We start from the raw sequence: 72,089 nt of genomic DNA, 5'->3' as shown, positions 1-72,089 counted from the left end.
GCCGCCGGAGCCCGGGAGGGGAAGTTCCCGGCCGGCGGCTGGGGTCCGGAGGCAAGGGGGCTGCCTGAAGCCCATAGCGCTCGGGCAGCTCGGCTCTTAAACAGAGCCGAAGAGTCAGGGGAGGAGTAGAGCAGCCATTTTCCCAGACATGTTCGGCTTTTTGGCAATTCCCCCCGGACGGGAGTTTGAGTGCCGAAAAGCCGGACATGTCTGGGAAAAAGAGGACGTATGGTAACCCTATGCTATGTTCTAACTGCCCATTTAGACCCTGCTGGCACACTCTTCTAAAAGGTAGCTAACTTCATGTTAACGTAGACCAGACAGGACTATGTTAACTCAGACTGGGTATCTTTTAGAGTGTTCCAGAAGGGTATATACGGAGCAGTTACAGCAGGGGTCGGCAACGTTTGGCACACGGCTCACCAGGGTAAGCACCCTGGCGGGCCGGGCCAGTTTATTTACCTGCTGACACAGCAGGTTCGGCCAATCGCGGCCCCCACTGGCCCCGGTTCGCCGTCCCGGGCCAATGGGGGCGGCGGGAAGTGGTGCGGGCCGAGGGATGTGCTGGCCGCGGCTTCCCGCCACCTCCATTGGTCCGGGACGGCGAACCGCGGCCAGTGGGGGCCGTGATCGGCCGAACCTGCCGCGTCAGCAGGTAAATAAACTGGCCCAGCCCGCCAGGGTGCTTACCCTGGCAAGCCGCGTGCCGAACATTGCCGACCCCAGAGTTACAGCACAGCACATTAGTGTGCTTTACAAATCACATCCATCTGGCACACTTTGCCACACTGTGTAGCGAAGCCCTCAGACTAATTTTTTACCCAGAAAGTTATGAATGATTGAAAACAAGAAGTGAGACCAGAAACCATTATGCAGCTTTAACTGCTGCTCCCTCTATAAAAATACAGGGTCCAAACATGTTAGAAATAGAACTAAAGCTCCAATCCTGCAAAAAACATATGTGCCAGCTTAACTAAGTCAGTGGGTCTCCTCACAGTACAGTTAACTACAAAGTTAAGCAGGTGCATAAGTCTTTTCAGGCTTGGGGCCTGAGTTTTTTTAACAGTAAGAGATAAATTAAACTGAGATTGAGGGGTAATTCTAAGTCTGTCTGGTTCCAGAGACACTTCGTCCAACAGAATATGAAGTGAAAAGAAGAACAGGAGGACTTGTGGCACCTTAGAGACTAACAAATTTATTAGAGCATAAGCTTTCGTGGACTACAGCCCACTTCTTCATATGCATCCGAAGAAGTGGGCTGTAGTCCACGAAAGCTTATGCTCTAATAAATTTGTTAGTCTCTAAGGTGCCACAAGTCCTCCTGTTCTTCTTTTTGCGGATACAGACTAACATGGCTGCTACTCTGAAACCTTAGAATATGAAGTAACAAACATACAAAAACCAACTCTCATTGCTGCACCCTGAAGGAATGACAGTTTCTAGCTGCTTCTGAGGGCTTGTACACACTACTGCTTTTCTCTGTATAACTTACTTGCTCAGGGGTGTCAATAAGCCACCCCCTGAGTGACATGAGTTACACCAACCTAAGTGCTGGTGTGGACAGCGCTATGTTGTGGGGAGAGCTTCTCTTGCAGAGGTGGTTTCATTATGCTGGGAGAGCTCTCTCCTGTCGGCATAGAGTGTCTTCACCAGACACACTACAGTGGCGCAGCTGCATTGTTGCAGCTGCACCGCTGTAGTACTTCTAGTGTAGACGAGCCCTGAGACAGTTTCACATTAATCCTTTATTTATCTTACACCAGAGAATTATTGAATAAACACTCTTCTTTTTTTAAGTTGCAAACAGTTCAACCTACATGTTAAATCTGGAGAGGTGCCCAATTGCAGATCGTGTATCTGGCTGTGAGAGCTACAGTGTCCTCAATTCTGTTTAGCTATTGAAAATCATACCTTAGTGCACTGATTTATTTTTATTCATGTATCCAATATTTTTCCTTGCTTTCAGAATAAATGATGCCACGTGCAGGAACGGTTAGGATAAAGTTACACATAGTATTCATCTCATAGGAGCTTGCTTCTGAGCTGTGTACATGAAAACTTACTAGGAAAAACTGATGTATTTCTTCTGTACCTTGTATAAGGACAGATCAATTTAAATCATATACTGCTGTTAAACAGATCTGCATGTGCTGGTCTGTATGGCCTCAATCCTACAAATATACAAGTGTTTAACTTTACTATTGTGCGTAATCCTATTGAAATCAATGGAACTATTCACAGTAGTAAAGTTAAGTAAATGTTGTGTTTGCAGAATCAGAGCCTAAATCTATACAATGTCTAGCAGTGTGGCCCAATCTGGCTGAGGCCTCATAATACAAATAATAGGTCTGCTTTCATAAACATGATTTGGCTAAATATGCTAATTGTTCAACTCATACCTTTGACCATGTTTTGATCTCTATCTATAGGTGTTGTCTATGGTATTTCGTTCCTCCTGTCCAATTCAGAACAAGTTTCCTGAGCATTTTACTATATATATATATATATATATATATATATATATATATATATATATATAACATAGACTTTCATAGTAACTAAAATGCACATTTTTGAGAAATAATCAATATTTAGATGGGACTGCAATTCACACAGTTTATTAAACATATGTAGTGAGGAAATTAAATATATATGAAATGTAAAAGTTATTAATGCAACATTAAGGTTGCACTGTTAACATTTAAAAAAAAAATCAAGAAAAGCAAAATTTAGGTTCTTATGGCAGTGTTAACTTGACCGTACTGCACACTGTGGTATTTTCTATTCCCATTCTTATCAAACGTGTAGTTGAATAAATTTGTTTATGTTGCTAAATGTATATCTTAAAACTGCAGTTCTCAACTGTGGTATGTGTACCACTGGTGTAAAACTTAGTCTTTGGGGAAAGTTAAAGCTTAAAGGGAAGCTCAAGGGTATCAATTAAAAAAAAAATCTATGGTCCGTGGGGTTAAGGACAATAAGAAGGAATTCTCTAAATATATCAGGAGCAAACAAAATTCTAAAAATGGTAAATGTCTGATACTAGATAAGGATGGAAATTTTTTCAATTGTGATGCACAAAAGACAGAAGTAGTCAAATATATTTCTTTTCTGTATCTGGAAAGAAGCAGGATGATATATTTATATGTCACAGTGATAAGGAGATACCGTCTATTATATTAGTAACTACAGAAGTTGTTAAACAACAACTGTTAAAGTTATACATTTTATATCAGCAAAGCTGGATAATTTGAACCCAAGAGTATTAAAAGAATTGGCCAATGATCTCTTTGAACTTTTAATGTTGATTTTTAACAAATCTTGCTACATTAGGGAAGTTCCAGAGAACTGGAGAAATGCTAATGTTGTGCCAATATTTAAAAATGGTTAATGGGATGACCTGGGTAACCATAGGCTGTTAAGCCTGATGTGGATTCCACACAAAGCATGGAAATGCTGAGATAGGACACAAACAGTGAAGAATAAAGCATGGTGGCATAATTAATGCCAAGCAACACGATTTTTTTGGTAAATAGATTTTTGTCATACAAATGTGATATAATTTTTTGATGAGATTACAAGTTTGGTTGATAAAAGTAACTGTTGATATAATATACGGTACTTAGACTTAGGTAAGATATTTGAATTAGTCCCACATGACACTCTGATAAAAAAGAAAAATAGAACTGTGCAGAAAAAAAATCAATTTGGAGGGTTTTTTTTTTAAATCAACAAACTGTCGGATGCACAAATTCCTCATATACAATGAAAATCAGATAAGTTAGATGGAAAAAGCCTACAGTATTAGGTCATTCAGTCCATCGTATTGCTAAAGCAGGATTAAATTAGTATATAATGACATTTTCACTGCAGAGGACAAAAAAGTCCAAACAGCTTAGCCAACCACATGACAGACTGTGAGGCAAAGCCAGAAAAATAACCATGTCTGCAAGGATGCAGATTAAATGCCTATCATACACAAGTTAATATCTGGACTGTCCAGTGGTTTACCATGGTCCCTTTTATGTAGCTATGCCTGCTTACACTCATTTCGAAAGACAACCACACAGAAGGGAAAATGGTTTTCATAATATCACACAGAATATATTTCCTTACCTGAATAACAATTCTTTTTTATAAATTAATAAACATTTTCAATGGTGAGATAAAATGGCATTAGAAATATTATCAAAGGAGTTATGTAGTAGACATCGGTCTTTAACAGCTAACCTGATTACATCTGCAACACAGCTATAATAAATTAGCTTAAGAAAGAAATGTGATGCCTTTGTTAACCATGGGCCTGATTCTCCTCACACTTCAGCTAATATAAATCAGGAAAAATTCTATTGAAATCATTGGTGTTACATAGATGTAAAACTGGCATCAATGAGAGGTGAATCAGGCTCTCTGTTTTATTTTAATGCAATGGATTTATTCAGTCAGAATATGGGCAATAAATTCCTTTGTGGCTGTAAACAGGGAGACATATGTCTCCCGAGTCATTGCTGACGCAGATGTTGTCACTGAGGTGGAAGAAATGCTTAACTACCTGTCTTAGTAAATCTGTGGGAATGGAACCACGTAGGTGTTAACACTATTTTTATATATCTACCAGAATTTTCAGCTATTATGAACTTTACATAAAATCCATAGTACTTTGATTAAGCAGGAGAATAGAGATTCTTATATTATGTGACAAAAGGTTACTATGTAAAGGCAGTCAGAGGAGATAAATGGAATTTTTTAGAGACAGTAAACTTTATGAAGAATGTGGTTCAGCCTTTTTTATTATATTAGTTCAGGGGTAGTCTATTTTTTGTCAAGATCCACATTTCTTGGTCAAGGTATAGAACATAATTAAAAAAAAAACACCCAATAATAATGATAAAGTAAGTAAAAAGATTTCAGGGTCTGTTCAAAAGTGTCTGGCGGTCTGGGTCCTGATCCAAAGCCCACTTAAGTCAATGGGAGTCTTTCCATTGCCATAACTGGGCCTTGGTTCAGATCCTGGACCTGAACCATTTATTTAATTGATTCTAAAGAGTGGGAGCAGCATCAACAATACAGACCCAAACAATGCATAGTAAGAGTTGAAAAGGATAGGTAGAAAAACACACATTGTGAATCCCTTTTAAATAAATCTTTGGAATAAAATTCATTGGACAAAGAAAAAAAATGTTGATCTCATTTTTCCCTTTAATTTCTGCTGCACCCATTCTATAGAATCAACAAAATCAACTCTGACTGCCATATTTCTACACTGACCCAAATCCAGCTTTTGTTTATACTTTTATACATCATTAATCAGCTAAATTTAGGGTAAGTCTCCAGTTTGAGCTGGAGGTGTAATTTCCCGCTCAAGGACATATACCTGAACTAGTTCTGATTGAGCTCCTGTGTGCTAAAAACAGAAGTGTAGCCACGGCAGCGTGAAGTGCTAGCCACCCCAAGTAGAGTCCCATCTGAGACACTAGGTACAGGGCCAGTGGAAGGATGTTTCGCATCCTAGGCGAAACTTCCACCTTGCGCCCCCCCCGTCCCCGAGCCCCCACACTGAGGCGCCCCCCCCGTGGCAGCTCCCCCCCTCTGCCCTAAGGTGCCCCCCCTGCGGTAGCTCCCCACCCCCCACCCTGAGGGCACCCCCCGTGCCCCACCTCACCCCTGCCCCGCCTCCTCCCCCAGCACGCGTCGCTGCTGATTGGCACTGCAAGCCTGGGAGGCGGGAGAAGTGAAGCAGCCACGGCGTGCTTGGGGAGGAGGCAGGGCAGAGGTGAGCTGGGGTGGGGAGTTCTTCTGCGTGCCGCCCCCCCCCCCCCCGCTGCAGGCGGCCCTCCCCATGTTCCACTGCCTCAGCTCCCTCCGCCTAAATGCCGGCGGTGACTGGGGCAGCCGAAGATCCGGCCGCCGCAGTCGCTGCTGAAGAAAATGGCGCCCCCCAAATCCTAGTGCCCTAGGCGACCGCCTAGGTCGCCTAAATGATTGCACCGGCCCTGACTAGGTACATACTTGGACAGCTACCCCATCCTGTGGCTTGTACCTTTGCAACTACACTTCTACTTTTAGAATGCCAGTTTGATTAGAGCTAGCACGGGCATGTCTCCTTGAGCTTGACATTACACTTCCAGCTAACAGTGTAGACGTACCTTTACAGTCATACACTCACTCTCTCTCTCTCTCGTCAAGTATCTTTTTTTCTTTCCAACACTTGCAAACTGTTGTACAAAAAGAAGACAAAAAACAAGTTGAGGCATTTGAAACAAATGACTCTTCACTTGGTGCCTTTTCATCTCAGGGGCCAGTTCAAAATCAATAAAGTCAACAGAACTACTCACATGCTTAAAGTAAATCACGTTTGGGTCTAGCCCTCTCAGCGCCTTGCAGGAATGAGCCCTTTTTTCAAGGGGACTACTCACATGTATGTTTCTAGGATTGGACTTAACATTACATTACATAATGCCTCAAAGGGGCCAGTTTTGCAGTTTCTGTTCAGGTGACTCCCCCTTTGACTCCAATTAATTTCCTTTGGAATTTGCCTGAGTATAAGGACTGAAGAATCAGGACCAAAGACTGCAAGCTATTGTTTGCCATGCTTATTCAACAATGAGACTAATGTAGAAGCCACATAACTGAAATGTGGGAAAGGAATAACTTTTTCAATAGAAGGAACCAAGGGAGAAGCTAAAATTGACACTTCTGGGACATGATCACTCCACCATCACAAATGTAATTTTATTTTGTAGGGAATAGGGGTAAACTTGATGTACTGGGTGCTGTAACACAAGAAAGGAGGAAGAAGGGTATGGAGAGAGCACTAAAACAGTACTTTAGTGGTTTTTAAAAAGAATTTTAAAATACACCTACAATAGGAGAAAAGGCTGATTTGTAGCAGCACGCTGAATAATTTATTTTCAAAATGCCTGGGGCCTTATTTACACAAGGAACAGAGCCATTTTGAAAGCCATACTAGAATGCAGTTCAGTCACAGCTTCCACTGTGTTGTCTTCTATTGCATCTTGGCTGGTGGTGTGCACAGGACCAAGCCATGCTAGAAATGTGTTATGAATCTACGTTAGCTGAACACAGCTACATTCTGAATGTAGACAGGACATTAGAGACTATGGACTGGCTTCTGTGGCTTGGCACTGAGTGGGTAAACACATTAGGTCATATGAGCAAAAAGCAGAATGGAAAGCCCTGAAAACTATATTTATATATGCTTTTAAAAAAAACAAACACAAATACTTGATGAGTTTTAAAATATAAATGAAAACAGACAGAGAAGACAATGAAGATGGCTTTTTGAGTTTGAATCTAGACCAGGGGTCGGCAACGTTTGACACGTGGCTCGCCAGGGTAAGCACCCTAGCGGGCCGGGCCAGTTTATTTACCTGCTGACGCAGCAGGATTGGCCGATCGCGGCCCCCACTGGCCGCGGTTTGCTCTCCTGGGCCAATGGGGGTGGCAGGAAGCCGTGGCCAGCACATCCCTTGGCCCGCGCTGCTTCCCGCTGCCCCCATTGGCCCGGGATGGCGAACCGCGGTGAGTGGGGGCCGCGATCAGCCGAACCTGCCTCGTCAGCAGGTAAATAAACTGGCCCGACCCGCTAGGGTGCTTACCCTGGCGAGCCGCGTGCCGAATGTTGCCGACCCCTGATCTAGACCAAACTTTACTGACTTCAGACTCAAGTAATGTTTTTCCATACAAATCTGCAGGATAAACTGGATGAAGATTACAATAATTCACAAGACATTACATTTATCTGCCTGTAATGAGTTTTATTTTTCATTTCTGTTAATTTTGATCTCTTCTTTCCACTCTCATTTCATTAAGTACACTCTTTTTAAGGTCTGTAATTTAAATGACACTGTGGAAGGGTCTAATGTCTCCACAAGCAGTTGAGGTTAATCTGTGGGGTATTGCTGTAAAAGGTCACGACACAACATGACACAGAATTACTTACAGACTAAGAAATTTCATCCCATTTGTAAAAAGAGAGAGAGAGAGAGAGAGAGAGAGAGAGAGAGAAAAGAACGTGCAGTTCCCACTTTCAAGGTAAGTGAAACAATAGTACTGTTCACTTTGCACCTACTTCAGGGGGACATAATTTTCAAAGTGCAGCACAAAATTAATTTAAAAAAGCTATAAATTAGGACTGTCGATTAATCACAGTTAACTCACATGATTAACTAAAAAATCATGATTAAAAATTAATTGTGATTAATCACAGTTTTAATTACACTGTTAAACAATAGAATACCAATTGAAATGTGTTAAATATTTTTGGATGTTATCCTACATTTTCAAATATATTGATTTCAATTACAACACAGAATACAACATGTACACTACTCACTCTATATTACAAATATTTGCACTGTAAAAATGATAAACAAAAGAAATAGTATTTTTCAATTCACCTCATACAAGTACCATAATGCAATCTCTTTATCATGAAAGTACAACTTACAAATGTAGATTTTTTGTTACATAACTGCACTGCACTCAAAACCAAAACAATTTAAAATTTTAGCACCTACAAGTCCACTCAGTCCTAATTCTTATTCAGCCAATCACTAAGACAAACAAGTTTATTTACATTTACAGGAGATAATGCTGCTGGCTTCTTATTTACAATGTCATCTGAAATTGAGAACAGGTGTTCGCATGGCACTTTTGTAGCTGGCAGTAGAAGGTATTTATGTACCAGATATGCTAAACATTCCAGAGGACATACTTCTATGCTGATGATGCTCGTTAAAAAAATAATGCGTTAATTAAAATTTTGACTGAACTCTTTGGGGGAGAATAGTAGGTCTCCAGCTCTGTTTTACCTGCATTCTGCCATGTATTTCATATTACAGCAGTCTCCGATGATGACCCAGTACATATTGTTCATTTTAAGAACACTTTCACTGTAGATCTGACAAAACGCAAAGAAGGTACCAATGTGAGATTTCTAAAGATAGCTACAGCACTCATCCCAAGGTTTAAGAATCTGAAGTGCCTTCCAAATTGTGATTGGTATGGGGTGTGAAGCATGCTTTCAGAAGTCTTAAAAGAGCAACACTCTGATGTGGAAACTACAGAACCCGAACCACCATAAAAGAAAATTGACCTTCTGCTGGTGGCATCTGACTCAGATGATGAAAGTGAACACACATTGGTCTGCACTGCTTTGGATAGTTATTGAGCTGACCCTGTCATCAGCATGGGTTCATGTCCTCTGGAATGGTGGTTGAAGCATAAAGGGACATATGAATCTTTAGTGTATCTGGCACATAAATATCTTGCAACACTGGTTACAACAGTGCATGCGAATGCCTGTTCTCACTTTCAGGTGATATTGTAAACAAGAAGCCAGCAGCATTATCTCCTGCAAATGTAAACAAACTTGTTTGTCTGAGTGACTGGCTGAACAAGAAGTAGGACTGAATGGATTTGTAGGCGCTAAAATTTTACATTGTTTTGTTTTTGAATGCACATATTTTTTGTACATAATTCTACATTTGTAAGTTCAACTTTAATGATAAAGAGATTGCATTACAATACTTGTATGAGGTGAATTGAAAAATACTATTTATTTTGTTTTTTTACAGCACAAATATTTGTAATAAAATGAAGTGAGCACTGCACACTTTGTATTCTGTGTTGTAATTGAAATCAATATATTTGAAAATGTAGAAAACATCCAAAAATATTTAAATAAATAGTATTCTATTATTGCTTAAAAGCGGGATTACTTTTTTAAATCGCTTGACAGCCCTACTATAAGTGTTATTATCTTCAATGAAGAAGTGTTACCTGCACCTAAAACAATTCTTGTTTTCCTTTAATATCTTCTAAATATTAGCTTGTAATAGTCTCTTATTTGTTTGTTATCCCAACTTTCTTTTTCTTTTCTTTTGGTGTTTCAGTCAGTCTGTTGCTAAAATGGTAAACATGTTTTGAGTGCTAACTTTTATAAAATGAATTAACCAGAGCCGTAAGTAAGCATTTTAGCACCCGGGGTGAGCAAGCATATTTGTGCCCCTTAGAGGCAACGTGTGGGAGGGGCATGTGGGGTCATGTTGTTACCCTAAAATTTAGATGCTAATTGAATTACCTACAAATTTGTCTAATTTTAACAGAAGGGTAAATAAGGTTGTGGCCTGCTCTAAAGGAATTACCAGGATGTTACCAGGGGGGCTTGTCTCTGACCTGCAGAGGGCTCTCCAGAGCACCTGAAAGGACACGGATACAGCCTTCCGAACAAGAATGAACAAACAAGCAGTAATTCTTCGAAAACAAAAGAATGGTTTATTTAAAGAAATAAATTATTACAATGTATTTAGGAAAGCAAGAAAGAAGGTATGAAGAACAGAGTAAAATGCAATAGAATTACAATTGAAATAATTAAAGTGAGGCAGCAAAATCCAAGACACAGACTACATAGGATATCTAACACATGCAGGAAATACAAAGCTTTCAATGTAACAAGCCTATAGCGGTCCCATACACCCAGAGGCCTTTAGTCTTAATGTTACAATTTAACCCCATATTCAATACAATGTGATATATGCCAGGCTCTTATAGGCGCAAATGAGAAAACTAACACTATATTCACAGATTAAAACACTTGCTTAGCATTGAACATCCTGTAAGCGCTGGCCAGGCGGTTACAAGATGGGTAGGGGAGATCTCATTCAAGACGCAGGCATCAAGTTTTATTTACAGGCAAAACCTATACACTCTTAAATAATAGATAAAAAGGAAATCAGACTTACACTCTTCCTTCAAGTTTCCCTCTGATTCGTCAAGGGGTCCTTCTGCTCTGTCTGAAATATTTAGGCAGCATGGTTGTGCTGCTGCCCCATGGTGGTGGCAGTGGTGATTGCTGTTGGTGGGGCTGTTGCTGGCAGCCAGTTCTCCGTTGCCAAGGCAACCTCAGGATTCTTTTGCCGCTGCTGCTGTTCTCCTTCTTGCAGGTGGCTAATTTTCAGGTAGCTTCTTCTTTGCAGATGTCTCGCAGCTTCTGTTCTCCTCCAGATCCCAAAGCCACTACAAATTCAGCCTGCTAGCTGTCAGCCTTATATATTGGTTGCACTCTCAAGGTCATCTCATAAACATAATTTATTAGCCTAACTCAGCCAATCAGTTTTTAGATATTAGCATATTTCCTCTTCCTGTCTAGATCCTCCACTTTTATTAGCATGCTGTCATATGTAATTAGCATGCTGTCAATCTAGGAGTGCTCCTCCCCTGATGCCATCTTGGAATCTAGGATTTTGCTGAATCATTCCCCATTACTACATCATCTGCCATCTTGGTTACCAACCACTATTGGATTTTCTAAATTTAAACTATCATTAATTTCTATTTATTTAAAGCCTTAATCTTACAACTAATTACTGTTTTATGCAAACCAAAGTGTCCTGATACTGTCACCACTCTTTTTATGTCCAATTGAGAGAAATATAATTTTATGAAATTTTAAACTCCTTCCGAGGTTTTTCTGCAAACCTCCATTCAAAACATTCAAGGCAAAAATCTCTCACTACAACGTGTCCCTCCAGATTTCTGCCTTCCAGTTAACACAAAACTGGCAAATTGGAAGCTGGTGGGAGCCGCCCAGCCTGCTCGGGCCCCTGGCTCTCTGCACTATGGAAGCCTGGGCGTGGGCTGGCTGCCCAGCAGTTCTCCTTGCCCTGCTCCCCAAGCACTCCTCAACTCACTTGGTGTCTTGGTTACCCTACCCCAGATGTGCTTTTGCCTCTCCCCGAAAGGAGCCCAGCACTGGCTGGTGCCACCACCTGGAGCCAGCCTCTGCCCATAGAGTCTGGCTGTCTACAGGGTGCAATGCCGGCAGGTACGCTCTAGGTGGTGGCCTGGCTTGGGGAGCAGGGTAGGGAGGGCTGCCAGGCAGCCTGCTCACGTCCATGCTCCCACAGCACAGAGAGCCAGGGGCCTGAGTGGCCCCACCCACTTCCAATCCACTGGCTCCTGGTAGAAGATGACAGCATTCGAACTGGTGGGGGGACATCCCCCTGCCCCGTTTTAAAAATCTCTGTGCTAAATGGAATCCAGAAATCTGGGGGGACATGTGACCCCATGGGCTCCCTCTACGCCACCCCATTTCTTCTGCTCCCAAGGCTTCACGCCCTGGATGACTGCCCTGCATGCCCCGTCCTGGTTATGGCCCCGGAATTACCATCTTGAAGAAGTCATTACATCACTATTTTCAATGGTGCAGATCCACAAATGTATTTAGGCTCCTAATTTCCATCTGCTTTTCTATTACAACCACAAGGAAACACTTATCTGTGGTTTCTAAAGTTGAAAACTGCCATCTGACAGACATCTGGTGCCAAGCATAGCAGCTCCTATACAACCTCAAGACTGTTGAAAATGGTGTGGACAGGGTGAACCAGCTGCAGCACAGATTGTCTTGTAGCACCCTTTACTCCAATGTTGAACCCAACTGACACTGTCCAGTAGGACAGCAGTTTCCAGCACTGGCTGTGGGGATGGAGGGAGAAGGAGACAACCCTCATTGAACACATGTTTTTCAAGTGTAGGCACAATTAGGGGGCTCTAATTATTAGAATCACGGGGTTCTAAAATTAAAGAGCTAAGGAGAGTTATCCTTTTCTTTAGCATGGACCTGACACACATACACAGACCGTGCAGAGCTTACCCCATAGCGTAAATGGTAGAGATTAAAATGCTTCATGGTCACTGGCCTACCCTGTGCTAAAAATGTTTTAACTCTGCCCTTCTGTCGGGAAATGTTTGAACTAATTTTTTTTTCTGTGTTCTGAACTCCATCTGTGCTGCCTGCTCTTTTATTTCAGAGAAGGCAGAAAGGAAAAGTTCGCCCTCCTGCTGTCCTCTTCCCTTGCTCATTGGTCCAATTAACCACAATGTAGAACATGGCAGAAGCAGGGGATCTGACTTTGCCGCCAAGCTGGATTTGGCAACTTTCCAAGGGCTGCACTTTTTCTTTTTCCATACAAAAGGAGTATGTCACCGCTGTCTTCACTTTTCATATGAGAATAAGACTCTAAAGTATTAAAGGTCTCAGTATGCCATGTTCCATTTTGTTTGGAGTATCCAGGCTGCCACATTGCTCTTTTGGACATATAGTTCCTCTTTGTTAAGGCAGATATGGGTCTCACTTTGGCTGCACAATGCAGGCAGTCACAACAATGATTCTTCCCACAGATGCCTGAAAGGCCAGTCGGAAGGAGCTAGCTAGAAGTCATAGGCCTGCAGCCCAGTGGCACCCAAAGACTCTGTGGCACTCCATTTCGAGAAAAGCAACACAGAGTCCTGTGGCTCCTTTAAGACTAACAGATGTATTGGAGCATAAGCTTTCGTGGGTGAATGCCCACTTCGTGGGATGCACAGGACTCTCTGTTGCTTTTTACAGATCCTGACTAACAGGGCTACCCCTCTGATACTTGACTCCATTTCGAGAGTGGCACCAGCTGGGACAGGTGATAACAATGAGAGTCAGGACTCTATGCTGTTTTGAAAAGAGGGAGGTTTTATGAAAATAATAAGGGAGACTTTTAATGAGCAAAATTCCGGACAGATTAATAGAACAGAACTTCTTTGCACACTGGCCTGAGGCATGCACACCTGCGTGCACACACACCCCGTCCGCGGCATGCACACCTGCGGACACACCCAACCCCAGGCACGCACACCTCGCCTGAGACATGCACGCCCAGCGTAAGGCTCGCACACCCAACCCCGGGCGTGCACCCCCGCCCCAGGCACGCGCACCCACTCTCAGGCACGCGCACGCGCCTGCGCCTATCTTCCCCTCAGCTGGAGACACCTGCCCCGCTGGGAAGCCCCTTGTCGCGCGTACCCGCGCTCACCTGTACCGGCACCTGGGACCACGCTGCCCCGGGGCGGGACGCCCCCTTCCTGTGGCTCGGGCCGCTGTCGCTTAGCTGGGATCCGGGCGGCAGCCGCAGTTGCAGGAGGAGGAGCAGCTGGAGCTCTCCTGAAGCGGGTGCGTGAGGGGTCGGCTGCCCCAGAGAGCCGGAGAGACAAAGCCCGGCGTGGGCGGCTCGGGTCTGCCGGTGCCGCGGACCCCCGCTACCCCAGAGGTAATGTGCGGCCGCTCGCCCTCCTCCGCCTCTCGCTGCCTTCCCCTGCAGCTGCCTCCCCCCCCCAGCCCCTCTTCAGGCTCCCTTTACCCCACCCGCCCCTTTGTCCTTGTGACTCCTCTTCGCATCCCGCCCGCGGGGGCTCCGAGTCAGGAAGGTGCGCAGGGGCCGTTAGGAGAGTTGAGGGGTTAGCTGCAGCTGTTGCTGTGTGGTTGGGGGACCCGGAGACACTGTCCTGTGAGGGGCTGAAGTGCCCGCGATGGTCCAGCAGCACGTGCGTCTAGTGCAGTCTGGTTCTGGATCCCTTGCAGGGTTCTCTTCCAGTAGCAAAGGTGGGCAGCCAAAGCGGGTGGGGTAGGGAGTTGGGACCCTGGGAAAATGACACCGCCGTTGGCTCGTCCTCACCGCTCTGTGATTGTACGTGTAGCCGCCACTGTTACTGTAGGGGAGAAGAATCATGCTCACCTGGAAAATATTTTTTAGCGTGTAGTGATTGAGTGCTGACCTGAGGGGAAATAATGCGCCGAGTTAGCAGACAGGAGGTTTATTTTGGACTCAGAAGTGCAAGTATGTATTTTTACTTCTTGATAAGATAAAGGGGATGGGAAAATCCCCTTACCTGTTCTACATATAAAATGACAGCTTCAGGACAGAAACCCTGTCACTCTCTCACTGAAAACTACATTGAAAATAAAAGCAGTTACATGTCTCTTATGACCTGAAGAAGAGCTCTGTGTGGCTCCAAAGCTTCTCTCTCACCAACAGAAGTTGGTTTGATAAGTTATTACCTCACCCCCCCTTGTCTCTCTCAAGATCAGTCAATTTTATAGTTTTTAGTGTTGGCTCATTTTGTAGATAAAATTATAGCTAAATTTAAACTAATATATAGTTTAAACAGTTAGTTTTGGCTAAAGCCAACTGTTTTAGTAAATCTTTATTGCAGATATCCGATGACTAAGAGAATGGCAAGGATATAGGGAATCTTTGATCTTTAGGTTTCTGCTTCAAAAATAGACACTGACAGTAATTAAATTGGTTCCTGCTGACAGCTTTTTTTAAGTTAATGGGACTTGGTCCATCCACTGTTTAGTGGCTTTGTCTAGATTACAATTTGCTTTCTTTTTTGCTGTACACAAACTAAGGATATAGTGGGCATGGTGACTGAACAATCCCATCATTTAGAGAGCGTCACACCAGAATGAGATTGAGGCTTATGGGTAGGGCAGTGGTAAAGCATATATTATCCATCTTGCAACTAAAGTTTTCCATTTATCCAACCATTCTCTTTCATTACACTTAAACTAAAGTGAATAGTGCAATAACAACATAGAAATGTTTTTGCCCTCTTATGTTACTCGGATATATAAAGATGAACCTATAAACTGTTTTCTATACACCTTTTTTGTAGCAGAAAAATTGAAAACTAAGGCATTGATCCTGCAGTGAGCTCCACGCACACAAACCTCCATTGATTTCACTGGGGTTCCATGTGGATGTCCATATGGTGATCAGGCACTAAATAATTTCAGTTGCTTTCTGTGTTCGTACTCTTACGCAAATATAAAGTAGCAAAAGCTTATAGGGAGCAATGTACATAGGAAAGTAGCTAAGTGCAGCCAGGCTGTCTTCCTTTCAGGGGTTTGAGGAGTTTGTGACTTATGCTTCTTTAGAACATCCTAAATATTTAGGTACCTAGTCCAAACATGCAGTAATGCTCATTAATGCTATTGAATGAAGAGCAACCAAACTAGTTTAGGTGAGTGTTAGAGAATTTTGCCTTCTATTCTTCTACAGTTGCTCTAGTTTAATCATACTATTTGCATGATTTTTTCAGTTCTCAAAAGGATGCATCATTCCATCCAGTATGAAGATCATCAAAGTATGAAAGCCCATTCAGTACCTCAACATCACATGAAAGTATTTCTAGACTCATTAAGTAATCAAGGACCAGAAGAAGTACAGCAGTTTGTGCATTCTCCAATCTCGGTATACCAACAAGGAAATCATTATATATACATGGGCAGCACCGATGTAACAGGGCCTTTGTTAGAGTTAGTGCATCCAGTTACATCTCCTCTCCAACATCCAGCACTAAGCTACTGTGGACCACTGGAGCAGCAGCATATTCAAGTGTGCCATACACCGCCTCAACAAGGCCATCAAATAGAAATGCAGCAAAATCATTTGTTCAAACAAGTACAACTGCAGATAGACGCTCAGCCCTCCCCTGAAGGGCAATTTAATACATCAACCTCTGTATGTGAAAGAAGACTGTCATGTATTTCTCAACCTATGAAGAAAAGGAAAATTGACATGTCAGTAGAAGAGAACTACAGTAATAGTCAAGGTGCTCTGCAGAATATACCTATTACTGTACTAACAATGCCTACCAGTACCCAACAGCAGGCTTACAATTCTCTTCAAGAACTGCTAACAGTAGATAGCAATCAACTGTATGGGCTTGCACCTGCTACAGGAACAAATGGTCATCTGCCAGATGTAGAATCATGGGCAGTTTGTCCTACTCATGCAATTTGCCCTGAAGCTCAGAATATGGTGAATACCCCTGTTTATCGGGATGCCTGTGGTATTATTCAGATCGGTGAAATGGCTATGAATATGACTAGCATTAAGTTAGAAGAAAGCAAGGATAATATTCAATCTGTTTCAGAAGCTAGAAAGAGTATTCAGGAGAGTCCTGTTCCTAGCACACCCTGTTTCCCAGTGCAGTGTGTAAATAAGAATGGAAATATGCACCTTCCTCTCACTGTACAGAGTGGAAAGAGGATGTATCAATCAGCTGAATACTGGGATGAACAACAGATGCAGGTAAGCACAAATATGAAGCTCTGTGGTGGGATGTGTGTTTGTGACTTCTCTGGGTCCAATCCTAGACCTTTCTGCTTCTCCAAGATGGGTTTCCTATTACACGTATTAACTCCTTCTCAGGTGAAGGTGAGTTCAGGTGGGATTATGTATCGAGACCAAGATAGTTAGAGTTTGAAGCTTTAGCTGCCTTTCATCTGCCTAAAATGTACATGCACAAAAACTTCCTGAAGAGTTTAACAAGTATAAATAATTACTGAACAGACTTCAGAGATACAATATTAAACATTGCAAAATTAGCGTTTCCTGTTTGTCATTGCATAATGTACTCTAATAATCAAACTTCCCTATTGATAGGATATTACCATGTTAAAAGATAAAACTTTTACACCATAAGGGCATATTTGTCCAAAAATTTGAAATGTACCTGTATAGATTTTTTTTTTTCATTCTACCTTATAACAAATTTTAGGCAAGATGCTCCAGGTGGATGGTCTTGTGCCTGCATGCAGCTCCATGGCCCCATGCTCATATTGAACCCCAGTTGCACTGCACAGGCCTCAATGAGGGCAGACCAAGGTGTGGGTGTGTTTTTTGTTCTTAAGAAACTAGGGATCCTTGTCAAAACTGTGGCTTTGGGACTTTGTCTAATAAAACTGTGATTCTACAATGTATAAATTGTAGAAAAAGATTTCTCATTCAGGCAACTGCCCCTACTTCTGAGTATTAGACCAAAGAATTCTCTATTATCTTAGTTCTGGTATGAACCGTACTGAAAAGCAATAATTACAGTACATATTATATATTGTGAAGTAACTTGGCCAAAACCTGTGTGTCCTTTAATTAAAAATCTTGTTTGACTACAGATATGTTGTAAATAGAAAGTTTGTCTTAATTTTCTTGGCAAAACTAGCACAATATTTGTTTACAAACCTTAATTTAGCTGACTGCATGAACAACACTAACCAACCATATTTGTTTTAAACTTGGTCTTCTCCCCCGCCCTCCTTAAAATGTAGCTGAATGTAAACCTAAAATTGTGGGATTATGGTAGCATTGTTTTGGGACAGAAATGGACAAGGGCTGTAATAGGAGTCGTTTATAGTCCTAATTTTGTTGTTGTAGCACCCAAATGTTTTGAAAAAGTTATAAATAAATAAGGGGATTGCAGAGGGATACACCAGTGTAGCAATGAAATGATTTAGGCACAATGGTAATACTAATATTAAAGAATGTAAATATTATTAAAAGGAGAGGTCTGTGTTTCTCTTTCAAACTAAGTGTTAAGAACTGTGTAACCTGATCACTTTTTTTTTAAAGCCATACATCAGTATAGTGAAGGTTAAAAAACGTCTACTTGCCAGATTTTGAGGTTACCCTAGAGAATTACTCTTTCCTCATTTTAGAAGCAGAAGCCTGGTTGTATAGAATGAGTGATCCACGTTGTTCTTTTAGATCAGATATGGGTCTCAATGACAACCACATGATAGTTTACCATGTGGAGGTCTTGCCAGTTAGGACTTTTCTCTGTTTCCTGTTTGTCAATCCATCTCTAATCCAAGATGTGGTATTTTTATTTAATTGATATTTACTAGGGCTGTCAAGCGATTAAAAAAATTAATTGTGATTAATTGCGCGATTAAAAAAATTAATAGAATACTATTTATATGAACATTTTTGGATGTTTTTCACATTTTCAAATATATTGATTTCAATTACAACATAGAATACCAAATGTACAGTGCTCACTTTATAATAAAAATATAAATATTTGCACTGTAAAAATAAAAAATTGTATTTCAATTCACTGAATACAAGTACTGTAGTGCAATCTCTTTATCATGAAAGTTGAACTTACAAATGTAGAATTATGTACAAAAAATAATTGCATTCAAAAATAAAACAATGTAAAACTTTAGAGCCTACAAGTCCACTCAGTCCTACTTCTTGCTCAGACAGACAAGTTTGTTTACATTTGCAGGAGATAACGCTGTCCACTTCTTGTTTACAATGTCACCTGAATGTGAGAACAGGCGTTTGCATGAAACTGTTGTAGCCAGCGTTGCAAGATATTTACATGCCAGATGCACTAAAGGTGCTTCAACCATCATTCCAGAGGACATGCATCCATGCTGATGATGGGTTCTGCTTGATAACAATCTAAAGCAGAGCACACCAACACATTGTTCATTTTCATCATCTGAGTCAGATGCCACCAGTAGAAGGTCGATTTTCTTTTTTGGTGGTTCGGGTTCTGTAGTTTCCACATCGAAGTGTTGCTCTTTTAAAACTTCTGAAAGCATGCTTCACACCCAGTACTGATCAGATTTTTAGAAGTATCAGAGGGGTAGCCGTGTTAGTCTGAATCTGTAATCAGACTTGCATCTGAAGAAGTGAGGTTCTTACCCACGAAAGCTTATGCTCCCAATACTTCTGTTAGTCTCAAAGGTGCCACAGGACCCTCTGTTGCTTTTTACAGATTTTTAGAAGGCACTTCAGATTCTTAAATCTTGGGTCGAGAGCTGTAGCTATCTTTAGAAATCTCACCTTGGTACCTTCTTTGCATTTTGTCAAATTTGCAGTGAAAGTGTTCTTAAAACGAACAACATGCTGGATCATTATCCAAGACTGCTATAACATGAAATATATGGCAGAAGGTGGGTAAAACACAGAGGCAGGAGACATACAGTTCTCCCCCAAGGAGTTCAGTCACAAATTTAATTAACGCATTATTTTTTTTAACAAGCATCATCAGCATGGAAGCATGTCCTCTGGAATGGAGGCCAAAGCATAAAGGTGCATACGAATGCTTAGCATATCTGGCACGTAAATACCTTGCAATGCCAGCTACAACAGTGCATGCGAATGCCTGTTCCCACTTTCAGGTGACATTGTATATAAGAAGTGGGCAGCATTATCTCCCGTAATTGTAAACAAACTTGTTTCTCTTAGCAATTGGCTGAACAAGAAGTAGAACTGAGTGGACTTGTAGGCTCTAAAATTTTACATTGCACTCAAAAACAAAACAGTTCTGTAACAAAAACAAATCTACTTTTTTTTTTGCACTTTCACGATGAAGAGATTGCGCTATGGTATTTGAGGTGAATTGAAAAATACTATTTCTCTCATCAATTTTACAGTGCAAATATTTGTCATAAAATAATATAAAGTGAGTACTGTACACCTTGTATTCTGTGTTGTAACTGAAATCAATATATTTAAAAATGTAGAAAAACATCCAAAATATTGAATAAATTCCAATTGGTATTCTATTTTTTAACAGTGCGATTAAAACTACGATTAATTGCGATTCATTTTTTTTAGTTAATCGCATGAGTTAACTGCGATTAATCAGCAGCCCTAGTATTTATCCATATACTTTATCATGATACAGTTTTTTAAATGATTAGCTGAAATACAAGTATACGTACCACCCTTTTTCTATTACTTAGTAAGTCTGTTGTGTAAAACATAACTATATTAACAAACTCTTATTCTAGTGGTCATTAAACATTATCGTTCCAAACGTTCATATACTGACATACTCAAATATTTTTGTGATAAATATCTATGTGACAGACCAGTAATACCCAGCTCTTTCTTCCCACTCTTCTTACAGATACCATGTTTTCCCTCTCTCTCATTGAGTACTTATGGCTTCCATTAAGTATATGCTGTGAATATGTATTAAAAATAGTATATGCACAAAGACTAAGGGGGAGATTTGCAAAGGCACAAAGTGTAGTTTGATGCCCAGCCCCCATTGAGATTTAGTGAGAGTTGTGCTCCTCATTTCTATTTGTGTATTTGAAAATCTCTCCCGCCCCACCCCGGGGTTTTCAAAGTAATACTGAATTTATTTGAATAAGCATTAACTTGCATCAACACAGCTTGCTTATGCTAAGTATGAATACATACTGAATATACAGTATGAACTTTACTCTTCTCAGACAACTAGAGCAATTTTTTTTTGGGGGGGGGGATGGAACTTCCCCTAACTAGCAAGGAGGCTTCACGTGTGGGCTGGTCTAGCATCTGCTGCAACCTCAGACAACTTGTGTGGGATTGGATGTGCAAATTGGGCAGCCTGCCATGAACAGCCTATTCCTCCAGGAGCAGCCATGCCGCCCCACTCGTTACTCCTTGTTGTGTGGCTCCACAGTGAGGTTTAGGATATCTAGAGAGGGTCTTGCATTACCCCCTGTCCATGTATGTCACTAAGACTTGGTGCATTAAGACTATACTGGGTGTGAAAGAATCTTGGACTCCCATGTTGGAATCTACAATATCCAATATATATTCAATAAACACTTAAAATAGTTACAGCTAACATTTTTCATATTATATAAACACTTGTGCATAGGGTTTTTTATTTGTTTTGTTTTTTAAGAGTATGTGACTCTTGGACTGATTATTTTTTCCACTGTTTAGATCCAACACTGCAGTCCTTCTAAAACAATAATGCAAGGATTAAATAACCTAGTTCAGTAGGTATGGTACAAAATAGAAACCTGAGCCCCTTTTATATGGTGCAAAGTTGATGCAGGGAGAGAAGACAGATTGTGTATGTATTGCCTCCTCTTCCGAAGTGTGTACTTCCTGAGCGATGGGGGAAAATTAATTCATTGTGTTTATAACTTAAATCTTAATATACAGATACAAAACATAACGATTGGTGGAAAATACATAGATTTAAACTAGTGCTGTATCCCTCTCAGCGGTCAGGCTCTGTCTGCTGCCACCTTCCTTACCCCTGATGAATCATTTCTTACATTCCTTTACCAAGTAGTTGTCTTCAGGCAGAAACTTCCCATACGGCCTCATTTTGTTCTAGCTGAGAGGTAAAAAGTAACCAACACATATGGCAAAAAGTACATTGCAATTGTAATCTATTTCGGTTTATGTATTTGAATGTTTACAAAAAAAATATTTCCCTACATTTAAAAAAATTGTTTTAACCCAGCAATGCCTCATTAAAGAAAGCTAAAACCAAACAAAAAAGGAGACAAGTGAATCTGAATGATTTGATATTACATCTTTACAAATTTATTAGTGAAACTAATAAGCTTTCCTTAATAGGGCCTTGTTTTATTTTCCAGATGATCACTGTAGCTACTGAAACAACTATTTTGAGATTCATCTGCACACAAGATCTCTGAATCATCTTTTTGATGTTGCCTGAGGAGCCTTCCTTAGCTGCCTTATGTTAAAGTGAACTGTGCTGTACCAGCAGAGTCATGTTTGTTGTAAGTATTGTTTTGCAGCTGTGCAGTGAGGTCTCTTAATGTGCAGTGCTATATTTCAGTAATTAACGGATGATTATTGAACTATATCATTTCACATTACTTAACAAGTTCGTGTTCCTCTAGGATCACCACTTGTTTCACTCTACAACTACTCCTGCAGGTTCCTCAGACAATAGCATTAAAAATAGCACCTGATTTGTCACTCTTTCATGCAGTGTTATGTTTCTTAGTGGCTCCACTGGTCTCCTGGAAGTTAATATAAACAGCAGGTTGAAAGAATTACCTCTTCCAAATAGCAAAGTGGAGAAACTGAAGCAGTAAATAGCAAGAATGTTCTAGTTAGCTCTAGATATGCTAGCTAGTCATTAAAGATCAGAGAGGGCAGGCGAGAGCACTGAGGTCAGTAAAGGTTGGGAAAGTCGTTTCTCTTCTTTTCTCCTGTTTGTGGTGATGAGGGAGACATTCTTCTCCTTCCTTTCTTTTTCCTTGTTTTCTCCTTGCAGACTGAACTCTTCTCTTCTCCCATACTAACCTCCCCCAACTTTTATCTTCCTTCTTACCATTAAGGTTCCCTAATAAGAAGCCTTACACTTCATTGTGGCTTCTCATAAGAATGGCCATACTGGATCAGACCAATGGTCCATCTACCCATATCCTGTCTTCCGACAATGGCCAATGCCAGGTGCCCTAGAAGGAATGAACAGAACAGGTAATCATCAAGTGATCCATCCCCTGTCACCCATTCCCAGCTTCTGGCAAACAGAGGCTAGGGACACCATCCCTACCCATCCTGGCTAATAGCCATTGATGGACCTATCTTCTAGTTATTTATCTAGTTCTTTTTTGAACCCTGTTATAGTCTTGTGGGCATACCATGGATTCATATAGAGGCAATATGATATTTTCTGTCTTCATTATCTATTCCTTTCTTAATGGTTCCCAACATTCTGTTTTCTTTTTTGACTGCCGCTGCACATAGTTGTCTGAAAACATCCACTCTATCCACAATGACTCCAAGATATTTTCTTGAGTGGTAACAGCTAACTAAGACCCCACCATTTTATATGTATAGTTGGGATTATGTTTTCCAATGTGCATTACTTTGCATTTATCAACATGGAATTTCATCTGCCATTTTGTTGCCAAGTCACCCAGTTTTGAGAGATCCTTTTGTAGCTCTTTGCAGTCTGCCTGGGACTTATCTATCTTGAGTAGTTTTGTATCATCTGCACATTTTGCCACCTTACTGTTTACCTCTTTTTCCAGATCATTTATGAATATGTTGAATAGTACTGGTCCTAGTACAGACCCCTGGGGGACACCACTATTTACCTCTCTCCATTCTGAAAACTGATATTTATTCCTACCCTTTGTTTCCTATCTTTTAACAATTACCAATCCATGAGAGAACCTTCCCTCTTATCCCACGACTGCTTACTTTGCTTAAGAGCCTTTGGTGAGGGACCTTGTCAAAGGCTTTCTGAAAATCTAAATACACTATATCCACCGGATCTCCCTTGTCCACATGCTTGTTGACCGCCTCAAAGAATTCTAGTAGATCGGTGAGGCATGATTTCCCTTTACAAAAAACATGTTGACTATTCCTCAACAAATTTATGTTCATTTGTGTCTGACAATTTTGGTCTTCACTATAGTTTCAACCAGTTTCCCTGGTAATGAAGTCAGGCTTACTGGCCTGTAATTGCCAGGATCACCTCTGGAATCCTTTTTAAAAATTGGCATCACATTAGCTATCCTCCAGTCATTTGGTACAGAAGCTGATTTAAATGATAGGTTAAAGATGACAGTTAGTAGTCCTGCATATCTCCCCATCCATTTCAAGTAATCCTTTTATTCATATTCCTATGAACTCATTAATTCCACACTCTACCTCTTTGATTCCTGCTCCATTTTCAGTACTTCTCACTCATTTTGTTTATCTCTGTGCTCTTGCTGTGACTCTCTCTAGCTAGAGGTTGCATTTTCACTTGCCACCCTTTGCACTGGGAGCTTTCTTCTTCTGTGAACTGTTTCCTCTTTAAAACTGGTCTCCATCTCCTCCCTAGCTCATGAACTGACTCTCTTGGTAAACTAATTTTGTACTAACATGGAAACAAAATGTATTCTAAGCTACATCAATCTAAACTGTATAGAAATTGAAACAATATCTTCTTTATAAAAGGATTATTTTGCAATCTCACTCTTCCCCACCTCCAGAAAAAAAGCTCAAGTAAAAGGCAGTACTAAAATATATAGATAGATATAGATAAAGAAGCCCACTATTTTTAGAGGCTCATACTGTGTGTCTGCAGTGGGTAATCATAATAAAACTGAGACCATTGAATAACAATTGAATTGTTCCTGATCTGGAGGTTCAAATTTTTTTTTATTATAAAAACGTAAGTCTTTAGAATAATCTTTCTTAGCTTCTAGAGTACTCATTGCCTTGGCAAGGAATGTGATACAAAATAAAAATAAGCAATACAATGCTACTGACACCTTTAAATACTATTGCCCACAAAAACTATATTAAAAGAATATTATTTAGGTTGCAAAGTCAAGCACTCAAAAGCTGGGAAATGCCAGATATATGATTGCCTCTGCAGCTTTAGTTCTGCCCCCCCCATTACATAATAGTATAATGCATATACCTGGGGTGGGGGGCAGAACTAAGGTTTCTGAGGCAACCTGGCATTTCCTAGTTTTTTTAGTAATTGACGTTTTGTATGTAATTGCCTTGAACTTCTTAAGAAAAAGGGTGAAAAACAAATTTTATCATGTGGTTAAGTAACAAAATGGATAATATAAAATGTTCCCCAGCCTAAAGATAGGGGATCTGGTGGCAACCCCTATAATAACACAGATGAAAACTTTATCAAGTACTAAAACCAAAAAATGAGTGCTTTTAGCTTGTGCTCTGAAGGCTGCCAGACTTAGACTCTAGGCTGGGGAATGAGTTCCAAAGGTGAAGACCCTCTACAGAGAACTCCCCTGCTAGTCCTGCAGAATTAAACTCCAGGAACTAACTGTAATGATCTTGGGGTTCATTAAACAAACCAAATGAATATGAAAGGAATAAAACTTTTAATAAAACTGGAGAGCTTCTGTGGTGAGCTGCTGCACTCAGCCCTGGTGGTCCTAACCCCTGCTTCCAGGGCACAACTCCAAATTCCTATATTCATAATACTATCCCTTATGAGGAAGCATCTCTAAATTATAATCTTCTACAAACATCTCTCTACCTCTTCCCTCTTAAAGAAAAACAAATTAACTCATTTATATATAAACAGCTAGCCACTTTCCAATAATACATTCTCAATCCATCTAGTACATTTCCATAAACCCAATGTGTCAAGTACCTAGAGTGGAGAGGTTACCAGCACATCACTCTTCAGTGAGTCTTTACCACTCACTTGCCTCAAATCTCCCTATCCAGGCAGGTTAGCAAGTCTCTCTGAGGCTGTCTATACTGGCAACTGAATGACACAACTTTTCTTTCAGAGGTGTTTAAAAACACACACACACACCCACACACCGAAAGACAAAAGTTTTACTGATGACAAGCGCCAGTGTGAACAGCGCTCTGTTGGCAGGAGCACTCTCCTGCCGACAACGCTAATGCCGCTTTTGGGGGATGGAAGTTGTTTGTCGGCAGGAGAGCCGACAAACAGCGGCTACATTGTGTGCCTTTTAGTGACACGGCTGTAGCGACACAGCGCTGTTGCTAAAAGCTGCGTAGTGTAGACACAGCCTTAGTCTTTTAGGACTTTAATCTCTCACTCTGATCTTCTCAGTATTAGCCTTTCATGAGCATCTGAGTTGTTCTCTTGTTTCTTTGAGCGTTGATGATAAAGAATCGGTCAGATGGGAAACCAGAGTCCACGTCAGCTGTCAATGTGTTGGAAATTTCTGGGATTTCTTGTAGATCCCTTTGATTACACTGAAATGTGTCCCCTGGTCTGTCCTGACTACACAAGACCTTGGATGCAGCTGTTCTTTAATGATACCCCTTTGGCCCCAAGGATTAGAGGTGTGATTTCTCAGGCACACTCTTTATCACCTGGATTAAGAGATGGGAAATATTTAAAATATTTCTGCTTCCACTTCTGATTTTTTCATATTCCATATGATTTCATTGTTATGCGATTTCAGCAAGTTATCAGAAATTGGTAAATTAAATCTGATCCTTCTTCCCATTAACAGCTGAGCTGGAGGAAAGCCGTTCTCCAGGGATGTACTTCAGTAAACCGGTAATGCCTTATACAAATCACCCCCATTGTCAAAAGTCTTTTTCATAAGGTTCTTTACTGTCCCTATAGACCTTTCCACAAGTCCATTTGATTGGGGGTAGTTTGGAATTGATGTTTTGTGATGAAAATCCCAATCAATGGCAAATTGCCCAAAATCTGCACTGGAAAATTGCAGCCCATTATCACTAAAGACTTAATCTGGAATTCCATGTCTGGAGAAGATTCCCTTCATGCTGGCTATCACAGACTTACTATTAGTACTGTGCAGTGTGCAAATATCTGGATACAGAGAATAATGATCTGTGACTATTAAATAATCCTTTGATTGCCAGGTAAATAAGTCAGTGCCTACCTTCTGATAAGGCCTTCGTGGAACTGAATGTGCTTGACTTCTCTGCATTTCGGATCTTCAGCATTTTGCAAAATGATTATTTTCCCCACATTTGTGAAGTTTTCCAAAGGCAACACACTGGGTTCATGCTGTGATCCATACCTTCCCCAAGGCCGCCTGTACCCACCCAGCAGTGGTTTTTCATAGCAAGTGGTTCCACTCTTTGATTTGACCTATTCTGGCTATATTCTTTAGTACTCAGTACATGGATAACCCCTTCAGCCCTTTGGCTTGTGCTTTCACAGTTTCTGCTGCCCTGCATGTTTGGAGAGCTTTTTCTAAAGTTTTAACACATTGTCTTTAATGCCACAAATGATTCTGTCTCTGTCAGATCATTAAAGTTACAGGTTTTACTGAGTTTCCTTAATTCTGTGATATATCGCTCTGTCTATGGTGTCATCAGTTTTTTGCATGCATGTAAAAAATTCTCTCTCTCAAAGGTTTCATTTGTTTTTCGAGTGCAATGTTCCTCAAATTTAATCAGTATTTTGTTTAACTTCACTCTTTCACCTTCTTCAGACTTAAAGTTGTTATAAATATCCAATGCTTCCTCCACAGCAACATGCAAAAAGATAGATGATTTCATGTTATCACTTCTCTTCTTCCCGACCCCCCGCCCCATGGCTACTAAATACAAATTCAAATCTCTGATTTTTTTCCAGTTCTCTGCAGCATTGCCTGACATTTGCAGACTGGAAGAAGGTTGCAACACATACATTTTTGGCTTTCTCTGTTCTTTTTAAGCTAGTCAAGCTACTATTGTACTCGCCAAATACATGCAAAAGCTTCTGTGCCTAGTGCTCCACGTGCTTCTCTGGTGCCCCCCTTTGTCTCTGCTTTCCATTGCAAACACAGGAGTTAACTTCAAGATGACTGCAGTCAGGGCTGGCTCCAGGCACCAGCTGAGCAAGCTGATGCTTGGGGCGGTAGATTGTTGGAGGCGGCATTCTGCCCAATCCTAGGGCAGCACGGCTGCTTTTTTTTTTTTTTTGTTCTTTTTCCACTCCGGCTGCCCCATAGGGAGCGGCGGCGCGGAGAACCAGAGCACCCTGCAGGGCAGTCCTCTTCCTTCCCTCCCCGCCGACCGGAGCGGAGCCCTCGCAGCAGGAGGGGCTGCGTGGCAGTGCCCCTGCTGTAGCCCTGGCCGCCCCCTTCCCACCCGCTCCCTCCCTCCTCCAGCTGGCCCCCCGGCACCCGCGCTCCGGTTTTGCTTTGCCGTTCTGGCCGCCCCGTGCTTTTTTTTTTTTTTTTTTTTTTTTGCTTGGGGCGGCAAAAAAGGCAGAGCTGGCCCTGACTGCAGTTTCCTTCTCATTTGGCTGTTCTGACAACATGTAACAATCATGGGGTTCATTAAACAAACCAAATGCACGAGAAAGGAATAAAACTTTTATTAAAACAAACTGGAGAGCTTCTGTGGTGAACTGCTGCACACAGCCATCTGGTGTGTCCCCCCGCACCTCCAAAGCACATCTCCAAATTCCTATGTACATAGTACTGTTCCTTATGAGAGAATGTCTCTAAATTACAATATTCTACAAACATCTCTCTACACTAACAAGATCACCTGGAATGCTCTTAGATAGGTCTGGCTGGGTACAAAGTGGGACACTCTCAAGTTGCTGGGTTCCAGACTACTCAGACCTTTAAAGATGGTCACCAATACCTTGGATTGACACCAAGAGGTTGACAGTAACCTGTTAGCTGTTTAATGGTCCATCAGACTTAGAATACAGGCAGCTGACTTTTGTTCTTTCGGAAGCTTCTTTCAGTGGCACCATTCTGTTCGGGTTTGATGCTGTAACCAATTACTATTATGCTAAATGACCTGGGACTCGCCTACTTGAGAGACTGCCTCTCTGTGCGATACTGCCAAAGATGTAGTCAGTGGAGGCACTTGAGATCAAGTACCCATAACATAAAAGAATGGTTAGTGTAGCATTCCCATTGTGGGTTCCTTGGCTTTGCAGCTCACTCTCCCTGCCTCCTTTTGGTTAGAAATATCTCTAATTTGTTCTTCAGGGCATGCTGGGAGCTTCTGATACAGGCAGGTGGCAAGGGATATGGGTTAAGGTATCAGATTTTGTTTGGAGGCTGCTGTTTTTGTAAACAAATGAAGCTGATAGGGATTATACAAATTCTACAAGATTAAATAATGGCAGAGTGCACGGACCTGGGATGGGCCCTCTTAAATATTTATCTTTATAAATTGAAAAATAAATAAATAAATTTGACTTGAAATCACTTTACTGGAATATGTTAAGCAGAGGTCCATGTCTGTGCATAATAAGGCCTACTTCCTAAAGGCAATGTCCTGCACATGCTTCAGCATGTTCAATGCTTTTGTTCAATGTATTGCTATGCCACAGATTCAATAACTGCTGCAAAATAGTAAAGCTTTAAACCTAAAGACATCAACTTCTAAAAACCCTTTCTCTGCCTTCAAAATTTAAATAAACTCCCCTAATCGCTGACAAAGTATTTTTCAAAATAGTGGCCAAAAAGACGTGAAACGAGGCCTCAATATTGCCAGATAGTATTGTAAAGCATTTTGGAGAAAGATAATCTTGTTTTGCATATCTAAAAGCAGGTTGTAAAACTGCTGAGATTATACAATTTATAATGGGAATTCTAAGAGAATTTAAATATTGTTAAGTACAATAGCAGCATATACTTAAGGTTATAATCTTTCTTTGCCTATAATACCAAACTTCTTTTTTCTCAAATGGCTGTCTTATTTTTTTCCCCTTCTGGTTACAAGGATTCTCAATCACTGCCACACTTGCAGATACAGACTAATTTATATCTTCCTTGCAAACTCAAACCAGAAGAAGGAGCTAATTTCTGGAAGAACTGGGTACAAATGAAAAATGAGGCTGTATGGAAAGATGCTGGAAAAAACCCTCAGGGATTTGGAAGTATGATTTTTAATGTATTTTTCATTGTTCACTGAAAAAAAGAGATGTCCTTATATGGCATCTAAAGATTCAGGGCCTGATTTTTGTTCAATAGTAGGGTTACCATATTTTGAGTGTCCAAAAAGAGGACACTCCACAGGGCTCCGCCCTGCCCCCAGCCCCGCCCCAACTCCACCCCCTCCCCTGCTTCCCGTGAACATTTGATTCGCAGGAAGCCTGAAGCAGGCAGCAGGTAAGCTGGGGTGGGGTGGGGGGAGGAGACGCGGCCCAGTCTGCCCCCCCACCCCCCGCAACCGAGCGGCTCCCTCCGGCCCAGCACTGCCGGCCGCTGGCCCGGCCCCAGCCCCCGGCCCAGCACCCCCAGCCCCGCACCGCCGGGCCCGGGCCAGCCCCCGGCCGAGCACCCCCGGCCCAGCACCCCCTGGCCCGGCCCCTGGCCCAGCCCCCGGCCCCGCACCCCCGGGCCCAGCCCCAGGCCGAGCACCCCCGGTCCAGCACCGCCGGCCCCGGCCCAGCACCTCCCTATTTTCCCGGACATGTTCGGCTTTTTGGGATTTCCCCCCGGACGGGGATTTGAGTCCCAAAAAGCCAGACATGTCCGGGAAAATCCGGACATATGGTAACCCTATTCAACAGTATCTTTCTCCCCAATTCGTCCCATTGAAATCCATGATTAAGGGTTGCAAAATTAGGCTATTCGTTATAAAATAAGGCTCTGTGTAAATCACAGTTTCACAGACTGCTCAGAAATGGTGAGATTAGCCCAATACTGTGACTTTTGCAACTGTGGGGAGGCGGATGGAGGCATCTCGGTTTCTGCCTCCCCTCTGTTGGAAAAATCAGAGTATTGGGCTCATACAGCTGCTGCAGTTGGAGGTTGAGATGTCTCATCATGTGGTGTTAGCTGGTGGCTCTCGCCCAGCCTGCCACTGCTACTTCCTGTCCGGCCAGCAGAGAGACAGGGAAGGTGCTGACAATGCATGGGGATTAGGGGACCCTGGCCTAGCCTAGCCCACTCCACAGCAGTCCACGGCAGGCTGAGGGGAGATACTGCAGGCGCTGAGAGGGATTTTCCACTTGGAGTACAAGCATGTGTGTGAGGGAGGCCAGAGCTGGGATGGATGGATGGCGCCTTGTGGTGGCGCACACACCCTGCTCCAGGGGCCTGCCATGCCCACTCTAGGGAGTGGGACTGGCCTGCCACTTACCTGCCCTCCCCAGGATGGGATCAGCCCACTTAACTCCCCATAAGCAGCCTCTGCCTCAGCTGGGAGGTGGAAGCTGGGATGCCTGCTTGGAAAAATTGCAGCAGTTCAGCAGGGGAGGCAACTCCGCAACCGTGCATGTTCTCGTATTTCGTGAAATTCCAACACTTACCCCTGAAACTGTTGTGATTCAATACAAAATACAATGCAGTTTACACAGAGCCTTAGTTGTAAACTGCTCATTCAGAATATTTCAACCTATAGCAGTTTCCAGAAACAGTACCAGAGCTTTTTTCTAGGAGTGTACTTGGTTATGTAGTGGTTTGTCACTTATAAAAAACCCCAAACTTCTCAGCATTAAAAAAACATGCAAGATTTCCTCTTCATTGAAATCACACATTTATTAGAGAGAAGAAAGGTTTATGCTAACTTGACAAATAACAGGAGAAAATTAACCTGGCTTAAATATGCTCTTTTCATATTATAGGAAGAAAACCAATGACTTTTAGGGAAGATGTCCTTTCAGTGCCAATAGCAGAACTGAATTATGGGCTGTGCCTAATGACTAAAGAAGCTAGAAAGGAAGATGGTTCCTCTTATGAAGCAGACATGTTGTATTATTTATTTCTTTGTATTCAAAAGGTAAACATAAAATGCTGTTGAATGACTGTTGGACTCCTACTATACACAGAGAATTAGATCTTACATGAAAAGTGCCATTTTCCCCTTCAGGAGGTAACCCATGAGAGAGAGAGAGAGAGAGAGTTGCCAAAGAAAATCTGAGAGCTGATTGTAGCTACTCATGCTGAGTTGAAAAAGCATATATTCCCTTTCCTGAAACAGTGTCACTAATGCAGAATGTAATGTGTTCTGTGCAATCCCATAAAATAATTTGTTAAAATATAGAATTAAACAGTGGAAGCTTTTAGTTTTGAACCTAAGGGTGGTGGGGGTTGGAATTAGAGGGGTTCGGGGAGGGGCACAATTGGGGCTTTTTGAGGCATAATATTCCTCAATACTCCGCATACTAAAGCTTTCATGATAAGAGATCCAAAATAGTTTTTTTTTTGGGGGGGGGGGGGAGAATACCCACAGCTTGTTGTTTAGTCCATCCTTCAAGATGTGTTGCTAAGGGAACTTAGTGTGGAGCAGGAGTTAGCCTATAAAATAAATAGAGCATAGGTGCAGGTAGTGTTAACAGCAATCAGCTGAACTGTTAGAATATAGGTATTAATTTTGTTAGTGTAGACCAGGCCAGTGATAGTAAATTTGAACCCTCTTCCAATAAGTCTTAAATACCTGTATTGCTGATACCTGATCAATAGGACTAATGAGCTTTATATTCTTGAAGTGTTTCTGAATTCACTGTGTTCTTGCAAAACTCACTTTCCAGTTTATTCTTGTTCAGATCGCTAAAGTCTAAATGAAGGAAGTTGATGTATGCATGTCACAGGCATTACTGAGACAGGCTATTTGGGTGGAAGAGAGACTTGTTTCATTCCCCCTCCCCCCCCCCCCCCCCCCCGTAATAATTTAAATAGAACAAACTTAAAATCCAGTTTTTTAAAATGTACTAGTTTAGGGAAATTGCTCTCTCATGCAAGAGTCAGTAGAACTTTGTCAGTGATTCATTTAAAACATGGGATTATTATTTTTTTACAATGAATCATTTAAATTCCAACATGCTAGGCCACTCCATTAGGGAAAATGTTAGTGTGAAATGATGAAGACTTACTGATGTTCCTGTTCTTCTGTACTGAGTGAGTTATGTTTTTGTAGAGTTTACATTCTGAGCCATTTTATGGTTGAGACATTCAGAGGTTAACTAACTTCGTTATAAAATGAGGTCTAGTAAAACAGAGCTTTCATTTCAGTTATTATCCTACCCACATCCCTTTCTTTTTTTATTCATAGTATATGTTTGACAATGACAGAATTGACAACATTTTTGCTGATCTTTATTATGTGAAGTTTTTGGAAAGACTTCATGGAGTGATGAAGGGATGGTGTCCAAAAGTGAGCCCCTCTGGTAAGTGGAGAAACATTGGAGGGAAAATGAAGTCTGTACTTGACTAGTATGTTCTGAAATGAATTTATTTGTATCAATATTTGTTTTCCAGGGTATATTCTGTCTAGCTGTATCATGGAGGAAATGTTATGGGATTGCAAACAACTTGGAGCACATTCTCCTGCTACTCTCCTGTTCACACTGATGTATTTCAACACTAAGTAAGAATGTTTTATATAAAAGTCTTTCATGTCTGAGTCCATGTAGCCTACCAAATGGCTTAGTTTTTGTAACTTGCTGAAAAAGGTTTCCCAATCTCCTCCTGTCCCCTGCATACCAAACAAATGAATTGGTAAATATACTTTAATGCTTGCCAAAACCTTACTATTTGTGTTTTGCTCAAATTCTCATTATCTCTTGATGTTTAGTGCACATGGTGAACTGACAGGTGGGGAGTGGATAGTACATGTTAGAAGTAGTCGTTAGATTTATTTTCCCTGATTACTCATATCTAATTTTTCATAAGCTAAGTACTGAAAGACAAACCTCTTATCATACTTCTATAATTCATTTTCTCTTTTTTTATACTTTTCTTTACAACAGAACTATCATGTTGGTTATTTTCACAACCACAAACAATATTCATGTAAAACCCACTGTAGACTCATTACTGAGTCTTATACGATACAATCCCTGTCTGCTGCTTATGTAAATTCTTAATAACTTGGTATTATTTCTTTTCTTGTGCTGTCAGTTTCTGAACATCCATTAATATTGTTTCCAATGAAAGCCCCATTTTAAATGCCAAGCAAACTATGTATACATTGCAAATAAAACACAGTTGGAAGGTAATATATTATTCATTAGTGCAGGGGTCGGAAACCTTCGGCACACAGCCCATCAGGTAATCCGCTGGCGGGCTGCAAGACGTTTTGTTTACATTGACCATCCGCAGGCATGGCCCCCCCGTAGCTCCCAGTGGCCACCGTTCGCCGTTCCCGGCCAATGGGAGCTGCAGGAAGCGGCAGGCCGCAGGTACGTGCTGACTGCTGCTTCCTGAAGCTCCCATTGGCTGGGAACAGCGAACCGCAGTCACTGGGAGCTGTGGGGGGCCGTGCCTGCGGACAGTCAACATCCGCAAAATGTCTCGTGGCCCGCCAGCAGATTACTCTGCATTAGTGGGTACTATTACACTTCCCTCCCTCCTCTTCCCCTCCCCCCCACCTAATTGTATAATTTAGAATTTTAATTTACTTAATTACATTGGTATTGAGTTGTTCAGCTCAAATTGGAATTTAACTTTCTAAAAACAGGTTGGAATCAAGAAATCCTATAATACATGTTGACTTATTCTTCCTTTGTATAAATAGATTCTTTCTCTGTATAAAACTAAATATTCTGAAGTTATTTATAAGATAGACCTAAATCAATGATTCTTCTTGACCACACGCTATTTGTGCTTAATTATATTACAAGATGATCTTTGACTCTTCTGAGGATGTGCGTTGACAAAAGCATTAAGATAAACATTTACTAAAGTTTTAAAGTAACTGTTTCAAATCATGTTGGTCTGAATTTGACTTCCCTTTAAAATTATCTGGTAAATAATATCCTCTCTTTTAAAATATTGGTAGTGCCTTTACTTTTTAATAAAAAAAAATCATCACTGTTCTGTGCAAGGCAAGTTTTTTGTATTTTTCCTCTGTTGCTGCAGTTAACAAAGAAATACCATTCCTACTTTTTTTTTTCTGCACCAGAATCAACAAAAACACAAAGCAATATTGACATTAATTACAAGATGTGTCCAAATATTAGGGGGTATAGAGACTTAAATGTTTTGCCAAAAAACAAACTTTTATACACGTTTACCCCGATATAACATGAATTTGGATATCACGCGGTAAAGCAGTGCTCCGGGGGAGCGGGGCTGTGCACTCCAGTGGATCAAAGCAAGTTCGATATAACGCGATTTCACCTATAACGCGGTAAGATTTTTTGGCTCCTGAGGACAGCGTTATATCGAGGTAGAGGTGTATAAACTTTATTTTGCAATCTTACAAAAGATAGCATCACTCTTTTTATAGTTGAAATGAATTTTGGTGTGTAATGATTTTAAACAGATTGGAATTAAATAACATCAGAATAGGATACGCATTCCTACGCACTTTGATCTAAGCTAAAAATTAAGGTCCCAGTTCTTCAAAGCACTTAAGTACCGACGCAAAGTCCAATGAAGTAAATGGAAAGACTCCCCTTGAGTTCTGTTGGCTTTGGATTATGGTTTTAACCATGTGCTTAGCTTCAAGCACATACTTAGATGCTTTGTTGAATAAGAACTGGAGGGTATGTCTACACAGGGATTAAAGACCTGGTTAGACTAGGTCAGTTGACTCGGGCTCATGGACTCAGGCTGCAGAGCTAAAAATCGCTGTGTAGATGTTCAGTCTCAGACTGGACCTCCAGTCCTGGGACCATCCCCTTCGCAGGGTCCCAGAGCTCAGGCTCCAGCCCAAGCCCCAACATCTACACTGTGATATTTTCAGCCCTGGTGCCCAATTCAGCTGATGTGGTCCAGCTGTAAGTGTTGTATCCCTATGTAGACGTACACTAAGAGCCTTTAACTACCCAAAAGTGTACCAATATTTTAAGCTTCCTCCCCTTCCCCAAACAAAAAAAGTTAGAAGCATTCAGAATGGGTTTATTTTGAAAGATTATTCTATTTACTATACCATAATAAATAGCTCTCAGATGGAGAATCTGATTTTGGGTTGTTAAAATTATTTTTTAGTCTGTCTTCCTGTTTCTCTCTCTTGTTGATTTATGTTCCTTTTATTTATTGTGGTGGAAGGCAGAGCTGATTATTTGCTATTAAAGATTCTTTATAATGTTGCTTAAGACTCCTTGGTAACCAAATTAGGAGTATACTACAAGCGGAGTAAGATCTCAAACAACCCTTGTTTTCACTAAAGTCCCAATCCAGCAGAGACCTCAGTGACACTACTCACAATGTGTAAAATTCAGCATGTGCATAAGTCTTTGCAGGATTAAGTGATGTTTTCTAATATAGTATCGGATCCCGCAAATACTCGCTTTGCTGGGACTATTCATGTGAGTAAAGTTACTTCCAGAATCAAGTCCATAGATTAACGTCCAAAAGGAAACACCTGTATAGTGAGGTCTTAAAGAATGTTTCAGCTCTCTGCCCTCATTTCTGATTTTGGCACAATGCAGAAGGGACCTTTCTGAAATTTGATGTGGGGTCTAGATGAGCTCAAATAATTAGTTGAAGTCAGAATGTGACTTTGAACAGGTAGGATAATATTCTGAATTCTTGCTGTGCCATAAAACAGTAATATTGAATCCAATTACTCTGGGGTTACACAAGTATAACGGGTCAGAATATGGTCCACAGTCCAAAGCTATACTTTTTATCGAGAATCTGGAAAGCCTTTTAAAAAACATTTCTACTAACTTAAAAACAAATTAAGTACTCCCTGCCCAGTTTGCCATCTCTCTCCCTCTCTCCCCAAAACTGAGTTATAATTGTTTTTCTCTTGTATGTGAGTAGGTATTTCATATTGAAAACTGTGGAGCAGCATGCACAGCTAGCCTTTTCCAAAATACTGAAGCAGACCAGGAAAAATACAGGCATCGGAAAGGACAAATGTTCTATAATACGATTCCTGAGGCTTTATGGACAGATTCTTGGAGGACGAAAAGGTTTGAACTCATTAGACTAGGATAATAACCTTTAAAATGATTGTGTGCCATTGTTTGCCACTAAGATTGTGAAGGACATGACAAAAAAAGCTGCCTTGGCAATTTGTTTGGAATCTGAGCACTGCTGTTAGTATACATATATGCTTAGACTCTGTTCCAGCAGAGAACTGTGTAGGTGAACCCCTCCTACTGTGCATAGCCCCATTTAAGTCCGTGGGGTTCTTTAGGGAAGCAGGGGTTTGCCTGTGCAGAGTCAGTCTCAGGCCTGGAGCTTTAGATTGTATTCCCCACTCCTAGTGATGCACATCTAAGTTGGGACCCTCAAATGCACTCGGCATTGGCCTAACTCTGCACCCACTGAAATCAATTAGAGCAAAGGTAGGCCAGCACTAAGTACAGGGTATTCTTAAAAATTCCAACTTTCATGTTTTTGGCAATTTTTCTAACTTTTATTAAAGCTGTCTCCCTATTTCCTTTCTCTTCTCTCCTTGCATGTTTGTGTTTCTTTTTGCATCTTTTCTACATCTGGTTCTTTTAGAAACCCAGACATAGGATTTGTTTCACAGGGGGCATTACGCTATGTATATTTTATATCAGTTACTCTCAAAATGCTTGGGCCGTTTCCTTGCTCCCTGAACCCCTCCTAATTTACAAACATACGCACATACCTCTGCCTTGGTGGAGCATATCTGCTCTCTTTAGAGTGTGTGTTTCTCTCCTTAAAGCTATAACCTGTCCTCAACCTGTGTGCGGAGTTCACATTGACGTTCCATAGGGGAGAGGATTTTTGTCTTTAGCATACTGGCAGGCTATTGTCCTAGCCATTTTCCAAAATGGTTGCGGGTCATGGAACTAGCCTATCTGGAAGTTTAACAAACTAAACTCATCCTGTGCTCTGAACTGTCAAGTGATTGGCTTCATTCTCCAGTTACTACAGATCTACCTTTCTACAGCCATAAGGCATAGGCTGCTTAAAGAAATAGCATCAGACATATATGCTCAAATGAAATCCCTGCCCCCACCCCCGAGAGGACTGTGCATGCACAGATGAACTCTTGCGGTGATTCCTAAATTATAGACTGAGAGGGTACATTCAGACTCTACAAGAGCATTAAACAGTGGTAGCTATAACTTTTTTCTGAATAGAGTTGGTTTCCAGAAAGGCTAGATGCATATTTTATTCTTTTGGGTCACTTCTGCAAGTATTTTACAGCGTGGCATTCCATAACACTTTCTTTATGCTGCAAAAGTTTGAGGCACCCACTTATATGCTTTGTGAGAATAACTTGCACAGCTTCCCTATGTTACCATGTGATCTTGGCATTTCTTTCAGGTTGCTTGATGGTCACTTAGAATCATAGTCTATCAGGGATGGAAGGGACCTCAGGAGGTCATCTAGTCCAACCCCCTGCTCAAAGCAGGACCAATCCCCAGACAGATTTTTGCCCCAGATCCCTAAGTGGCCCCTTCAAGGATTGAACTCACAACCCTGGGTTTAGCAGGCCAATGCTCAAACCACTGAGCTGCCTCCTGGCTTGTCTTAAGTTGAGGCAGGGACCCATATTTTTTTGTTTGCCTGGGGCAGCAATGCTGCTTGAGGCCTACTTTAATATAAACCAGTATGCATCCCGTCTACTACAGTAAAGAATGCTGACCACTTAAGTTTAAGCACTTCGAGTTCTTAATGAAAATGAGTTTGAGTAGTAGGGTTGCAGCTATTCCTAAAGTGCTGAATGGAGGCCATGACTTGGTTTCCAGAGGGTCTAAAGTAACTTCTTTTTTTTTAAATATAGTTTACAAATAAATAGGATTTCATCCAAGAAAATTGTATAGGATTTACTTAGAAGAATGGAGGATTTGGAGTCCTTAGAAAGGCTGACAGTATTGCCTCTTCTCTTTCTCCCCCTCATCTCCTTTCCCCTTCTGCCACTTTGGGGAATGACACTTTCTCTACTTATCCAGTGGAAGCTAAACACTACCCACCAAGACGTGCAACAGAATTTTTACCTGTTTACAAATCAGTCCCTTCCACGATGCCCAGGCATTCACTACGCATCAGTCCTATTGATCCAGCTCCTGGAGCCCTTGAGCTGATTGCAAGGGAAAATTCCTGTCTCTTATACACTTTGTGTGCGTGCGCGCGCAAAGCATTTTAAAATGATTCCTAGCCCAAAAAGCATATGCAATTTTTGAAAAGGCTTTGCAAAATCAAGTAATTTCGGAAGCAATCTTTCATACAGTCATTGGTGGTTTTAGTGGATTTTCAGAGAGGTGAACGTATGCTCATAAAGTCAGACTGCTTACAGGGCCGGCTTTAGGGCGATTCAGCCGATTCCCCGGAATTGGGCCCCGCAACGTCCTGAAGGAGCTGCCTCCGAAGTCCCGCCACTGTCTTCGGCAGCAGCTCAATCGCCGTCGCGGAGCAAGTGCCGCCGAAGCAGGGCCGGCTCCAGGCACCAGCTTAACAAGCAGGTGCTTGGGGCAGCCAAGGGAGAGGGGCGGCACCTGTGGCATTTTGGGGGCGGCAGGTCCCTCACTCCCTCTAGGAGTGAAAGACCTGCAGCTGAACTGCTGCCGCCGATCGCAGCTTTTTTTTTTTTTTTTTTTTGCTTGGGGCGACAGAAATGCTGGAGCTGGCCCTGCGCCGAAGGCACCGGCAGCTGATTGAGCTGCCGCCGAAGTCCCGGCACTGTTGTCTTCAGCCGCTCAATTGTTGCCGCTGTCTTCGGCGGCATTTTGGCGGATGTCCTTCCTCCGTGGCAGCGATTGAGCTGCCGCCGAAGACAGTGGCGGGACTTGGGCGGCAGCTCCTTCGACTGGGGCCCCGCGGTGCCTAAAGCCGGCCCTGCTGCTTTAGACTGGATCTGCAAAACCTATGATGGGGTTCTGCAGACACAACAAATGAAATCCTAGCCCCATTGAAATCAATAGGACTTTTGTCGTTGACGTCACTGAGGTCAGGATTTCACCTCATATATTCAGAAAACTCATCACTGGTAAATAACTTTTTACGTGAACTGTTTGTTTTTATTAGGTTAAATCCTTATGTTTTAGGTCAGCCATACAACTTTCCGTATACCTTTTTATAGCTACATGTTTTTAGCTGCCACTGTCTGCAGGAAGTACTTTACTGTTGCATGAGCTTCACCCTCTGTTTCCTATGATACAATTGTGTATGCTGATGATCAGTATGGCTAACATTTATCTGCTAGTACAACATACCAGATTGGTTTTATTTTCCTAAGCTGTAAGTCATTTATCCACAGACTAGGTCAGACACTGGCAAGAGCAGTAAGTTTCTCTATACTACAATAGTGGCGTGCCTGTTGTTGAAATATTCAGCTGCTATAAAAACACTTTATTTAAAGGAGCCACATTGAAATAAGACTATTTAAAATAGTACACCTCTACCTTGATATAACGCTGTCCTCGGGAGCCAAAAAATCTTACCGCTATAGGTGAAACCGCGTTATATTGAACTTGCTTTGATCCACTGGAGTGCGCAGCCCCGCCCCCCCCCCCGGAGCACTGCTTTACCGCGTTATATCCGAATTCGTGTTATATCAGGGTAGAGGTGTACTATTGATCAAAAACTTTCATCTGTAAAAATACTTTATTGAAACTAAATGCTGTGTTGTGAACTCACTGCACGCTATTTGCCTCTTTTTTGATTTGCAGATGAGACTTATGTGGAACAACCTGAAAACCCAGACAACCCTTTGCAGTGCCCCATAAAATTGTATGATTTCTATTGCTTTAAATGGTAAGGCTCTAAGGACTTATTTTCTACACTAGTTTTAAACATTTGATGGCTTTCAACAACGTTTCATCAAACTAGCTAAACAACTTTAGCAATTCACAGGGAAAGATTTTTCTCTTCTATAATGATTGACTTCCCTCATTTAATACTTGGGCTTCACACCACAAACACCTATTCCAATCTGAGTTTGGCAAGAGTGGATCACTGCTAATTCAAAGAGGAATGCCTAAAGCTAGCAACTTATATTTGCTCCCACACATATCTTATTACATAATAAAGAAGAAAGTCAATGCTAATTTTACTATTAAAAGGAGTATAACTAAGTAGTGTGTTGCTTGGTATAATTTAAACTTTCCTTATAGCCCCCAAGGTGTCAAAGGGCCAAGTGATACCTTCTATCTGGTCCCTGAACCAGTCGTGGCACCAAACAGTCCTATCTGGTACTCTGCTCAGCCTGTGAAAGTGGATGTGATGGAGCAGATGTTGACCAGAATTCTGATGGTCAAGGAGGTCCAAGAAGCACATGCGAAGACCCATATATCCGCATAGCAACAAGGACAAATGGATAAGTTACAACATTGCTCATATTACAAAGTTGTAAATACAATTTTTTTTTCATAAGGCACGGAAGACTGTCTGTAGCTAACACTTTCTTTTTACTAGAAGATGACTGAATGCTATGAGTAAATAGCCTTTAACAGTACCAATTTGCTAAATTCCAGAAAGTGGATTTCCTATTTTGTTCATATTTGTCTAATTTATACTAGCACTTAGAGGGACAGATGTGGTTCTAGTACTAATACTGTGAAACACCAGCTAAATCAGAGTCCCAAAAGTGTCATTTTGATTAATTTATAAGTACATAGCTCCTTAAACTGAATTGACAGTGGGAAGTGTATACAAATTCAGTTTTTATCATAGTCCTCAATGGAAATAGCGGTTACTGAATAATAATCTTACATTGTGACTTACTAATAGTGCAATGCAGGCATAATTTTCTCTATAAAACAAGAGTGACTTTTAAATTTTTTTTCCTCGTTAAAAGGATGCTTCCATGACTAGTCTATTTGCAAAGGACAGACTTTGGAGAACTAGTACTTTGAGAGGAGTAGAAAATCTAACAGCCTTAAATGCCTTGTGGCTAATATTTGTATAAGGTTGGACAGATTACATTAAAACATTAACTTCTTTAGTTAGCAGGGAAAGAATTTACTTCACTTTCAAAAGCTGGGGCAATAAAGACACCAGAAGCTCTGAGACTGTTCCTATTTCTAGGTTGTGAATATGTGCATCGATACATTTCTCACTACACCCTTGACGCTTTATTGGAATCAACTGTGTATGTACAGAAGGCTTGCATAACACAGATCTATACAAATTTACCTCAGTTCAGTAATCTAGTGCCTTACCACAACCCAGCCACTTAAACATTGTAGCAGTGGCTGTAAAGTATCTTGTTGATGTAAGTTCACCTTTTCCAGGGACATTTTGTATATTTTTCACATGATAATACTGTATAGATCACCAGTAAGAAAAATGGAGTTTGTTGGTGGAAGTATTATAGATTATGCTATGTTATATTATTTACAAACTCAATACTAATTGTCTTGAAAATAAACTTTGCTTTTGATAGTGTTGTTAAAATTACATTTAAACATGAAGCTGAAACAAATGAAGTGACCCACTGGTTTTGAATAGTTCACTAAAACCAGACTTGGCCCATATTGTGCATAAACAATAAATGGGTTAAGATCACATCTCTTCAAATGCTTATTAATTGAAAAAGAATGCTACTGTTTTATATTTGTATATCATGAGTAGAGGCAGTAGTTTTTGATCCAAAATGGGAGATGTTACTATTGACAATGACAAATATCTAGTGCAGTACATGACCCCCTAGTGCTAACATGGCTGGTTTAAAATTAAATAGGGATGGCATCTGATCTGGTTTATACCAGTTTATGCACATTCGTTCTCTCTCTCTCTCTACATATACACACATACAACCTACTGTAAATATCCAGAAACATTTAAATGAATGTGTTGCAAATTGCCATTCTGAACATATTTTTCTCTCCCATCTCTACTATGAAGAGAGAAGGTGAGATGGGTAAAACCTAGTAAATAATCCAGCCCATCTCTGGTAATAGAGGCTTGTTCCTAAAGACGTCTCCAAACTCATGTTCAATTGCAAATGATGGGGCTTCTTCCTCTCAAAAATAGCCTCCCTTGTGAAGTGATGAAGCTTTTCCTGCTCAGCTTAAATTTTCTTTCCTAATTTTTTCACTGTTCCTTGTTATGCTTTCAGAATTCCATCCTAAATTACGTTCTTCAAAGAGTCAGACATCTCTCCCTTTAGTCATTTTAGTTAAACTGTCAATCAATCCTTCCATCTCCTTTGGAACTGTTTTTTCTCAGCTACCTCTAGTTTGTCAAATTGTACTGTGATGCCCAGAGCATCGTAAATGCGGTTGTCAAGGGCAAGCAACCGTGATTAGTTTTTGCTGAGGTGAATAGGCCAATAGATGCTTTGTAACTGGAATCAAACTAGTATAGTAAAGACATATCAATAACTTTTGACAGAGATAGAATAAGTCTTAAATCCAGTAACTGTAAAGGGATTGGGTCCTGGTTGTTGCAACTACTTGCATGACCTCCCACTGCTTGTTCTTACCAAAGGATTTTAATGATGTTAAGGTTGAGCTAAGGCATTTTACACAGCATTTAGAATGTGATCAGCAACCTCACTGGAAGACTGAATGCTGCTACTGTGGCTATAAAAAGCATCATCTATACTATCTTCAAATCATTCATAGGGAGTATATGCATATTGTAAACATAAACAGTAGGAAGAGAGCCTTAGAATTCATCCACTCATTTCTGACAAACAATTAACCTACAATGTCCACGCCTGTCTTGACTGCTAAGACACTAGCACAGGAACAGATGGATGCAACCGGTCTATGTTTGAAGTGCATCTTATGTTACTAAGTTTATTATGCAATCAAAATTAGCCCAGCTGATTAATTTAGACATATGAACTATTGTAGATACTTTCATTTCCAAAGGATACCCAGAGAAAGATAAAAGTGCTGTAGATGTTATTGTAGAATTCACAGCTGCAGATAATGTGAAAGCGAAGCTTATTTAGTCTTTCAAGGAGAAGTTAGATTTTAATTGAGGTTAGGATGTCTAGAGTATGTAACTGAGCCTCCATTCTTAAAAGATCCATCGCACTTTGAATGAGCCTTTATCTTGTTAGTGGTAGACATGATTCAGCTATATGAAAGGAAGTTCACGGCCCAAGTAAACAACCTATCCAGTTAGTATTTGTCACAGTTAAGATAGTGGCATAACTTGGTTACAAACAAGCAGCTCTGGTACAGATGCTACAGTATGTTACAGCAAAGCAGCAGCTCTGCTTTAGTTAAGGCGGGGAAGCCCTTTCTGTTTAAAGGTTGGCTCTTAGTGCTCTAAAAGCCCCATGTTTACTTGAATTGCCTTGAAATTTGGTATGCCTCATGAGGATGGTGGGTAGAATTCGTGATCCAAAGTTGGAGTTATTTGAACAAGGAGTTTGAGATCCAGCATTTCTTAAGGTTGACATTCTACCAATGGCTTTGTGTAGACTTGGGAATCAAACTATGTCTCTGATTGTGCCCCAAATGTCTGTCTGTCACTCAACATTTAGCCTAGCTATCGTAGAATACCTACCAGCCCTTAGGGGAAGTAATAGTGAAAATGTTATTCAAAAAAGTTAAGCTGTCTAGATGTGTACTAATGCCTTGCCACAGTAGTCTCAACTGCCAACCTACATAATGGTCACGTAGGTAGCTGTAGTTATTGACAACAAAAACATTTTTCTGTTTTAAAAAAACAAACTGGTATTTGCTGACAAAATACTTAACATAGTTAGGGTTGGCTTGTGGTATTTCACACCCTTCCAAAATGAGTTCAGTGACATTCTAACCTATGAAAACCAGGAAGTGAATAGTTATGATACATACGTGCGCGCACACACACATTCTGCCTTTGGAAATAGTGAAGAACACTCAGGGAATAGGGCATATGGACACTGGAAGACCGAGTATAAGGCAGATTGCCTCATATCACAATCGTAGTAGTTCTTTGACAGGTGTTGCTCATGTCCATCCATGTTAGGTGTGTGTGCTTGCCACATGCACCAGTGCCAGAAGTTTTTTCCTCAGTGGTATATGTAGGGGACCAGCTCTGATGCCCTCTGGAGTGGCGCGCATATGTGCCGATATAAGGGGCTCCTCCGGCTTCTCCCTCCCTCAGTTTCTTCTTACTGCCAGTGACGGTGCTGGAACATCTCCTTGCTTCAGCAAGTACTCTTCCTATTATTCATTCATTGTGTAAATAGTTCATGAGATAAGTAGTTCTTTTTGTTCTTTTAATAGTTAGCTAATAGTACGTTAGATAGTCCCCTAAAGGACTTAGCCCAGGGATGGGGCATGCCCTGGTCCCCGGGCTTCAAGCCTTGTGATGGCTGCAAAAAGCCTATGCCAATCAGCAACCCTCATCAAAGCTGCTTGAAGTGTTTGGGGGAAACCCTTGTTAGTGATAAATGTTGCATCTGCAAGAGCTTCAAGACGAGAACTAAAAAGGAGCGGGACATAAGACTTGGAGCGCTCCTCATAGAATCGACCCTTGTGCTGGTCTCTGAGCCACCAAGATTGGACTCTGCACTGAGCACAGTGGCATTGGTGCGAAGTGCACCGCCGGCACTGGTCTCCCAACACCAGTCCCTGGTACTTGCTAAGAAGCAGAGGAAGCACACCGGGAGAGGGCATTCCCTGACATCCCATCCTGAAAAGAGACCAGAGAGCAGCATAGGCCTGTGTAGGGCAACATGTCTCTAGAGCCCAGCCAGGCATGTGCATCGCTGGCTAGGCTATCCCGCCCTCCAAGGGACCCACCAGCCACCCTGGGTAGTGGCGGAGGTCCCATCCATGCTGGCGGACTTCGAGGCCGCAAAAGATATCATGTCTTTGCCATTGCCACAGATGCCTCGTCAAGACCTAGCCATCTCTAGAGGGAAGCCGAGCACTGGGGCCCATGCAATGGGCTCTGTCTGGGTGGCATCGCTCCCCGGCACTGCGGTGGTCGATATCGAAGCAGTGATCACTGGGATGTGTTTCCGAACTGCTCATATCGACCGGAGTTCCCGGCACCATTCGCTAGACTCTCGGCACCGGTTGCCCGAGATGTGGCATCGCTTGCACAATGGTCGGCACAGAGCAGTAGCACACCACCGGTCCCTGGAATCATGGCACTAGTCACTGGAGCAAGGGCATCGCTCCTCGGGGCAAAGAAGTTAACCAGGACCATGATACCGATCCCTGGGACCATAAAACCGGTCCCCGGCACCCAGACGCAGATTGCTGGATTCATGGCACTGATCCCAGGGGTCGGGGTGGCGCTCTCTGCCATCTCATTCTTGGTCGCCGGACTCCCAGCACCATTCCCAGAGCTTTAGCCGTCGATCGCCACTGTACCCTTGCTGATCCGCCGAGCTCTGCCACTGGTCCCCAGACAGGCGGCACCGGGACCCTGAGCCCCAACTGCAGATGCTGGGATAGTAGGTGTGGAGGTGATATGGACGTAGCGTTGGCACTGCAATGGTCTCCAGGTCAGGAACTTTCCTCCTCTGGCTTGGAGGCTGAGGAGATAGTGGGTCTCTCAGATTGGGTGCACCCAGCCAGATCGGGCCACCAGCCAGAGGAATGGCCCACAACGTGGTACTTTTGGAACCTGTGGGGGTTCCCCCAGGCATCGGAGACCCACATGTAGTGTTCAGTGTTGGGGCATCAGAGAGGAGGTCAGCGACAGTCTTCTGCCCCCTTTGGACTCGGAGGCAGGTTCTGAGCAAAATGCCCAGGAGCACCCTCTGGCCTCAGTGGAGGCCTGCCATGCAGGGAATGCTGAGCCAGCCCCTTCCCCCACCCTCATCTCCTCGTCATCCTCACCTGACGAGGCAGTGGCGGGACCATCCCAGGCAGTGCCACAGGACAATGCCAAGGCACACCAGGAGCTGCTAAAGTGGGTGACAGCAAACCTAAGATTGGAAACAGAGAAGTTGGTGGAACTCTGACACTTTATTTGACATTTTAGCTGTGGTGCTCCTAGTACACGAAGGGATAGTAAAGCTGGTGAAAGCCTTATGACAGACCCCATCCCCTTTCCTGCCTATTTCCAAGTGGGCTGAGAGGAAGTATTACATCCCAGCAAAGAGGTTTGAATATTTATATTCCCACCCAGCTCCGAACTTTTTAGTGGTCTCTGTGGCCAACGAGAGGGATAGGCATGGGCAACCCAGCCCAACTCCCAAAAACAAAGACAGCAAGAGGCTAGACTAATTTGGCAGAAAAGCTTATTCACCTGCCAGCCTCCAATCATGACTGGAAAAACATCAGGCCTTACTCAGGAGGTATGATTTCAGTGTGTGGCAGTCTGTGGCCAAGTTCGTGGACTTGCTACTGGGAGACTCCAGACAAGAGTTCCTGCCCATTTTAGATGAAGGGAGAAACGGGGCCAGGGCATCCCTTCAGGCTGCCTCTGACACGGTGGACTCAGCACCTAAGATCATTGCTATGGCTGTGTCAATGAGCATCATGGCTGCTGTCTTCCAGGCTATTGATGGAGGCTCAACAATCAATCCAGGACTGCTCCTTCCATGGTCTTGCTCTGTTTGCAGAAGAGACAGACACGAGGTTACATGGGCTTAAGGACTCTAAGGCTACTCTATGTTCCCTGGGTCTCTCTAGACTGGCCCCCACTAGAAAGAGGTTCAGACTGCAGTAACCTCAAAGACCAAGCAGTCAGGCACGACCAGAACCCTACCACAAGAAGGGCCAGAGCTATAAGAGCTGTCAAGGCCAACAATCAGCCCCTTCCTCCCACTCGGGCTCCTCCTGCTTCCCGCCTGGAAACAAGCAGGCACTTTGAGGATGTGCCCGAGGCTGACCTCCCAGTCTGCAACCAGAATCCTGCACCCCTCTTGTTTTCAAACAGCCTTTTTCCTTTCCTCCCAGCTTGGGCCACTATAACATCAGACCGGTGGGTCCTCAGCACTGTGGCAGTGGAGTATACCCTACAGTTTTTCTACCCCACCCTTCCCCATCCCTCTTCAGGGACCCTTCTCATGAGCAACTTCTTGCTGAAGCGGTGCAAGCCTTCCTGTGAGTAGGAGCCGTAGAGGAAATCTCCATACATCTAAGGGGGAAAGGGTTTTACTCTCGGTACTTTGATACTGAAGGCCAACGGGGGTGGGAGGAGAGGGGTCTGCACCCCATATTGGACTCGCGAGGCGTCAACAGCTATCTCAAGAAGTTGAAGTTCCTCCTAGCCTCCATTATCCCCTCCCTGGAAACTGGTACACCATCCTCGACTTGAAGGATGCGTATTTTCATATTTCCATTTTCCACGGACACAGAAGGTTCCTCTGGTTTGTAGTAGGACAAACCCACTACCAGTTCGCAGTGCTTCCATTCGGCCTGGCAACTGTGTCAAGGGTATTCACTAAATGCATGGTGGTGGTCACAGCCTACCTGAGGTGCTAGGGCATTCAAATCTACCCATACCTAGACAATTGGCTTATCAAGGGTCGTTTGCGGGCATAAGTCCAGTGCAGTGTCTAGTTGGTGCAAGCATTACGGAGGCATTGTCGAGGATTATCCAGCCCTCTTACTACTACCCCATGCTACTCATCCATGTGGGCACAAATGATACTGCGCGGTGTGACACTGAGCAGATCAAGAGTGACTACAGGGCTCTGGGAGTACGGGTGAAGGAGTTTGGAGCGCAGGTGGTATTCTCTTCAATTCTTCCTGTCAAAGGTAGGGGCCCGGGCAGAGACAGATGCATCATGGAGGTGAATGCCTGGCTGTGAAGATGGTGTCGCCAGGAGGGCTTTGGCTTCCTAGACCACGGGATGCTATTCGAGGAAGGACTGCTAGGCAGAGATGGCGTTCACCTTTCGAGGAGAGGAAAGACCCTATTTGGACACAGACTGGCTAACCTAGTGAGGAGGGTTTTAAACTAGGTTCGACGGGGACAGGTGAGCAAAGCCCACAGGTAAGTGGGGAACATGGAGACTGGGGAGATGGGTCGGAAACGAGAGGGAGTGTGGGCTATATTGTCAGAGAGAAAGGAGGGTCAGGACAAAACTGGGAGGAAAGATCAAACCAGTATCTTAGATGCCTATATACAAATGCAAGAAGTATGGGCAATAAGCAGGAAGAACTGGAAGTGCTAATAAATAAATACAACTATGACATTGTTGGCATCACTGAAACTTGGTGGGATAATACACATGATTGGAATGTTGGTGTGGATGGGTACAGCTTGCTCAGGAAGGATAGACAGGGGAAAAAGGGAGGAGGTGTTGCCTTATCTATTAAAATGTACACACTTGGACTGAGGAAGAGATGGACATAGGAGACGGAAGTGTTGAGAGTCTCTGGGTTAGGCTAAAAGGGGTAAAAAACAAGGGAGATGTCATGCTAGGAGTCTACTACAGGCCACCTAACCAGGTGGAAGAGGTGGATGAGGCTTTTTTTAAGCAACTAACAAAATCATCCAAAGCCCAAGATTTGGTGGTGATGGGGGACTTCAACTATCCGGATATATGTTGGGAAAATAACACAGCGGGGCACAGACTATCCAACAAATTCTTGGACTGCATTGGAGACAACTTTTTATTTCAGAAGGTTGAAAAAGCTACTAGGGGGGAAGCTGTTCTAGACTTGATTTTAACAAATAGGGAGGAACTCGTTGAGAATTTGAAAGTAGAAGGCAGCCTGGGTGAAAGTGATCATGAAATCATAGAGTTTGCAATTCTAAGGAAGGGTAGAAGGGAGAACAGCAAAATAGAGACAATGGATTTCAGGAAGGCAGATTTTGGTAAGCTCAGAGAGCAGAGAGGTAAGGTCCCATGGGAATCAAGACTGAGGGGAAAAACAATTGAGGAGAGTTGGCAGTTTTTCAAAGGGACACTATTAAGAGCCCAAAAGCAAGCTATTCCACTGGTTAGGAAAGATAGAAAATGTGGCAAAAGACCACCTTGGCTTAACCACGAGATCTTGCATGATCTAAAAAATAAAAAGGAGTCCTATAAAAAATGGAAACTGGGACAGATTACAAAGGATGAATATAGGCAAACAACACAGGAATGCAGGGGCAAGATTAGAAAGGCAAAGGCACAAAATGAGCTCAAACTAGCTACGGGAATAAAGGGAAACAAGAAGACTTTTTATCAATACATTAGAAGCAAGAGGAAGACCAAAGACAGGGTAGGCCCACTGCTTAGTGAAGAGGGAGAAACAGTAACAGGAAACTTGGAAATGGCGGAGATGCTTAATGACTTCTTTGTTTCGGTCTTCACCGAGAAGTCTGAAGGAATGCCTAACATAGTGAATGCTAATGGGAAGGGGGTAGGTTTAGCAGATAAAATACAAAAAGAACAAGTTAAAAATCACTTAGAAAAGTTAGATGCCTGCAAGTCACCAGGGCCTGATGAAATGCATCCTAGAATCTCAAGGAGCTAATAGAGGAGGTATCTGAGCCTCTAGCTATTATCTTTGGAAAATCATGGGAGACGGGAGAGATTCCAGAAGACTGGAAAAGGACAAATATAGTGCCCATCTATAAAAAGGGAAATAAAAACAACCCAGGAAACTACAGACCAGTTAGTTTAACTTCTGTGCCAGGGAAGATAATGGAGCAAGTAATTAAGGAAATCATCTGCAAACACTTGGAAGGTGGTAAGGTGATAGGGAACAGCCAGCATGGATTTGTGAAGAACAAATCATGTCAAACTAATCTGATAGCTTTCTTTGATAGGATAACGAGCCTTGTGGATAAGGGTGAAGCTGTGGATGTGGTATACCTAGACTTTAGTAAGGCATTTGATACAGTCTCTCATGATATTCTTATCGATAAACTAGGCAAATACAATTTAGATGGGGCTACTATAAGGTGGGTGCATAACTGGCTGGATAACCGTACTCAGAGTTGTTATTAATGGTTCCCAATCCTGCTGGAAAGGCATAACGAGTGGGGTACCGCAGGGATCTGTTTTGGGACCGGCGCTGTTCAATATCTTCATCAACGACTTAGATATTGGCATAGAAAGTACGCTTATTGAGTTTGCGGATGATACCAAACTGGGAGGGATTGCAACTGCTTTGGAAGACAGGGTCATAATTCAAAATGATCTGGACAAATTGGAGAAATGGGCTGAGGTAAACAGGATGAAGTTTAACAAAGACAAATGCAAAGTGCTCCACTTAGGAAGGAAAAATCAGTTTCACACATACAGAATGGGAAGAGACTGTCTAGGAAGGAGTACGGCAGAAAGGGATCTAGGGGTTATAGTGGACCACAAGCTAAATATGAGTCAACAGTGTGATGCTGTTGCAAAAAAAGCAAACATGATTCTGGGATGTATTAACAGGTGTGTTGTGAGCAAGACACGAGAAGTCAGTCTTCCGCTCTACTCTGCTCTGGTTAGGCCTCAGCTGGAGTATTGTGTCCAGTTCTGGGCACCGCATTTTAAAAAAGATGTGGAGAAATTGGAAAGGGTCCAGAGAAGAGCAACAAGAATGATTAAAGGTCTTGAGAACATGACCTATGAAGGAAGGCTGAAAGAATTGGGTTTGTTTAGTTTGGAAAAGAGAAGACAGAGGGGACATGATAGCAGTTTTCAGGTATTTAAAAGGGTGTCATAAGGAGGAGGGAGAAAACTTGTTCACCTTAGCCTCTAAGGATAGAACCAGAAGCAATGGGTTTAAACTGCAGCAAGGGAGGTCTAGGTTGGACATTAGGAAAAAGTTCCTAACTGTCAGGGTGGTTAAACACTGGAATAAATTGCCTAGGGAGGTTGTGGAATCTCCATCTCTGGAGATATTGAAGAGTAGGTTAGATAAATGTCTATCAGGGATGGTCTAGACGGTATTTGGTCCTGCCATGCGGGCAGGGGACTGGACTCGATGACCTCTCGAGGTCCCTTCCAGTCCTAGAATCTATGAATCTATGAAAGCCATGTGCCAAGCACTAGGTCCGTTGTAAATGAACAAAAATACACATTGGTCCCAGTACGTAGAATAGAGTTCATCGGGGCAGCTCTGGACTTCACTCAAGTCAGGGCCTTTCTCCCAGAGTCCAGATACAAGGCAATGTCAGGTCTCATCACCCAACTCACCAGTCACCCTATCACCACAGCCAGGATATGCCTCAGGCTGCTAGGGCACATGGCGGCGAACACTTGTGTAGTTCAACATGCACAACTACATCTCAGGCCACTCCCAGATGTGGCTGGCATCAGTCTATACCCCAGCCAGGCTCCATCTGGACAGAGTCCTCACAGTTCTGCTGCAAGTACTTACTACTCTGGAGTGGTGGTCCAACCCGGTAAATATATCTGAAGGAATATCCTTTGCGACCCCAAAACCCACAATGGTGCTAGTGCTGGACGTGTTGGACTTTGGGCCTGGGAGCCCACCTTGGATCACTAAAGACCCAGGGGCGGTGGTCCCGGGAAGAGCTGGTACTGTACATCAATGTTAGGGAGCTCAGGCCCATCCAGTTGGCTTGTTAAGTGTTCTTTTTGCAACTGTCCCATCAGGTGTTACAAGTGTTGACAGACAATAGGGCCTCCATGTTCTATGTGAATAGACAAGGAGGAGCATGGTCCTCGGCCCTCTCTCAAGAAGCCCTTTGACTGTGGAACTGCATGCCATACACACTGAAGCTCTACATCTCCCTGGTGTCTGAAACATGCTGGCGGATTGCCTCAAGCAAGGGTATGTCTACACTATGAAATTAGGTCGAATTTATAGAAGCCGGTTTTATAGAAATCTGTTGTATACAGCCGATTGTGTGTGTCCCCACATTAAGTGCTCTAGTCGGCGGACCGCGTCCACAGTACCGAGGCTAGCGTCGACTTCCGGAGCATCGCACTATGGGTAGCTATCCCACAGTTCCCACAGTCTCCGCCGCCCATTGGAATTCTGGGTTGAGATCCCAATGCCTGAATGATGCAAAACAGTGTCGCGGGGGGTTCTGGGTACATGTCGTCAGGCCCCTCCCCCTCCGTCAGAGCACCAGCAGACAATAGATTCGCGCCTTTTTACCTGGGTTACCTGTGCAGACAACATACCACGGCAAGCATGGAGCCCGCTCAGCTCAGCTCACCGTCACCATATGTCATCTGGGTGCCGGCAGACATGGTACTGCATTGCTACGCAGCAGCAGCAGCTAACTGCCTTTTGGCAGTAGATGGTGCAGCATGACTGGTAGCCGTGGGGCTGGCAGCCGTGGGGCTGCATTGCACCAGCCCCTTGCCTTTTGGTAGAAGATGGTATATTACGACTGGTAACCATCGTCGTGGTACTGCAGTGGCTGTCAATCATGGGCACCTGGGCAGACATGCAACTGTCTCGATGATGATGGCTATCAGTCGTAGTATGCTATTTTCTGCCAATCGCCCAGTATTGTCTGCTAAGCACCCAGAAGAGGCCGAGGGCGATCTGGGTGCTGGCAGACGTGGGGCTGCATTGCTACACAGCAGCAGCCCCTTGCCTTTTGGTAGAAGATGGCATATTACGATTGATATCCATCGTCGTCGTATTGCAGTGGCTATCAGTCATGCTGCACCGTCGGCTGCCAGCTTAAGATGTAAAAAATAGATTTGTTCTGTATTCATTTGCTTCCCGTCCCTCCGTGAATCAATGGCCTGCTAAACCCAGGGTTTTCAGTTTAATCTTTGGGGGGACCATTCTGTGTGACAGTTGTTTGTGTTTCTCCCTGATGCACAGCCACCTTTCTTGATTTTAATTCCCTGTACCTGTACGCCATGTCGTCACTCGGCCCTCCCTCCCTCCTTCCCCTGGTCCGTCAGATACTAGTTTCGCGCCTTTTTTCAGACCAGGCGCCATAGCTAGCACTGGGATCATGGAGCCTGCTCAGATCACTGCGGCAATTATGAGCACTATGAACACCACGCGCATTGTCCTGGAGTATATGCAGAGCCAGGACATGCCAAAGCGAAACCCGGACCAGCCGAGGAGGCGATTGCAGCGTGGCGACGAGAGTGATGAGGAAATTGACATGGACATAGACCTCTTACAAGGCACAGACCCCAGCAATGTGGAAATCATGGTGTTACTGGGGCAGGTTCATGCCGTGGAACGCCGATTCTGGGCACGGGAAACAAGCACAGACTGGTGGGACCACGTCGTGCTGCAGGTGTGGGACGATTCCCAGTGGCTGCGAAACTTTCGCATGTGTAAGGGTACTTTCATGGAACTTTGTGACTTGCTTTCCCCTGCCCTGAAGTGCCAGAATACCAGGATGAGAGCAGCCCTCACAGTTGAGAAGCGAGTGGCGTTAGCCCTGTGGAAGCTTGCAACGCCAGACAGCTACCGGTCAGTTGGGAATCAATTTGGAGTGGGCAAATCTACTGTGGGGGCTGCTGTGATCCAAGTTGCCAGGGCAATGAAAGACCTGGTGATATCAAGGGTAGTGACTCTGGGCAACGTGCAGGCCATAGTGGATGGTTTTGCTGAAATGGGATTCCCAAACTGTGGTGGGGCCATAGACGGACCCCATATCCCTATCTTGGCAACGGAGCACCAAGCCACCGAGTACATAAACCGCAAGGGGTACTTTTCAATGCTGCTGCAAGCCCTGGTGGATCACAAGGGACGTTTCACCAACATCAACGTGGGATGGTCGGGAAAGGTACATGATGCTCGCGTCTTCAGGCACTCTGCTCTGTTTCGAAAGCTGGAGGAAGGGACTTTCTTCCCGGACCAGAAAGTAACCCTTGGGGATGTTGAAATGCCTATCGTGATCCTTGGGGACCCAGCCTACCCCTTAATGCCATGGCTCATGAAGCCGTACACAGGCAGCCTGGACAGGAGTCAGGACCTGTTCAACTACAGGCTGAGCAAGTGCCGAATGGTGGTGGAATGTGCATTTGGACGTTTAAAAGCGTGCTGGCGCAGCTTACTGACTCGCTCAGACCTCAGCGAAAAAAATATCCCCATTGTTATTGCTGTTTGCTGTGCGCTCCACAGTATCTGTGAGAGTAAGGGGGAGACATTTATGGCGGGGTGGGAGGTTGAGGCAAATCGCCTGGCCGCTGATTAAGCGCAGCCAGACACCAGGGCGGTTAGAGGAGCACAGCAGGGCACGGTGCGCATCAGAGAAGCTTTGAAAACTAGTTTTGTGACTGGCCAAGCTACAGTGTGAAACTTCTGTTTGTTTCTCCTTGATGAACCCCCCCACCCCCCGACCCGGTTCACTCTACTTCCCTGTAAACCAACCACCCTCCCCTCCCCTCCCCACTTCGAGCACCGCTTGCAGAGGCAATAAAGTCATTGTTATTTCACAGTCATGCACTCTTTATTAATTCATCACACAACTAGGGGGGATAATTGCCAAGGTAGCCTGGGATGGGTGGGGGAGGAGGGATGGAAAAAGACACACTGCATTTTAAAACTTTAACTCTTATTGAAGGCCAGCCTTCTGATGCTCGGGCAATCATGTGGGGTGGAGTGCCTGGGTAGCCAGAGGCCCCCCCACGTGTTCTTGGGCGTCTGGGTGAGGAGGCTATGGAACTTGAGGAGGAGGGCTGTTGGTTACACAGGGGCTGAAGCGGCGGTCTCTGCTCCTGCTGCCTTTCCTGCAGCTCAACCATACGCTGGAGCATATCAGTTTGATGCTCCAGCAGCCGGAGCATCGACTCTTGCCTTCTGTCTGCAAGCTGACGCCACCTATCCTCTTCAGCCCGCCACTTGCTCTTTTCATCCCGCGATTCAGCCCACCACCTCTCCTCTCGTTCCTATTGTGCTTTTCTGAAGTCTGACATTGGCTGCCTCCACGCATTCTGCTGTGCTCTATCAGCGTGGGAGGACATATGGAGCTCCGTGAACATATCGGCCCGCGTCCTCCGTTTTCTCTTTCTAATGTTCACTAGCCTCTGTGAAGGAGAAACATTTGCAGCTGGTGGAGGAGAAGGGAGAGGTGGTTAAAAAAGACACATTTTAGAGAACAATGGGTACACTCTTTCGTTACAAGGTCGCATTTTTCCTCTTATAGTGAGGGCCTGCCGGTTTCGTGTGAGAGATCACTCACGCAGTGCCAGGCAACAGATTTCGGCTTGCAGGCAGCCATGGTAAGCCACAGTCTTTTTTGGCTTTTTTAACCTTCTTAACATGTGGGAATGGTTTCAAACAGCAGCGCCCTCATTTCCCATATCAAGGATGAATTGGGTTGGCCATTGAAAATGGGTTTGCAATGTAAAAGGAGGGGCTGCGGTTTCCAGATTAACATGCAGCACAAACCCAACTAACCCCCCCCCCCCCACACACACACACCCAATTCTCTGGGATGATCACTTCACCCCTCTCCCCACCACGTGGCTAACAGCGGGGAACATTTCTGTTTAGCAGAGCAGGAACGGGCACCTCTGAATGTCCCCTTAATAAAATCACCCCATTTCAACCAGGTGACCGTGAACGATATCACTCTCCTGAGGATAACAAAGAGCGATAAGGAATGGATGTTGTCTGCATGCCAGCAAACACCGGGACCATACGCTACACTGCTTTGTTATGCAATGATTCCAGACTACGTGCTAATGGCCTGGCGTGGTAAAGTGTCCTACTATGGCGGACAGGATAAGGCAGCCCTCCCCGGAAACCTTTTGCAAAGGCTTTGGGAGTACATGAAGGAGAGCTTTCTGAAGATGTCCCTGGAGGATTTCCGCTCCATCCCCATACACGTTAACAGACTTTTCCAGTAGCTGTACTGGCCGCGATTGCCAGGGCAAGTTAATCATTAATCATTAAACACGCTTGCTTTTAAACCATGTGAAATATTTACAAAAGTACACTCACCAGAGATCCCCTGTGTGCCCTCAGGTTCTTGGGTGAGTTCGGGGGTTACTGGTTCCAGGTCCAGGGTGACAAACATATCCTGGCTGTTGGGGAAACCGGTTTCTCCACTTCCTTGCTGCTGTGAGCTACCTACATTACCTCCATCCTCATCTTCCTCGTTCCCCGAACCCTCTTCCCTGTGTGTTTCTCCAGTGAGGGAGTCATAGCACACAGTTGGGGTAGTGGTGGCTGCACCCCCTAGAATGGCATGCAGCTCTGTGTAGAAGTGGCAAGTTTGCAGCTCTGCCCCGGACCTTCCGTTTGCTTCTCTGGCTTTGTGGTAGGCTTGCCGTAGCTCCTTAATTTTCACGCGGCACTGCTGTGCGTCCCTGTTATGGCCTCTGTCCTTCATGGCCTTGGAGACCTTTTCTAATACTTTGCCATTTCTTTTACTGCTACGGAGTTCAGCTAGCACTGATTCATCTCCCCATATGGCGAGCAGATCCCGTACCTCCCGTTCGGTCCATGCTGGAGCTCTTTTGCGATCCTGGGACTCCATCACGGTTACCTGTGCTGATGAGCTCTGCGTGGTCACCTGTGCTCTCCACGCTGGGCAAACAGGAAATGAAATTCAAACGTTCGCGGGGCTTTTCCTGTCTACCTGGTCAGTGCATCTGAGTTGAGAGTGCTGTCCAGAGCAGTCACAATGAAGCACTGTGGGATACCTCCTGGAGGCCAATAACATCGAATTCCGTCCACACTACCCCAATTCTGACCCGCAAAGGCCGATTTTATCGCTAATCCCCTCGTCGGATTATACACCTTGTGGTGTAAAGAAACCGGTTTAAAGGGCCCTTTAAGTCGAAAGAAAGGGCTTCGTCGTGTGAACGTGTCCAGGCTTAATTTGATTTAACGCTGCTAAAGTCGACCTAAACTTGTAGTGTAGACCAGGCCAAAGTGGCTCTTTTCTCACCACGAGTGGTCCCTCCATTCAGGTCGTCAGAATGATTTTCCAGAGGTGGGGAATTCCCCAAGCAGACCTGTCCGCCACCAGGCAGAACAGGAAGTGCCATCAGTTCTGTTCCCTTCAAGGGCTCAACAGCAGATCACCTAGTCCTCTCTAGGCTCACTGGCCCTCCCTTCGAGCCTCTAGCCTCCTGTTCTCTTTCATAGCGGTCGTGGAAGGTTACTTTCCTTGTGGCTATCATTTCAGTGAGGTGAGTCTCTGAGATTGAAGCCCTTACATTGGAACCCCTGTACACAGTGTTCAACAAGGTTCAGTTGCGTCCACACCCGGCCTTCCTGCCAGAGGTGGTAGTGTCTTCTCATGTTAGCCGGGACATTTTCCTCCTAGATTTCTGCCTGAAGCCTCGCTCGTCCAATGAGGAGAGGCTCTTGCACACCTTGGATGGCCGGCAGGCTCTGGCTTTCTACTTAGAGTGTACCAAGCCCTTCCTTAGATGACTCAACTCTTCATTGCAGTGGCTGACAGGATGAAAGGCCTCCCACTGTCTTCTCAGAGGCTTTCATCTTGGATTACTACCTGCATCTCTACTTGCTATGAGTTGGCGCAGGTCCTACCTCCACCAATAATAAAATAATATATGGAGATATCCTATCTCCTAGAACTGGAAGGGACCCTGAAAGGTCATCGAGTCCAGCCCCCTGCCTTCACTAGCAGGACCAAGTTCTGATTTTGCCCCAGATCCCTAAGTGACCCCCTCAAGGATTGAACTCACAACCCTGGGTTTAGCAGGCCAATGTTCAAACCACTGAGCTATTCCTCCCCCATAGTGACAGTCCATTCAACTAGAGCTCAGGCATAGTCAGCAGCCTTCCTAGCACAAGTCCCTATCCAGGACATCTGCAGGGCTGCAACGTGGTCATTGGTACACACCTTCACAACCCACTATGCTATCACTCGGCAGGCCAGAGATGACGCTGGCTTTGGCAGTGCTGTGTTGCAATTGACACGTCCATAAACTTTTACCTGCCTCCAGAGATACCGCTTGGGAGTCACCTAACATGGAATGGACATGGGCAAGCACTTGAAGAAAAAACAGTTACTAACCTTCCATAACTGTTGTTCTTCGAGATGTGTTGCTCATATCCATTCCATGACCCGCCCTCCTTCCCCTCTGTCCGAGTTCTGGCAAGAAGAAACTGAGGGAGGGGGAGCCCCTTATACAGTTGCATACGCATGCCGCTCTGGAGCCAGTCCCCTATGGATACCACTGAGGGAAAAGCTTCCGGCACTGGTGCATGTGGCGAGCACACACACCTAACACATCTTGAAGAACAACAGTTATGGAAAGTTAGTAACCATTTTTTCTGCCAAGTTTCTCAAACTAATTTCTCCATCATTCAATACAGCTGTACCTAACGGTGAATGCATCTGTAGTACATGCAGATAATTCTTAGTGGATAGTGCCAGCTCCAAGGGGGACAATTAAGGGTGCATTGGAATATACCTATACTTTGTGTGTTCTGGTTCTTCTTTGAGTGATGGTCCCTATGTGTATTTACTATGGGGTCACCTACATTCCATGTGCCTGCAATGAATTTTTCACTAGCAGTGTCTATTGGTCTGCACCTTCCTCCTTATGCTCTCAACCAAGGGCTTGAGGGGCAGCATACACTGACCTCCTATCCTGTTCCTTTCTACCACTTATCTGAGACAAAACTTCCTCAGTGGCCACAAGCTTTCCTAGCATTCCTGCTCTTAAGTTTAGCTGTTGTGAATAGTTGCTCTTTAGATAGTGTTTAGTAATCATGTCAGGTCTATGGTTTCCCCTAGTACCTGTACACTTTGTGCACTTAGTGTATGCCCAAATTCCCTCCCTTCAAATCCTGCCTAGGCTGCCCCCAGGCTCTTCCTGGTTAGTGATCCCCACAAGAGCGGTCTATGCTTTCACAGGGAGACCCACTCTTTGAAGTGCAAGATGTCGTTCTGTCCTTCAAATGTGACAGCATTGTAGAACTTCGATGGAGCCTTTCATATGGCCCTAATCTGACCTTGGGTCTACTGGCTCTCCAATACAGTGGATGGAGCCACCGCCTAGTGGCCCTCTGGCCCCTGCACTTCTTACTTTCTCATCCTCAGAGGTCAGACCCAAGGACTCATCCAAACTCAGAAGTGAGGAGGGTAAAGGCAAGCACCCTGATAAAAAGTAAGAAGAATCACCTCCCACATCCTCTAAGGAAAGGGCTTATTCCCCCATAATCTCAGGCTCTGGTGAGATGCCATGTGCTGGTATGGGTGTATTTGGAGCTCAGAGAGCATGGTTCTCCTTTGAGTTGTCATCTGGTGTGATAATTGGGTCTACAAATGTACTCTAATTGAGTTCAACTGTAAAAAGTGAGTAAGTTCATAAGATGTCACAATAACCTATAACAACCCAGACTGATAGGAACAGGTGCAAGAAAACCAGACAAACTGAATTAGTCCAAACAAAAAAAGCCTGCTAATATAATTCAGACTCTATTGAGATCATATTTGATAAACAAGAAAATGTGGATCTGGAAATTAATTAGCCAAATCGGTGTGTTGGGTATTAGGACTAACCCGTGGACAGAATGACAGGATGGGCTAATCTACCTACCACACCCTTTTGGGTCCTTGAGACTTTGGGGGAGAAAATAACAGATGGAGGCTACTGCTGTGAGCTTCACCATCATGGCTGCCATCCCCACCATTTGCTGGGACCCTGGGTCGTCTTCATCCTAATCCTGAAAGATTGCTCGATCAGACCAGAGAGAGGGACCCAGATAACATTACCGCGTCTACTAGCTGTAGCTGAATCCCAACAGCACTTGGATGAAATGGGATCAGACTTTAACAACAACAGTTCCAGCCCCCTCAACTATAGTCTTCTCTTTTCTCCAAAAGGAAAGTTATTACCATCTCTGACAAGGGGGTTTTCCTTCTAAAAATGCTCTCCTGGAAAAGGGAAGAAGTGATGTTAAATAAAAAAAAAAAAAAAACAAGCCTCACTTAATATTTTACCTTTCAAACATTTTAACAGTTTTTTCTTTAATAAAAGGTTAAAAAGATGTTTAATGTTTTATTTGCCATGGTATGAAGCAGCCTGAGGTCTCTGTGTACCAAACCTCAGACCTTGTTTTACACTGTATAATGTGATGGTGACTGGAGGAGAACATCTTTGGCCCACATATTCCATCTAAACTAATACATGTCACTCTGGGTGCTTCACCATAGGACTTGTGCACACTCAAGCACTCTTGGAGATTTTAATCAGCAGGGTCTGAGGGTCTACACCAATGTTTCCTCTAATTTTTCCCACCCATATGCAGAATGAATTTTATGTGCACCAATATGGAGGTGATGTCTGACATATCACCTTCATATTGGTGCACATAAAATTCATGGGGTGGGGTGGGGTTCTTGTGGGAGGGGGTTGGGGTGCAGGTGTGTGAGGGCCCTGGCTGGCAGTGTGGGCTCTGGGGTGGGGCAGAGGGTTGGGGTGCAGGGGTGTGAAGGTTCTGGCTGGGGGCTCGGGTGGGGATGAGGGGTTTGGGGTGCAGGAGGGCACTATGGAGCTACTGCAGGAGAGAGGACACCCCCAATGCTCTCTCCCCGTAGAAGCACCTAGGCTGGGGGGGAGAGGGGCCTGTCCCTTCTGTGGGATCTCTGGGGTTGGAGCTGCAGGATAGGTGCCCCTCCCCTAGCCCCAGCAGATCCAGGCCGTGCCTGCAGCTGCTGCTCCCGCTGCGCCGCCCCACCTGCAGCTGGGTCTGGGCTGCTCTGGGGTCGGGCTGGGCCCCAATCTGGTTGCGGCTGGGTCCGTGCCACTCTAGCCTTGCTTGGGCCCAATCTGGCCATGCCTGGGTTTATGCTGCTGCGGCTACGCTGCCCTGGCTGCACTTGGACCTGATCTGCCCGTGGCAGGTCCGGGCCACAGGACGAGTTGGGGCCAGGGGAGGGATGCCGCCTGGCTCTGGGCGGGTTCCCTAAGCGTCTGCATAGTGCTAAATAGGCTGCTGCACCCGCTGCGCAGCTTACAGGGAACTTAGGTCTACACCTGCGCTCTATACATCCTCATGCTCTGGTGCGAGAGTATATAAAGAGGGACCTATTACCCTTCCAGTTCCTTCTCAACCATCCTCAACTCAAGCCAGAGCACTGCAGTGTCTGCTGCTAGTTGTCAGCATCCTTTTATAAGTATTTAATTCTATTCCTTATTATTCTTTTACTTAGGTTTGTGCTTCTGAGGGTAGGGGGTGTTTTCCAGCTGCCCCTTTTCTTGTGCTGCCAGGGCCTTCCATTCTTGGCCATTGTTGTCTGGGGCCTCCCTGGTTGGGTTATGCCAAACCCCCCAGGCTTCAAAGTCTGTCAGCTCTGCCACAGGTCTTCGGCCCTCAGCAACAGGCGTTCCAGCTGAGTCAAGGAGTGTCTCATTCTGTGAAAGTGTAAGGTCTACATCTCATTTAAAAACTGATCTTGCAAGCTCTGAGAGCTCCTCGAGGCTCGTGGAGCCTAATCTGTCCCAGTACACTGGCATCACACACTCAGGCGACAGTGGCGTCTTCCACAGCCCATGGGGCAGTTTTGGAAACTAACCATTCAAAAAGGAAAACCAAGTTCCTGCAGAGACTCCAAAAGAGGGGGAAAGTCACTGTTCAAGACTGGAAATAGGGAGAGCTCATGCTCTGGTAATGGGTACTGCTACTGGCTCTGGTACCAAAGCACCAATACCCACCAAGACTTGTGGTATACTTGCACCAAGAAATCTTCTAGCAAACCATGCTGAGAGGCATCGTCGTTGATACTGAAGCTGAGCCCTCTAGCCCCAGAGACTTCTCCAGGTGCTATGACTCTTAAGAAACTTTCTTCTAAGGTTCTGGTATCGCCCCCTTTAGGTCACAACCACAAGAAGTGCATGGACCATCCCTCTGCACTGTCTCTGGTATATTCCTCCTTAGGGTGCATAACTATGGAGTGCATGAATCGTACTGCTGCACCCTCTTCCTGGTGCAGTCCCTGGCTTCTGCTGAGCACTACTCTGGATCCCCACTTCTGTCCAGGTTCCTCTCTCACAAAGACCGCCTGCAGAGGAACTGGAATCACCCCTCTTAAAGGGTACTGAGAGAAACTCTTCCCCAGTATTGCTAGAGAACTTTATCACTTGCAATACATCCCAGCATCAAATCTTGACTGCTGGTACCAACCTGATCACCAGCCGCACCTGCGCCTCCAAAATGGACATGGTTCCCAGTACCACTGCCATGGAGCTCCTTTATTGGATGCAGGAGAAGATACCTCCTCTGACTTGGACATTTCTGTCCAGGATTGCACCTCCATCCCAAACCCACCTTCTTCACTGGAGGTGTTTCCTGGGGAAGAGATCCCAGAATGTGTCATGTTCATATCACCCCGGCAGAAATACCCCGAGGACCTTTTCTTTATGCACAACTGTAGTGGGTCTTCTGGAACCCCATGGCTCCTTAAAGTGAGCAGTATTGTAGGGTACCTTCCTGTAAGAGAGCCATTTTGGACCAGCAGCCACTGGTACCACACTAGCCTCACCCAGAAGTAGCCACAGAGGGGCAAAAATCAGCAGTTGAGGAGATGCCTCCATCTGTTTACCCCAAAATTTGGACCCAAGGCACCCTAATAATGGTCTGTCTATATCTGTAAACCAATTGCCAATTTTGCCCATCTAAGTAGGCCTGCCTTAGAGAAATTACCTAGGTTTTACCAGGGAGTTTGTCTTTGACCCTCAAAGGACTCCCCAGCACAGACTAGTTTTCTTGAACCTTGGGAGGACACAGATACAGATCTCCACTCAAAGGATTGACACTCGAGCAGTAATTCTTTTAAAACAAAATCATTTATGTAAACATAATATATAATCAAGAAAGAACACAGTATAACAACAAAACATAACAATACAATGGTGCATTGCATACATTAAGAAAGCACAACATACTACATAAATCATAATGGAATACAATGTTGCATAATATGGTATTTAAATGTACCACAATGTAACATATAGATACACAAACAAAGCCTTAAACATTACAATATTTATATATTAAATGGCAAGCCTTAAACATTACTGAGTGGTGATCAGTCACTTACAGAATACATGCAGTGATCTTAAAATCCATTCATACACAGGCATCCAGATTGACAATTACCCCCATACATTCCCTATAATTAAAAAAAAAAAAAAAACTATACTTACTCTTATTCTTCTTAAATCCCATTGTTTCGTCTAAGTTCCTTCTGTTCTGTCAGGTATGGTGATTTCAGTTCTACTTCTGAGCTTGTCTGTCTGCTGTTGTTTTCTTCAGCCACTGCTCACCCACTGTGAAGCCTGTCAGCTGTCTTATATATGATTTTTTACTCTTTCTGATTGGCCAAACAGGTATGCCAATGACTGGCATTGAGAGAGCAACCAATCAGACATTCCGATCAATCAAGCTGGACCTGTTTGAGAACCTGCCTCTTACCTGACTGACCCCTCCCTTCATGTATTGGAGTCAACTCAATCTCACCTTAGTGAACTTTACTTCACCCGGTTACCCTACAATTTGGACCTCAGGCACTCCAATAATGGTTTGCCTACAACTATGCAATTTATTCCATCCAAATGGGGCTAAGATTATGTCAGGGGGGTCATGGTCATGGAATTTGTGACTTTCAGGGACTTCCCTGACAGTGGGGGCCCCCACAGCTGACCAGCCACCCTGTAGAAAAACTGCTGACTGAATGTGCTGCTTAGGGTGTACTGAGCATGCTCAGTAACATCTGCTGAAGCCAGCAGTGAGGAACCCCTGCAGCAGTCCAGACTCTGCAGGTGACTCCTGCAACTGGCCAGCGCCGGCGGGGACCCCGGAGCACCCCAGCTGCCACCGCTGGTAGGGCCCCCCCGTGCAGCTGCTCAGCCACCACCAGCAGCCGATCCCATCCTCTCCCCCAGCCCCCGCAGGCAGAGGGATCCCGGAGCTGCTCAGTGGCTGCTGGAAGGGGCCCCCACAGCTCCCCAGACCCCAGTGGCGGTGGGATCCCCGCAGCTGACTGGCTGCCACCGCTGGTGGGGACCCATGAGCTGCCCAGCCGCCGGTGGCAGAGGAACCCTGGAATGCTCAGCAGCCGCAGGGACCCCTGCAGCTCCCCAGCTGCTGCTGGCAGGGCCGCCCCCTGCAGCTGCTCAGCCGCTGCGAACAGCTGCCCCCCACCTCACAGCTCCCAACCACCTCCGGCCACAGCAGAGGGACCCTGGAGCTGCTCAGCGGCTGCTCAAAGCCCCCCCACACACTCCCCAACCAGCGTTGGCAGAGGACTCCCCCACCCCCAGCTCCAGCGCCACAGCGCAATGGGGACCCTGCAGCTCCCAACTGCTGAAGGCGGGGGAGAGACAGGGTGGTGGACCCTCCTCCGTCCCCATTTTGTCAGGGATAGGTCACAGCTTCTGTGATTTTTTTTGTTTCTTGCCCGTGACCTATCCTTGACTTTTACTAAAAATATCCCTGACAAAATTGTAGCCTTAGTAATAAGGTGGTGGCCAGTCCTAGAGGAATTGCCAGGGTCTTATCAGGGGACTTGTCTCTGACCTGCAGAGGACTCCCCAGAGCAGGTTAATTCTGCTAACCCTTGGAAGGACACAGATACAGGCCACCACTCAAAGGATTGACATGCAAACAGTAATTCTTTGAAAAGAAAGCATCATTTATTTAAAGGAGATAAGCAATTACAATATATTTAATAAAGCAAGAAAAATACATCATTCTACAAAACAGAATATGTAAAACAGCATAATAAAATAAGAGACAGCATAGGAAACATGTCATACATAGGTCATATAGCAGGTACAATATGATGCTTAAGGCACACAGAGATCTCTCGGACACATGCATAAAGCCCCAATACAATGTTATATTGCACTCATCATAAAGTAACAAACAGAGCTTCTATGCATATGTACAAGAAAACATTACAATACATTAAAGAAACATTATTATTTACATTAACATTCTGTGAGCGGTGGCCAGACACAGAATGGGTGGGGCAGATCTCACTCAGAGGCAGGCATCTAGCTTTTATTTACAGGCACACCCAGACTTTTTTTTTTTAAATTAGACGGAAAAATCAGACTTACACGTACTCACTCAAAATCCCTCTGATTCGTCTCCAGGGGTCCTTCTGTTCTGTCACTTTGGAGATATCTGCTCCGGGGAGGACTGCTGCTGCTGCTGCTTCATGAAGCTGCTCTTGCCACCTGCCCTGAAACGGCCATTGCTGCCTTAGAAGCTACTTGGAAGCTTCGGTTGCCGCTGCCTCTGTGGGTAGCTGCTTCTGGAAGCTTCTGCTTTTGCTTCAGATTTATTCCCTACAGCTCTGCAGCTCAGGTACTATACATGCCCACACACTTAAGCCTGCTGGCTGTCAGCCTTATATATTGGTTGCTTTCTCAAATCCAGCTCATTCGCATAGGTCTTTCCTGCCCAATTAGACCAGCTCAGCCAATCAGCTTCCAGTTATTAGCATAGACTCTCATCCTGTCTAGATCCTCCCCTTGCTGCATAGATTGTCCCCTGGAGGTCATCCTTAGCATAGCTCCTCCCTCTGATCCTTCCCTGGAGGTCTTGGGAGACTTGCTGAGTCATTCCCCATTGAACTCTATCTAAACCTGTATAATTGCAACCACCATTTTGGTTTTCTGACTCTAAATTATCATTAATTCCTACTTATCTAAAGCCTTAATCCTAAAACTAACTACAGTTTTATGCAAGCCAAAGTGTTATGATATTGTCAACACCACTGTCATGCCAATCTAGAGAGGTGCAATTTATGATGTTTAAACCACGTTTTCAGTTTTTGAATGCAAGTCTCTAGCCAAGGTGCTGCAAGGATTTTCAGAGCAGCTAAAAGCAAAATCTTTTGTTACAACCCCAGTTACCTGTCTGCTATTGATTTTGATTTTTCTTAGTAAAATCATTATGCCCGCCATTTTGGATTTCTAGCTAAATCTGCTATAAATTATCACTCTAATATTTGTAAAAAGCCTTACATCTATAACCAACTATATTTTATGAATGTCTAATATTAATACTGTCACCACTTTTGTTATGCTAATTGGGGCAGGTAAAATTCACAGTTTTTCTCGCTCTCTGCCTGCTTCCAGCTGTGTGGCACAGTGCTGTCTTTGGTGCTGATTTCTTTACATGGGATTTAGAATAGCTTAGAAAGCCTCTTGTATCACATCCAGTAAATTGTCATCCTGCCTTGCTGAGGGGGTTATGCCCCTGCCCCCATACTCTGAAGATGAAGAGATTAGACTCCCTCTGGAGAAAGTCCAGGAACCGCCACACTTCCTGGTGAACATTCTACTTCCTAGGGCGAGGTTGTCTTACCCTATTAGTAGATTTACTATCACCAATCTACTGTATGGCAGACACCTGCCATCATCCTATCCATGTTGAAGAGGGCTGACAAACAGTATTATGTACTGGCCAAGGGGATAGAATTTTTTCCCCTCCCATCCTTGGTAGTGGATTTTTTCCCCTCCCATCCTTTTTTCCTACCAACTCCTGGGTAATGGATGCAGTAAACAAGCCGCCATTGAGAAGCTTGTTCCAAATCGACTCTCTCAGATAAAGGGCTCAAGTGGCTGGAGCTTCTGGGCAAAAAGAGCTACTCCTCAGCTGCTCTGCAGTTTAGGGTTGCAAACTATTGAGCCTCGATAATGAAATATGCTTTAGATTAAACACGTACATTTTATTGACTATCTGCCACAAGATCAAAGAGTCATTTTAAGCCCTTATTTCAGAAGGCCAGATGATCACGAAGGCTCCCTAGATTCGATAGCAATCGCTGTCATTCAGTGAGCCTCGGCTATAAAACCTCCAGGGAGGTTTAGAAAACAGTGAAGGACCTTCTTTTTGAAGCTCTTCAGTAGTGACACCAACCGCTCACTCCACTCTCAAGAACTGCAGGATGACTCTGTGAACTGTTGGGATCTATAGGCCTGCAACAAAGATGATTTAGCAAACTGCAGCCTGCTCAACAATCTTGACCCTTTCAATATCAGACCTACAGGAGTCCTGCAAACCCCTCCAGAAAGAGGTCCAGACCTCACAAGAAGGGGCTCTCACCCTTTATGTTGACCTCCCAGTCTGCACCTTCAAACAGCCATTTTGACTGCTTGGTCTAGGGTCACAATCTACCCCCTTCTTTGGCTCTCATGCTGCTGAAACCCCCCCTCAATTGATTCTTTCGGGACTCTCTCTCCAATTATCTACCTGACTGGGACTTCATCACACGGATGGATGCTAAAGGTGGTTTTAATGGGACATTGTATCCAACTCCATTCCCTCCACCCTTCCCTTCTCATGAAGGTCTCCTAAGCAGGAGGTTCGACCTCTCCTGCTTCTGCAGGTGATAGAGCTAGTTCCCCCTGAATTTGCCAGAAAGGGGTTTTATTCCAGGTACTTCCTGTTTCCCACAAGGCCAGAGGATGGAGGTAATCTGTGGATCTGAAGTCTCTGAATACTTTTATGTTTCGGCAATATTATTTTTATTATTAATTTTGCAAAATTGCAATTTAGCAGTAATAACTCCATCCTTAGATCCTGGGGACTGGTTCGTTGTTTTCAATCTCCAGGATGCATACATTTACGTAGGTATTCACCCATCTCAAAGACACTCATCATTAGCATGGATCATTACCAGTATCCTATCATCCCCTTTGGCCTTTCATCTTCCCCAAGTGTCTTTCCAAAGGTCCTCTTCGCCATCGCAGCTCAGCTGCATCAGTGGGGAATAGCTGTCTTTCCTCATCTGGCTGATTGGCACCTCCAGAGTTGTTACTTCCTTGAGATCCAGGCAGCAACCATCAATGGCTTTTGTCTAAACATGGAAAAAATATCTACCCTCCTATTGGTACAGTGCATAGAGTTAACTGGAGCTACTCTGGACTCAACTGCTAGGATCTACCTACCTATAGAAAGGTTTGCCATGATGGCCAGTCTTATCTCTACCCTACAGCAGAGCCCACAATTCATAGCAAGGGCTTGCCTACAGGCCCTTAGGCCACATGTTGGCCTGCACATGTGTGACCCCTCCCCTTCCTCCCATGCAAGGACTACAACTTCAATGCCTTCAGGCCTGGCTCAGGACTGTTTATACCCCTGACAGTCTATCCAAACAAGTGACCAGATCTCCGAGAGTTCTCTGCTCCCTTAACTGATGCAAGGATCTTTTCAAAGTTTGTGTGGAAGTTGCATTTTTTGCATCCACTCCCCTAAAGGTTCATTACCATGGATATTTCCCTGCTGGGTAAGGGTAACCACTTCCAAGGCTCTGTAGGCCAGGGGAAACGGACTCCTCAAGAAGCTTCTGTCCAGATCAACATTCTCAAGCTCAGGGTGTTGCACCAAAAAATGGATTTTTGGCATTCCTAGCCTACTGCCCACGTAATCTGTCTTTCCCGAGGTATAAGTTTCCGGAGTTGTTAAGGAAAACACTAAAGGACATGGATATAACCTTCCAATAAAGTAATTGACATAGGCAGTATACTTTTCCAAAATAAAGTATTTTATTAATGTAGCTAATAATCCCTAATCCAGTATGATCTAAAAATCCTAAACAAGGCACAAAACCTCTTATACTAGTGGTTCTCAAACTGTGGGTCGCAACCCCCTTTGAATGGGGTCGCCAGGGCTGGCTTAGGCTTGCTGGGGCTGAAGCCCTGGGCAGCAGGACTCAGGCTGCAGGCACCACACCTTGAGCTTCAGCTTTGACTCCCCCTGCCCAGAGCAGAGGGGCTCGGGCTTTGCCCCCCCCTGGGGGGGGGCAGTGGGCCTTGAATGGGCTCAGGCTTCAGTCCCCCCCTCCTGGGGTCAGGAAGTAACTTTTGGTGTGAGAAGGGGTCATGGTGCAATGACGTTTGAGAACCCCTGCCTTACACGAATCCCTTATTGGATGTTTAAAAGAGCATTTAAACTATGACAGCATATGGTGTAAATGATTCCAAGAAAGCGCTTTGCTACAAATGTCCAGTTTGTAACAAATCATGGACAGCAGTTCTTGAATTTGCTCTAAATTTTACATAGATAAGTCACAATTAGTAACAGTATTTTATGCATTCTTAGTTACCCCCCCCCTATATGCTAAGTTATAGTTAAAACTAACAGGCTTACTTTATAAATCCTTTGGTATCCTTCTTTGGTTGCTGATGCTTGCTGATGAAGTGGCTTTTCTCCTCTTTTCCACAAAGGTGGAAAGGAAGGACAGAGAGCACGAAGCCTGTGGGTCAAAGGATGATTTAGTCAACGCTGAGAGAACAAGGTTGAGGTCCCACTGGGGGCAATAGCTTGTGTGTGGGAAAGTCCTGAGGAGACACTTCCAAAACCTGGTAGTCAACAGGTGTATAAATATAGAGTGCCCTTCCACGCAGGTAGTGGGGATGGAAGACACTGATAGCCAGCCTGCCATGGAATTGAGGGTGAGTCCAAACGTCTTCAGGGACAGGAAGTAGTCTAAAAGGAGGGGAATGTTCACTTCCTCGGGGCGAAGCCCCTCTCTGCTGGGCCCAGAGGGTGAAGCATTTCCACTTGGGCTGATAAGAACGCCTCATGGACGTAGTTGATCTGGTCTGACCAGCAGAAGATGAAGGCATTGCCTTGAGAATGGATACCAACCCTCCCTGGAGCAGTATGTACTCCATTTGTTGTTGATGTGAGAAACAAAGAGGTCTCTGGTTGGAGTTCCCCATTGGCAGAAGATGTTTTTCACTATGGAGTTGTGCAGCTCCCATTCGTGATCAGTGATGAATCTTCTGCTTGGAGAGTCTGCAATCATGTTTTGAGTCTCTGGAAGATAGGCTGCCAACCAGGAAGTAAATTGAATAGAACCTTATGCCCTGATAGAGCACGTCCCTTCAACCTATCGCTCCCCTTTGTAGTAAGAAGTCCACTTCTAGGGTGAGGATGCTAGCTAGGGTGAGGGTGATCCTGAAAAGGGATCGGGGCAGGGGATGTGGATGAAGTAGTGTGGTGAACTCGATTGTATAGTCAGACATCCAGGACCCACTTGTCCATTGTTATTTTACCAGCTTGGAGTGCAAAGGAGTGCTAGATGACCCCCAAAGGGGGTGGGTTGGTTGCATGGTGGTAGGCACGGTGGTGGTTGACAACTCTCTAGTGGCACTCAAATATCATTTTTGAGAGGTTTGAACATGAGATGAGGAAGATTGTGATGGTGGGCCCCAAGAGTGTGATCATTGCATCTTCTGGCGCTTATAAGGTTTGTATGACCTCTGGTGGAAGAACTGGGGAGTCCTGAACTGGTATGTAAGCGGCAGGCAGTAGAATTTCCTTTTGAAGACAGGTGTATAGCTACCCAGTGATCGTAGTGTGGCTCTGGAATCTCTGAAGGAATGGAGGGAATCATCAGTCTTCTGATGTGACTCATCAAAAGAAAGGTCCCCAATGGGTTTCTGCACCTTTCTGGGGAACCAGGATGAGTGCAGCCATCATTCTCTCCTCATGACAATACCAATGGCCATTGAGCGAGACAAGGTATCTGCTGCGTCTATACCAACTGTAGCGCCATTCTAGCCACCAGCTTGCCCTCCTCCAGTATAGACTGGAAACATGCTCCGTCTTGCTGAGGTAGCTTGTTGGCAAAGTCCTCTAATTTACTGTAGTTAAGAAATTCATATTTGGCAAGCAAGGCCTGGTAGTTTGAAATCTGAAATTGGAGGCTTGCTGAAGAAAAGAACTTGTATCCAAGAAGATCCAAGAGTTTGCTCCACCTCGACAGATGAGGGCATGTATGTTGCTGTCTGGATCGTTCTGTTGCTGCTCGCACCACAGGGGAATTGGGTGAGGGGTGAGAGAAAAGAACTCTCTTTAGGTGGTATGTAGTATTCTAAGCGTGCAAGTAGCTGGGGTATGTCAAACGGTTTTATCTGGTTGGAGAATGGCATAGTTAATTGGTAGAGCAACCCTGTTCGGTACTGAGGAATGAGGGATGTCCCGGAGCTGATGCTGCTTGTCCTGTATTTCATCCAGTGGAATATGCTCTTTGCCTGCCACCCTTCACAGGAGTTCCTGAAGCTGGAAAAAGTCATCTGGAGGTAAGGGGTGGCTGAAGTGACTGCAGCATCTGGAGAGGATGATGGGAAACACTCCTGTTCCAATGGTACCCTCAGAACTGGACTGAGCAGTTCATCCTCCATACCTTGTTTGGAGCATCTGCTCAAGAGTGCCCTGAGTAGAGAAAGGGGCAAAGCTTCCTTCGTGGAATGGGTGGGTTCCAAGGGTGGGTACTGGGGTCAGGACCCCCAATAGGGCAGCAAGACTGATCTGGCAGATAGTGCGGAGCACCACATGAAGGTAACCAGCAGCTTCCATGCTGCTGCAGGGGAGGGTATTGCGACACCACTGGCGGACCTTTCATGTAATTGTTCCAAACAGCACTGAACAGGTGGCTCTTGTGCTCTGTCGGAATCAGCCGACTATAAGAACTTGGATCCTGGATCTGATGGCGGTACTGTCGAAACCAATGAAAGTATGTAAACCATAAGAGCCTGAGTTGAAGCATGGCCTGACTGTGGCAACTCCTGGATAGGTCGGACTTCCCTAGGTGCGGGTGGCGGAGGAAGATGTGGAGATGTCAGTTCCCCCAGAGTGAACCGCTCATGTGGCTCTGGGGCTTTCTCCGAGCATCATGTTAGACCCGCAGCAGGAGTCTCCCTACGAGATAGGGGAGCAGGCAGATACTGGAC

At 44.1% G+C, this 72,089-nt stretch overlaps 1 protein-coding gene across 1 annotated transcript; it reads left to right on the top strand.

Annotated features, from left to right (window-relative positions):
* Positions 1 to 13,764: 13,764 nt before the first annotated feature.
* Positions 13,765 to 42,178, top strand: LOC101949884 (transcriptional regulator QRICH1-like). Its single transcript, XM_005286103.3, has 9 exons — positions 13,765 to 14,102; positions 15,937 to 16,931; positions 29,574 to 29,730; positions 31,423 to 31,577; positions 32,850 to 32,964; positions 33,056 to 33,164; positions 36,512 to 36,663; positions 40,342 to 40,426; positions 40,786 to 42,178. The coding sequence occupies exons 2-9, from the start codon at positions 15,948 to 15,950 to the stop codon at positions 40,970 to 40,972; spliced, it is 1,944 nt and encodes a 647-aa protein (XP_005286160.2). The 5' UTR covers positions 13,765 to 14,102; positions 15,937 to 15,947; the 3' UTR covers positions 40,973 to 42,178.
* Positions 42,179 to 72,089: the final 29,911 nt, after the last annotated feature.

This window comes from Chrysemys picta, chromosome 1 (genome assembly GCF_011386835.1).
Source record: "Chrysemys picta bellii isolate R12L10 chromosome 1, ASM1138683v2, whole genome shotgun sequence".
NCBI lineage: Eukaryota > Metazoa > Chordata > Testudines > Emydidae > Chrysemys > Chrysemys picta.
This window is presented reverse-complemented; position numbering and strand designations above follow the sequence as displayed.

Bases quoted from the DNA above. Each gene is read 5' to 3' on its own strand.
- LOC101949884 (XM_005286103.3), top strand. From the start codon at position 15,948: ATGCATCATTCCATCCAGTATGAAGATCATCAAAGTATGAAAGCCCAT. The intron at 29,731-31,422 runs GTATGATTTTTA...TTCATATTATAG, and splicing joins AAACCCTCAGGGATTTGGAA to GAAGAAAACCAATGACTTTT. The intron at 40,427-40,785 runs GTAAGGCTCTAA...CTTTCCTTATAG, and splicing joins GATTTCTATTGCTTTAAATG to CCCCCAAGGTGTCAAAGGGC.